Below are 72,089 nucleotides of genomic sequence, written 5' to 3'. Positions count from 1 at the left end.
TTCTTTTAGAATAGCACTGGCTCTAGGACTGGTTAGTCAGAGTCAGTTACCACCAATACCCATCTTAAAAAGTTGGGGTACAGGATGATTTTGCAGCAAGGCCTCTTTCTGCTCCTCTGTTTCCTTCTTTCTGCACAGCTTGCTTCTTCATGCAATTTTCTTCGTCTTTGTGGACTTCTGTTGCCTCTTTCTGCATTTCTTTTGCTTCTTTCTGTTCGTTTTTTCTTCTTTCTTCACATGATCTACCTCTGTAGGCATAATTAGAAACTAGCATTTAAAAAACCTTTGAAATTCACTGAAAAAACAATAGGTTTCAGGTAAGTTATAGTAAGAAATAAGCATTTAAAAAACCTTCGAAACTCACTGAAAAAACCATAGGTTTTAGGGAAAGTTATAGTTAGTTGGACTTTTCACTTGTACAAAACCATAGATTTTCCCCCGTTATAGTTAGTTCAGCTAACTATAACTCACGCCCCCGCAATGCACTGCTGATGACGTCATATATTATATCACTCATGACATGGTCAGTGACATCACTGATGACATCACTGATGACATCTCAAATGATAGTATATCTTTTTTTTAAAGATTTTGGCTGCCAGGTTTGTAAGAGTACAGTGTGGGGGAGTCATTTAATTAAAATGTATTTATTAAGTTTAATTCAATATTTTATTGAATAGCAATTATGTAATTTGAATAATTGTTTTTATTTTTTAATATACACAGATGCATGTATGTATGTTTGTATAAAAAATGATTTTTAAAAAATCAATTTACATAATTACTATTTAATAAATAATTATTAATTAGATAATAATACACTTCCCATCCTGTACCCCTACAACCCTAGCAGCCTGCACCTAAAACAGAACTACAACAATAACTATTCTATAACTTTCATATTTGAAACAAATTAAATAATTAATGAACAATTAATAATGAAGCGTGAATTATTACTTACTTAATTAACTTTCCACTTTAGACTCCTGCAAACCTAGCATCTCTCACATAAAATAAAATTAAAGAAAATGAGTATTCCATAATTTACATATTTAAATTTCAATTAAATAATGAATTTACAAATAATGATGAATAGTTAATTTTGTTGTACTTAATTACCTTCTCACTCTGTATCTCTACAAAGCTAGCATCCTATATCTAAAATATAAGCAAAATAAATCAGTATTCCACATTTTCCATAATTAAAAATCAATTCAAAAACTAGTTTACTGTTACTGATAAGTGGTTAATTGAATATTACTTAATTAACTTGCAACCCTATACCCCTACAACCTTAAGAGCCCGTAAGTAACATAGAACCAAAATAAATCAATATTGCAATATTTAAATGGTAGATAATAATCATATAATTAAGAAATATATTAAATAAGTATTCGTTAATTATTACCTAATTAACTTGCCACCCTATCCTACTACCAACTCAACAACCCACTAAGACGCTATAAATGCCTATAAAAAATTCTAAATCACTCAAAATTACAAGCTATATTTCAAAAACAATTAATAACATTTATATAAAGAATAGTAACACATACAATTATTATATAAACTAAAACGTATTAAAATTATCAAAACACAATACTGTTAACCACTCCATTGGTGAAAATTATATTCACAACATCAGTATTATTTACAACGATACTGCTTACCTCAAAAAATGATATTCGTGTAAACGAGATTTGTGCCTCATGATATTCGTGCGTCACAATATTTTGTTTCCAATATTTCTGTCTCCCTATATTGTTAAATCGATATTTTGTCCAAACATCTTCCAGACTGACTGCTCTTCTGTCCATACAAGCTTTCTTTTACCACAAAATATTTGTCCTATTTTCCCCATATGTGGGAAATGGTAAAACTAGCCAAGGTTTGTGATTTAGCCAGACGGTGCATGTGTTAAAAGCCAAAACATTGCCATTTGTTTTCAGAAAATGGGTAAAAAGTGCAGTACAACAAACTGTGCTTGGCTTTCTCTAAGTGGCGGTCAATATTTATTCTTTTTACGGGTTTTACCTCCTTGTTACTTTTGAATAAAACAGGTATCATACCTGTGGCTTAATAAAAAGTCACACATTTCTGAAAACTAAACAACATTATGCAAATAAATTCATCTTTGAAAGGTGATTATTGGTAACTATTTGCGTTGAGGGCCAATCTACATCTTTATCTACCATACTCACCTATTGTACAGATGTATATTGTCCGTAGTCTGTCCAAAAATCTGTGATAGCCAAAGCTAGCAATTGAGTAATGGCATGCAATGCATTTTTGTTGTGTATTGATCATGCATTCCTTGATAATGGAACTGGGTATGCGGGGTAAGAACAAATGCTATGCATTGTTGAAACATATACAGTAATCTGAGTTTAGTAGCAGAGATCATATGTATTATTCTGAATTTTGCTTTACCATTTGGAAGTGATTTTCTAAAATATTTTTGAGGCCAGTTGCTTAAAATAGGAAGCGGAAGACGTGGCAAAAATCAATTTATGATTGAAAAATGCCTACTGGCAAGTACTCCCATGCACAGGGTTTTCCCTTTTGAGAAATAGGCTGCTATAATGAAACAGGTGCACATTACAATACAATACCATACCTGACAACTGCCTTACAAAACTAAAATCTCAATATACATCCAATATCTGACACTTGACCCCGCCCCTACAATCCTCTCAACATGCCCCCACCCTGCCATTCAACTATTAACAACATTACAATGTATTGCAGTTAAAATATACACTTCTATTAAACCAACATCCTATGCCTGCCTTTCCAAAACTGCAAATATCCAAACTTCTACAACTGAACCTTAAACTACCTGCCTACCCTTTTCCTGCCCATGTTCCCAACTTTCAGTTTGAAGAAGGGGAAATGTAACCCCTCCTAGTGTGGTCTAATGCAGGTTAATCACAGTTTCTGTAAAAATAATGTACACGAGTGTGAGACAAAGACCTTGCATTGGAGTGACACTTTATTCACTGAGTCATTAACACAGCAAAATAAATATATTCATCTCTTCATTAGCTTAGAGAGAATATTAAGATCACAGTTCAATCAGTCAGAAAAAGCAACACAAAATACTTATCAATAAACGTGCAGGTACCAGGAAGGCAATCCTGAAATGAGAAAACTAACCATCCAAGAATTACAATTTTAAAAGTACATTAAAAGCCACGAATTGGGTGAGGATGAAAAACCTAGCATAAGAGAAGGGGCTAAGAAAATAGGAAAAATGTTCTCTAGATTGGGCTCTACCACCTAAGAGAAGACTTTCCAAGCCCAATGCAGATATACGGCCGGCCGAGAACCCACAGCGTGCTAGGCCCGTTCAATGCAGAATAGTTAACCCGCATTGACGTATGTATTTGAACCACACTGGCGTAGATGCTCTTGACTGCACGCCTACGGTGGAGTTGGTGGGTCAGTTGTTTGGGTGGGTGGTCAGCAATGCTTGACTGCAATTTATAAACAAATCATATTTTTATCATACATTTCTCAGAACGTGTACATGAAAGCTGAACTTAAAACAGGTGTTGTTGAGGCAAGGTGCTGTCTTTTGGTTACATTTGAGCAAGCTCGGGAAGTTTCATAATTTAAAATGAAGCAAACGATATTTGTGAAATGTCGAGAGTATACCAGCTGGCGAGGTGGGCGAGATAGGTTTTGCAACTGTGGAAAGTTTCTGCAGTCACCCGAGCTGCCTCGCAGTGTTGGGCACAAGAGAAATGGATGTTTAAGAATATTGGGCCCAGTAGAATTTATTATTGAGGAGGATACGAACTGAGGCACTGGCCTTGGGCCTATGTGGATGTGTCAAGGGAAGAGTGAGCCACTATGGCACTAGTGACTGTGTAAGATAAAAATGGTCAAGTTAGCACACTTCCAGGTTTTAATTGGTGGGGCCTATACAGGGGCCTTCATGCTGCATGGGTCGATATTTTTTTATTTATATGGTAAAACGTGATCCTCCATCATCATTTCCCTCCTCTTGTTCATTTTTTAACACACTCCTAACTGTATATATAGCTTGTTCTTCATCACGGCCTATGATCCAAACGGGGTGTCGTTAGCATAGAGGCACGTGTACTCCCTATTTATCTGGGCTCTTAGCTCAATGTATTCCCCAACCACCTTTTTAACCAGCGCGTCATAAGGAGCTCTGGTATAGTCTATCCCTGCTAAAGGTGTACCTGGAGGAAGTGGGGGAGCAGTATGTATTTTAGTAGTTGATGTCGGGAGGGGTCTGCTACAAACGTGGGCCAGTCGTTGTGAGCTCAACTATCTCTAACAGTGCTAATATACTCCTATTCCTTGGTCTACTGACCCTACATATGGACTTCCTGTAGATCCCTATCTTGGCATTGTTCAGTTCTATTACTTTAGTACTCATTCTTTTCACACAATGATATTTATCTGCGGGACACAACACAAAGAGCAACAGCAAAAAACATTTAGAATGGTAGACAGCCAGAAACATAACCAGTCAATGTTCAACCAATCAGCGGCTGTGTCTGTTTATAGCACCTCCACCAGCAATCCATTTCTTTTCTATCTTGTGCAAGTTGTTGATGGATTTGGTGATGGAGCCATTTCTTCCTTTTCCATCATTGGCCCATTTCTCCAGCATAAGTTCCTCATCCGAAGGCATACCCTACTTTTGATATTTGGAAGCCTGAGTGCTTTTGCCTTGATCTGGAACATCGCAATGTACTCAGCATACTGCCAATGTCGGTGGTGCAAGGTAACAGAGCCATAGATGGGCATGGATGCAGGAGATATTTGCTGCTGCTGGAACTATCATGGAGACTTTGTGCAATGTTCTAGTGAGCACAGGCTGCTCCTTCGTGAAGGCTGTTGGAGACAGAGACGTTCTCTGCAGGCTCAGAAAAAGTTCATTTGGCTGGAGGTGTCATATTTAATGTCCAAATTACAAATCGTGCTCTTTGCAATTTGTGTCCCGACTCACAGGTAACATGCCATAAATGTAATCCTAGAAAACAGAGAAGAGGTGTCTTTTAATTTGAGATCATTTTATAATTTTTGACATTTTCTCCCCACCCCAAGTAGACTACCTGTCTATCTCATCTTCATAATCCTAGTCTACCCCATGTTGCCCTAAGGACACTGCCAAATACCTCAAGTAACCTGGGGCACTCAATTTGCCATGGACGTAAATTTGTGCAAAGAACAATATAGCACATCTATTCTGGCATGGGCAATGCAGGGTGTGGAGCAAAGAGCAATGATAGTCTGACAGAGATCCTGTTATCATAAACTCATTGTTCCTGCAAAAAGCTACACTAAGGGCTATATCATTAACACTCATCTAAAATATCCTATTCTGGATTTGTCAATGATAACCTCATGCATCATTGGGGTGTGGTCCCTTACTTTTCTATTTACAAACACTTTAGAGAAGGTGGGCTCAATAATCTGACATTTGGTCATGTATTCTGTAGGGGAACAGGTGTAGGAGATATTCTACAGTGTGTGGTAGTACCTCCCTAAGTAAAATCAGTCTATCTGAACCTACTGCATTTGTAGTCTATGAGTTATATAACAGTACTCCTTAGTCTTCTGTCTACCTATTGTTGTCATCTGAATGTACCACATGTTGCTGTGAAGGGAATCATGACCATGCTTTCTAACTGGTTGGGCACTATTCACATTATTGCATTAATACATTATTACTTCCAACAGGGGAAGTGGATGAGGACACAGAGTGAGCATTAATATTTCTGGTGCTGATAGTACTTGCAGAGGATGTTGAACCTCTTTGCATTCTTACAAGGGCCATTTTCTCCATGTGCTAGCAGGTATATTGGAGGTGACTTGGGGTGCACAGTGCTATTGGCAACTTCAATAGTTTGAGCAATACAAGCCTTTCTATTAAAACAATGAGATATAACAGTGAACTAATTAAATCTTCCTAGTGCCACTCTGTCAAAACTGCAAAATATTATAATACAAATACAAATACATAACTTCGCCTAAGACACTTCTGTGCGGCGGGTGTTGCTGCTACGTCTGAATTCATAAACAACCAAGCTGTCACCACCTTCTTCCTCTTGGACAGTCAAATGGAAACAAGTTAGCCTTCTCTAGTTTGTTGTTCAGTGATGAGGGGGTGCAGGGTTGACCCTGAAGTCTGCTCTGTTAATCCTTTCCTCTTGGCAATGGGGACAGCTGTTTGTGAGTAGTCTATTAAAATTTCAAAAAGTTTTTGTGCCAAAAATCTGTGTTCCATTATTGATATGTTGAAGCTCAGTACGAACCCTTTTCCCTCCACCTGGAAACCTGAGTTTGAAAGAAACTTTGCAGTGTGTGTTAACTCATACAAATGCCTATATATTTAATTTTTATATATAATATAATATGAAGCACAGTTATTCAATGCACACTGTCCTCCTGTATTTCTATATACTCATATTTTCATTACTAAACCTCAATACATAAATGTGATATTACTATATATTATTGATTTTTTTAGTCCCTGGCGAATGCACTGCATTAGAATGCATTTTAGCACATTCCACCTTACAATCTAATTTGTTACAACAATATGAAAAACAAATGAAAAACATTTATACACATTATTTCTTTTAGATAGACATATAAAATAGTACTTCTCCTTGCGCCATTTAAGTGGGCAAAACCCTTCAAGAATCCAATATACCTAGTGCCATTTTACATATATATATATATATATATATATTCACTGAAAAAACCATAGGTTTCACACATGTTATAGTTAGGAATTAGCATTTAAAAAACCTTGCAAATTCACTTAAAAAACCATAGGTTTCACACATGTTATAGTTAGCTGGGCATTTCACTCGTGAAAAACCATTGAAATTTCCACGTTATAGTTAGTGCAGGCAACTATAACTCACGCGACCGCAATCCTCTGCTGATGACGTCCGATATTACATCACTGATGACAAATGTGTTTTTCTGAAAAAAAAATATTTGTAATATATGTATAGCTAAAAATTAATGGAAGAAGACATGGGTAAATAAGTGTCTAAATACAGTATTAGCATCAACAGAGGATTGCGGTCGCGTGAGTTATATTTGCCTGCACTAACTATAACGTGGAAATTTCAATGGTTTTTCACGAGTGAAATGCCCAGCTAACTATAACATGTGTGAAACCTATGATTTTTTAAGTGAATTTGCAAGGTTTTTTAAATGCTAATTCCTAACTATAACGTGTGTGAAACCTATGGTTTTTTCAGTGAATTTGTACGTTTTTTTAAATGCTAATTTATGTATTTATTTATTTATTTTTTTAAAGGTTTTTCACCGTGCGCGCGCGGTGCCCACGTCACGTAGTTCGCGGAATTTTTCCGTTTCTACCGCGCGCGTACGCTACGCGCACTCCGCGATTTTTCGTAAAAATATTAAAATAAATTTTTGCCCTTCGGGGTCCTTCTGGGACCCCCTGACCAAGGCTAGGGGGTCAGGAACGGTCCAGCCTGCCCCCTATTCACGTTATCCACCTTTGTTTTTCACCCCCTCAGACTGCGAGAGACAAAATGGCGGCCGACACTTCCTGGTTTCGACCGATTCGAATGTTTACAAAGATCTAACAACCAATCAGAATCGCGCTCGCGCACGGCAGCGTGCGCGTTCGGTAAGCTTACGGTACGCGCTCGGAGCGCGCCTATAGATATATATATTGATTTAAATGCTATTTTCTCAGGAAATACTTAACAGATTTACACCAGACCTGCAAAAGGCACATCCCTGACCTGAGGACTACCTCTCTGCCAAATTTCAAGTAATTCTGTTCAGCCGTTCGGGCTGCAGCTTGGACTAAAGGTCCTATGGAAAAATGCATGGGGAAAACGCGTTTAAGGACCCCCCCTTTTTCTCAGCCCCTGCTTGACGAATTCCCCCGAGACTTTCAGGGAAGGAGCGGAGCGCCCCACCTATTTTTAAAATTTCGCGAGGATTCGTCAATCGGCGCCAGAGTTATTCAAAATAGAATGTTGCGGATCTCCTATGGAAACACGGTCCTAACTATAACTATCTACTGGCGACCGCCAGTAGATAATATATATATATATATATATATATATATATATATATATATATATATATATATATATATATATATAGATATATCTACTTCTGAAGATGGTGGTGTTATATGTTAGGTGGCGGTCAGAACATTGGAATATTTATGACTCAAAACAGGGTGATCCATGGGCAATAAACTATTGCTGCTTTCTCTTATTTATTTATTTACTTCCCTCAATTGTGGCGCTTATTTTGCCTATTTTATTTTTAAGCAGCCCGTTCAGGCATTGCTGAAAGTTGGTGCTGCTTTAATATCTGATGGACATGCGTACACTTAGCCTACTTTATCTTAAACAGTATAGTTGTCACAAGGGATCGAAGCATGCATGTATATATATAAATACACGCATTCCCAGTCACTAAACTGCATAACGTGGAACCTAAACACTTAATTTAATCTCGGCTGCCCCCTTTACCGAATCGTGTGACCCTAAGCAATTTATTTCTCTTTACACAGCTCTCTGTGTTCCAACTGTATACATATATATTTTTACATAAACTCCCCCAATCTCCTGTTCGTTACCAACTGCAGGATGTCTCTTTCCTGCCTGGCACAATGCCCAGAATCTGTGGTCGGCCAGGAGTGCTACTTCTGAAGGCAGCCCAAGTCAAAATCTATTAACTCTTCAACATCACACAATATCCAGACACATGTGTTCTGTTTAATTGTACGTAAAATATAGCTTATCTTAAAATAATATGGTCTTTTTGCAAAGCACACGTTCTCTCAAGATGGTATTGTGGCGCTAAACAGCAAATCTTTATCTTAATGAAAGGCTGAGGAGACCAAAATTTGAACCTGGGACCATCAAGTCCAACTACAATAATATATTGGACCTATATTGATCCAAAACGAAAATGGGATGTAACTAGCATGCATTTCATTCCATCATTTTATCTCCCCTCTTCTCTTCCTGCTTTTGTTCACAAGAAATTGGAAGAGAATAGTCTTATCTTGCTAATTCCAATCTACTGTCTAATGTTCACCATCTGATCCGACCTGTACGTTGCTCTAAGGCCAGTGGCACTAACTAACTTGCACATGAGCCCCAATTTCAAAACCTTTTTTTGTAATACCAATCACCAACTGTGTGTGCTCTGTGGCTTGCATTCGGGCTATCGCTTGTGCCTGCCTTGGTTGCTGCTGAATTCGGACGCAGGTAGGAGTAAATTATTCTGTACTTAGTATCTTGGGGCTGCAGTATTTTGCGTAATCTTGCTATGTTAATCTAGCATCTAGCTGACCAGGTAGGCCCTTGCATTTTGTTTATTGAAGTATGGATGCCTAAAGATATTCATCAGGTCTATAATGAAAAATTATTTTATGAATTATAATTGGTCATCTAAATAAAGAGATATTCATAAGCATTTGACACTGAAAGTATTTCCTTTTATGCCAGGAAACTATATTACTTATATTGATGGCATTTTTAGTCTTCTAACATTGTGGGCCATAGAACATTATGGTGTAAAGATCTATTTCCTATAACGAAGGAGATATTTGTATGTTACCAGCAAGGCACTTTGCTCATATTTACAATCTATGTTCATTGTTCTATTGTTGTCAATAATCTAGATGTTGTGGGCATGTTGAATAGAATGAGGATCCAAAAATATCAAAGGGAATAGCTCCATTTTACCTGGTATTACATCTTATATTATTGGGCTCTGGGCGGTAAGGGATGGCAGTCTTGAGCTCAACCTATTATGTCATTTACCTTTGCGTGGCTGGCCTATCATTTGCTGCTAGGCCAAGTCTAGGGCGTAATAGCAACCAGAAAACGTAAAAAAGGTTGCTGTGTGATGTGGTCAATTAATGCCTGCGAAAACCCTCCTCTCCCTCTTCCTACAACTTGACCCAATACTTAAGTGAGGTGTGACGGTCAAGGAACTGAATGTACTTCATCCAGGGTGCAATAAGTTAAAACAGGAGAGCCTATTTAAATCCGTGCTCAAAAAGACGTAAGTAACAGTCTTGAAGGAAGCTACTTGGTAGCTAGACACAGTATACACTGGATGCACGGCGAACCAGTTGCGTGATCCTCCATCAAGTTCTAACCAAAAACTTCTGCTAACCCTGGCAAACTTTTAAAATTGTGCAAAGCACCTGTTCCAAGCAACAGTACAACTTCCCCTTGTACACCTGTCCCAATCAAAGTCAACAATAAAAAAAACCCAGTCTCCAAAAATGCCCCATCAAATCCAATTAAAATGTAGGGTGCGGAAGGAGGACAAGCATTTTTAAATGCTACTTAACGAAATGAAGAAACTGTTATGTTATGTTATGTTAGGTGCCATTTGTAAAGCGCACTAACGCCGAAGCTTCCTGGCGCTGCTAGACAGGGAAGGAGAAAACGGAATACAGAGCAACCTAACATAGGTGTGGGAAGAGATGGGTCTTTAAGAGTTTTCTGAATGAAAGAAGAGAGAGGGAAGATTTGATAGACAGAGGGAGGGAGTTCCAAAAAGTGGGGGCCAAATGAGAGAAGCGGCGACCACCAAATTTCTTGGTTTTGTTTTTAGGGATAATTAGTAAGTCATTGCGGGCAGAACGAAGATTGCGTGTAGGGCGGTAGGGTCGGATGAGAGAGTTGAGAAACCCTGGACTGGGGCAGTGAAGACATTTAAAGGTGAGACATGCCACCTTAAAGGCGACCCTTTGATTCATTGGGAGCCAATGGAGGCTGTGAAGCAGGGGTTTCGCGGATTGCCATCTAGGTAATCCGTGGATCAAGCGGGCTGCCTGATTTTGTACGACCTGAAGGCGGTTAAGCAGATAGAGTGGGAGACCGTGGTAAATAGAGTTGGAAAAATCAAGACGAGAGAGTACAAGTGAGGTGACAGATTGAGTGAGTGCCGCAGAGGGGAGAAGGTGACGGACTTTACGAATCCTCCGAAGTTGGAACATGCATGATGAAATTACCGCTCCAACTTGGGCTTTGAGGGAAAGTTCAACGTCGATAATTACACCCAGACTTTTTATTGTTTTAGCTGGGGTAGGAGGGGAACCAAGCTCCGGCGGCCAGAACTGAGGGCCCCAATGGGTGTGGCTTAGGCCGGGGAGAAGGAGCTCAGTTTTTCCTGGGTTCAATTTTAATTGATTCTGGTCCATCCAGAGTTGTATGTGGATCATTACTGCGTGGAACGTATTGATAGCTAGTGGGGAATTAAGTGAGAAAACGAGCTGCAAATCTTCAGCATAATTGAAGATTGTGATGTCCCATTTGAGGAGGGATTGAATCAGTGGCCGGAGATACAAATTAAATAGAAGCGGAGAGAGGGAGGAGCCCTGGGGGACTCCACAGGGCGTAGAAAATGTTTTGGCCGTATAAGGGCCCAGGCGAACTGCCTGTGTTCTTCCAGTAAGGAAGGATCTGACCCATTCGAGAGCAGGGCCTCGGATGCCAGCCTGCCCGACACGGTGGAGAAGGATGTTATGGTCCACCGTGTCGAACGCGGCGGACAGATCCAGAAGGACGAGGGCTTGGGGATTCCCGACGTCAGCGTTGCTCCTGAGAGTATCAAGAACTGCCAGAATGACCGCCTCGGTCGAGTGGGCAGGTCGGAAGCCCGCCTGGTTAGGCTCGAGGTACTGGGAAGATTCAACAAAGTTTGATAGGCAGCGGGTGACATGGGCCTCCAAGATTTTAGAGAAATAGGGAAGGAGGGAGATGGGACGATAGTTCGATGGCTCGGCACCCGGCTTCTTAAGAAGGGGCACTAAGATGGCCTCCTTAAAAGAGGTGGGGACACTGCCACTGGTGAGTGATCTATTGAGTAAGTGTAAGATGCTATCTGGCAGATTAAGGCAGATGCTACGCAGAACATAGGGAGGGCAGCAATCATTAGGGGAGCCCGATTTCACACGGGTGGCAAGTTCCGCTAAGGAAGTCGTGTCTAAGACAGGAAAGCAAGTGAAGGTCAAGGTGTTATTGAGGGAAGGGTCCAGAGGAGGAAGCTGGGCGGGGGGAGGGATAGATTTTTTAATTTTGATGACTTTTTCCAGAAAAAAAGGAGTTCAAAGTATCACAGGTGGCCTGAGTAGGGGTCTGAGCTGGAAGAGATCTTTCATCAGTGGTTAGCTCGTTTAGAACTCTGAACACTTCCTTGGATTTATTTGTAGCTGAAGCAATCCGATTGGAGAAGTGTTCCATTTTTGCTGACCTAATAGCAGATTTATAGTTATTACGTGTAGCCAGGTAGGCCTGTCTGGCTGAGTCAGAATAGTCGCGCCTCCAAGTGCGTTCTGACTGGCGAGTTTTTAATTTCAGAGTCTTAAGGTCGTCGGAGAACCACCTGTGAGAGTACCGATGCCTGGTACAAGGGAAAGTGACCAGGGGGGCGAACTGGTCGCTGGCGGACTCCAGCCAGGAACCTATTTCCTGTTCCAGATGATCGATGTCGCTGGAAGGGTGAGGATCGGGACAAGTTTCGATAAGGGCGGAAAGAAAGCCCTGGGCATCATAGGTGTTCCATTTTCGTGACTGTCCCCCGGCCATTAGGGGAGTGAAAGTCTGGCCGGTGACTGTGATGGTAGTATCCACCAAGTGGTGGTCAGACCAGGTACAGGGGAGAATAGCTGGTGAAGACAGGGCCAGATTACAGGACCAAATCTGGTCTAAAATATGGCCCTTGATATGGGTAGGATGAGAGACATGCTGAGTGAGGTTCAGGTTCGCAAGAGTCTCAAAGAGCTCAGTGGCGTGAGGGCCAGCATTGGGGTTGTTGAACCAATAATTTAGGTCACCGAAAATGGCGAAGTCAGAGTGCACGGTAGGAACATCAAGATAAGTTTATTGTACACCCGCCAGGGAGTCCATGTCAGCAGCCGGACGCTATAACTGACTCTCATCTCCCGGAGTCAAAGCATTTAGATGCTGACATGGTTAGAATTCTTTTAGTGGAACCATTAATATAAAGGGACAGGTTACAACACTACTCTCTGCTCCTAGCCAGGTCATCATACCCAAAATTGTGGCTGGGAGCCCAAAACAAGCTACACTTATAGCCCTTGAGCCACAATTGGTCTATGAATTCATAGCCCCATAAAATACAAAATAAAAGGTTCCCCGGCCTGCCCCGCCCCTCCCAATCTGCCCAGGGGGCAGACCTCCCTTCGGCCGGCTGCCCCCCAAACCCTTCTTGCCCCAGATAGGAAAGAGCAAACACTGAACCTATGTGAAGGCAGAAACAGGTGTGGGGGAAGGTAAATGATTTGAATCATGGGCCAAGAGGGAAGGCACCCAGAGAAACCTGCCAATCAGTTATTTTTGTAAAGTAGACACGTGGGAATCCACGTCGATATCATTTGAGTGGACCCAACTAAAATATCCTAACAAGAATCAAATTTATGGAGGAAAAACACCTTTTTCTTGAAGTAAAACTTTAGGATTCATTGTGAAAAGACATATCATTGAGCATTCCCACAATTTTCCTGAAATTGCAAGTTTGAATGTGTTCCTCAATCTGGACTGTCCACAACCTACCCTTTATAAAGATATTTCCTCTTGTGAGAAAGTATACCATGTAATTTGTACACATGAGTAAATTCAATTATGACTGTGAATATGTTTAGTACGTAACAAACATGTTTACACTCCTAAATTAAGGTATTTGTCCACCTACGTTTGACAAACATGTACTCGCAAGTTCCTGTAAATAAACCTCTTGAAATTAAAATAGATACCCATTGGCTTCATCACAAGAGCCTTCACTATTCAAAGGTGAAGGTTCTGTCCCATCCTTTCCTTTAGGACTAGCACTGACATATATTTGTGCGTGGTGCCCTAAATCGAACACCGAACATTAGCTTTCATTTCAAATAGCTTACGAAACATATGAGTTTCAATTCCAGACCAGTTTGTGAAGGTTTGTACGCCCCTCGGTACAGTGATATATATAAAGTACCAAACAAACATAATGATCCATTCATCCTTGATGACTTACTTTAAGAGAAAAAAATCTATTAAAATGTGTAAACAGTAAATTACATTTGGTGTAAAGAAGTCATACGATTTTGTGTGCCTGTGGTTTGTATCAAAGCTGTCACGCTTAAGTAGCTCTTGGTTTCAGGATGCATTGCATGCTGTATGTTTAACATTCATGTATTCTGCTGTATCACTGAGAAAATGTGAGAGAACTCAATTGAGTATAACATTGAGTGTAGCCAGGCATACCACACAAGACCGCAAACAGAAACAGATTTCATTCCAGTGGGACTGAGTATTTTCGTTGATTCCTTTCCATTAGTAGACATCAATAATATTTAATGTTTTCATTGTGAGTTAATTTTCCTATGTTCAATATTGATACTTTGTTTTGGTAGTGGAATACAGACTTTATAATATATCAAGCAAATCAGAGGAAAACTCCTATTTAATAATAATATATAACCAAGGTAAATCTTGTACTGTGTTCATAACTGTATTCCAAAACCTATCTATGAACGTACTTTAGGGCTGAGTAGCACAAAAAACATTGGCTCAAAATCTCATTAAATAAATAAGCAATACATTGTATGAAAAAAATATCTTCCAATTACAAGGAAATTACAAATCGCCAATAGGTTCTGTGAAATTTAAATTAGATGAAATACTGTATTCTACTAAAATGTCACCTAACTGTTGAACTGCAATTTGCTGTTTTAGATCTGACACAGTGACAAGTTTTGTCATTGAGCAAACAAAAATAAACAGAGGAGCTTTCGGTCTGTCTTCTTTTGCCCTTAGATTTGCAAACACTTTGGGCTCGATTACGATGCCAGTCAGAGAAGTGTCCGACCGGCATCATGTCATAAACGGGACTACCCGACAAGGAGATGGTAGTCCAGCTTCCCTAATTAGGATGCGACAACCTTGCCTTCACGGCAGTTTGAAAGTCCATATTTCCTATTGTAGCTTGTGTTGCAGGCTGCATCACAAGCCTCAAAAGGAAATATTGACTTTTTAAACATCTCTGCACCATGTGGCAGGCACCATACAGTACCTGTCACATGGTACAGGGATGTTTAAGGTGGGCACCACAGGTGCCCCCCATAATGGAGGGCCGGTGGAAAAGGGTCCCCCAAAGTCACTTTACACGTGCTTTTTCATGGCTGTCGGACTGCTATGAAAGGGCAGGCAGAAAATGAAATCGTAAATCCGACGGTGGAGCTGAGGCTGGTTCTGCTGCCATTTGGTGATTACTTTGCAGACTACTGCCCCAATGAGCTCCATGAACCCATTGGAAGGAGAGCGGAATTCTCCCATGGGTTTTCCTACGACTGCCAGTATGATAATATGCCAGTCAGAGGGAAAACACTAATGTTGGGCAGAAACCCTCCTACGAGCTGTCGGATGGCTTTCCGTCAGACATCATAATGAGGTCCTTTGTATCATGTTTGCATTACTTGTTTAAAACAGACCCGATGCAAAGTGTTCGGTTGATATGTACAATCCAACAGAAATCCGGATTTGAGTTAGGTTACATTTTACCAAGGAGGCATTCCATGGGTGGTGCATGGGTGTTCCCTTGCCTCCACCCATCGATTTTGATGCAAATCAGTATCTACAATGACATGTAGACTTGATTTTGTGCCAAATGAGTAGAAATATTTCTATTTCTCCTTATTATTTCCTCTTTTTCATGTCTGCTGCATTTTGCAACACATGTACAAAGATGAACTTGCCTTACAACATAGTTTTTGTGTATGAGAGGACATCTTCTTGCAAGGGTGTATGTGCTGGAGCATGGCAAATTAAAGTGGACAACACAGGGGGGTCCAGAACATCGCTGCCACATCTTTGTAGATTTGGTGCTGTTCTTCTCTCTCCTGGTCACGAAACGCAGTGTAGCAACTTTACATGCTGTGCTGCGTTGTGTGATATAATTTGTAAATCTGGGCCTGCAGCTTCTTAGATCAAATCTTACATAGCATCAGAGTCTGCTTACCTCTGAGACAAGACTTCTCCCCATTCACGCCACTAAGTTTGCAATGTAACCCCCTCACTGCCAGGGATTTGTTAGATATCTGCATTTAACGTGAAGGTTTTAAATTGGGTTTGGTTCCCCATAGGTCTTCTACACATCTCTCTTTCTCGAGGTCCACAACAAAATAACATGTCAATATGAATGTCTAATACCTGCTGTATATAGCGGTGTATTACTGGATTCCATGGATTAAAGCACAGTGTAAATGAAGTATTTAATAACTAGTAAAACATATTTTACATATAGAACTGCATTCCATGACATTTAAAGTCTCTCTGCATTGTAAATAACAAGTGTTCCGATGATTTTAAAGGCAATCATTGCTATTTTTAAGGACATAATTTTGCTTCTCAAAATTTTGCACACCCTCAATTTTGTTCGTATTCAATTGTTGTATAGATGCAGAGTTGGTGTTGTTTTCATTGCAAATGAAATGTGTGTTCTTGTGCATTCATCTTTCTCCCCTTTCAGCATCAACTTTGTGGTGGGGTTTCACTCACTAGGTGCACCTTTGTGATGTCTAAAACATATTGATCTTTAGCATTTTCTGACTTTTGGAATTATATGGGAGACTTGTCCCATGAATGATTTTCTAGTTAATGTTTACTACATTGTTTTTTCTGTGTGTGTGCTTTCACGGAGGACCGCCCTGTGATCCCTGTATTTTTATACCCTGCACCTTTCTTTTTTACTCTTCCCCCTGCATTTTGATCAAACCCATATCTTGCATTATGCAATGCTTACTTTATAAAAGGTTAACTGCCAGGACTCAAAGTTTTGCTCAGCGACCCGTGGCCAGACTTACAGAATGTGGTTGTGCCAAATAGCAAAGCTGCTTAGTCTCAGTTCCTCCCTGTGCCTTTATCTCACTTTTGCAGATTCTTTGCCCCCACTGCTTTCTCCCTTAGTCATTGTTTTTCTATCTTTAGCTTTGTCCTTCCTCCTCCATTTTGTGCTTTTTTCTCTCTCTGCTAAGATGAGGAAAAATAAGTGCTGGTCCCCAAAAAGGACTGCCATCTGGGGCCCACTGGCAACCGTAGGCTCAAATTATGCACTGGCCACCACACCCTTTGTTCTCAAATTTCATCTTGCTCTAGCGTCTGTATGCCTTTTGCTGGTCTTACTTCTCCCGAAAACGTAATATTCTCAGGTTTGTTTTTCAATGCCCACTCAAAGGCCACAATCCAGTTTTCCTACTCAATATGCGTTTTCTTTATTATATCCTTGCTATTAGCCCTCTATTTTCTATTTTACATTAGCGAGATGCTGGAGTCACATGAATATTGTCACCGTGCAGTGCAGATTCAGGTGGATCATGGATGATCAGTCAGAAGGGGGATTTCCAAAAATGTTTCATATCATTATGCATCTTGGCTAGGAACAAAGACGTGCCAAGTAATACAAACAATGACAAAAGCAATAGGTCTAGCTGTTTACCATTTAAAATGCTTAGTAACTAATAGTGTGTGTATTCTCATGGCCTTGTTTGGATACACAAGTAACTGAATCTCGGAATTATGTTAATTGTTGAAAGTGGGTGATTGTGAATGGATGAATGGGTAAGTGTGAAGGAGTGCACAGATGGATACATGGGTGGGTGCATGAGTGAATGACCAGCAGTAGCAGGAACAAAGAATAGCCTCCTACCTCTAACTTGAGTGTGGAGATCTATGCACTCACTGATCATCTTACCCTTTTAACCATCCATGGAAATGCTCATCCATTTATTCATTCCTCCACACATGTAATCTGTCCATACATTCACGCATCCACCCATTCAGCTAGACTGTGATACAATTTCATACTCACTGTCTCAACTATCCACCCAACCAGACACAAAATAATCATTTAAAGAAAGCAAACGTTTACTGTTTTTTTATTAAATCACACTTCATTATCCAAGTCATGGCTAGGGAATGGGACAGGTAACTTCTACACAGGTTGTGGTATCAAAAGCTCTGAAGATTATCCATACTATGATTCACAACACCTGCCCTTACACCGATTAGAACCTGGGCATATTATAAACACTTGTGGTTTACCTGGGACTTTTTTGGTAAAAATCTCAAAATTAAGCAGAAAAACGAATCAATGCATGCATTTAATGTAGAGGTAAAGAAAACATTATGACAGTCTGGCCTTTAAAGTGTCTTCTTTTTCATCTGTGCAATAAGGTCAGGTATAATTATTCAAAGTGTTTACGTACACAGTTTTTTTCAATGTTTGGTAAAACAGTGGCGGTGCAGTGTGTCAGAGTGAAAAAAAAACCTAGACGTGAGTAAACAGTGAATCTATATACAAGTGATAGTTTCCAGAAGTGTTTCTATTCCCTTAAGAGGGCAGATTATCTCTGTCAAATAGGTTTATGTACAGAAGTATCAACGTGTTTCAAACACTTTTGGAATATAGAGTTCTCACCAGGGCATGTAGATAAAGGGACATCTGGTTGATTAATGCGGAAGTAGATAGGAGATCAGTTTAACACAGGTAAGTATTATTTCATACTATAACTTTAGGTGCCACCCTACCTCTGAGAATGCTGTGGGTGCTTCCTTCCAATACACCTCTGTTCACTAGAACTTTGTACCAGCCTGAGAGGAAAAGGGCTTAACAACAAGTGAAATCTTAAAATACAGTGTGATCATTAGAACCACAAAATAAAAGTCTAAGGGTCTGATTACGAGTAGGCGGTGTGGGAGCTTCTCACCACGCCAGCCTGCCGTTCCCACACTGTTTTTCTCCTGGTCTAGTGGGTGGTGCTTTGGTGGTCTCACAGTGGTGATATGTGAGATTTAACATAACATCGCCATGTCTGCCATGCAGGAACAGAGGTGCATACAGAAGGGAGGGTACAACATGTGCCCACCTCTATGCACCCCCATGCACAGGGACAACAACGGTCCTGGTAGGGCCCCGTTTTTTTCCTGACTGGCACACTTTTCATGGCAACCTCACAGCCAGGAAAAATGTGTAGGTCTGGAAACTCAGAATATGCTTGGCGGTGCCTCAGCAGCACCATCAGCATATTGCTGTCCCAGACTGCTGCGCCACAACCAAGGGATTGTGGATCCCTGGCAGTAACAGCGGTCCCATGGTGGCCTGACCGCCCAACTCTTGATAGGATGGTGGGACTGCTGGTGTGGCAGTGCCCGCACAGACAAATGGTTTCGATCCTTCTCCCCATACATAAAAAAGATTTGCAACATCTACTAAACCCTACATTAAACTAAGGATAGGGGAAAGCCTATTAAATCAAGGAAGCAAGAAATGTGTCAGCATCAGAACCACTGTAGAAGTTTTATAGGTAAGGAGTCATGTATAGCATAAAGCCACATAACCACAGATGACAGGAGAGGTCTGCACCTCTCCAAGTCTAAAGGGCATCTAATCAAACCCTAGATGGGTTCACTAATTAAAATGGACAAAGAGCATTCAAGAAATATGACCTCATATGCATTATAGTACTTTTCCAGGCTCCAGGAAAAAACTTGGATCCTTGAATGCTACTCCCATATTACAGTCTCCGATTCCAAGGCATCCTTGGATTCCTGTCTTGGTCTGATAGTACCAATTGGTAACTCTCCTTGGTTCTTCCTTAAAATCATTTGACCTTGCCAGTTCTTCCTCACCTCACTATCTCTGAAATACAATGTGCTTTTCACTAAATAATGAATGCCTTTGGTCTGCACCTGCAGAGGAGAAAAACATGCAGAAAAACAACTTTAACATTAGTATTAAATGTCTTGACTGTAAGCTTAAGGCCAAAAATCATGCTAACTTAACAGTTTTCTTTAAATGCATATTAATTCTACAACCTGCATATAATCCAATTAATGATACTGTACTCTCATAAGTGGCACAATAAACCAGTGCATGTATTATTAACCAAATATGACAACTGGTCACAATTTATAAAGAAAGCATTGAACACGTATATGATTCATTCTCACTAATCTCTGGCAAATGCACTGCAGTAAATGCATTTTTGCACACCACCTTACAATCGAACCCTATAGAAGAATAATATCAGCAATCCAGATGTCTCTGAAAAAGGAAAAACGTTAAAAAGCACACACGTATATACCCAAAATCACACCATAAATTCACCTTTTATACCTTTTGTGAACCAAATCTCATTGGTATTATTGCATCACATCAGTACATAAGGTTAAATGTAAATATATATATTGTGACTAAACCTAAATGGATGGAGCCAAAATGATGCTACTCCACCACTTACAGATACATATCGGCTCTAAATCTCCTATCTACTGCCCTACTAATCATCAGTACTGGAAATGGTCCAGGGCATGTACCCCTGAAACTGAAAGGAGGGGTAAGAATCCAGGAATTTTCTACCCCTGATACATCAATGCTTCTCTTCATCCCCTGTTCCATTTCTTCTTAGCCTCTCAGACTCCGGTGTGCGTCGGACCCCAAGGCTCTAGTGCTTCATTGCCCATTAGGCTCCATTGCATGGTCGTCCGGTCCCAATGCAGCTAATCTCTGCCCAAAGCAATTCTGCCATTCTAATTTTACCTAAATGTGGCCAATTATCTAAATATGTAAATCCTCACTTAACTGCAACATTAAAACACATCAAATAAAAAAATAAACAATGGAATCAACCATAAAACACAATATTGAATAATATTGAAAAGAAACAGAAATCCAGTTATCGTAGGTTTCTATGAAAGTTAAGGTTCTCAAATTTCGTGTAATGTCAGCTACGTCAGGTGGTCGTGCATTTGTTTTTATTTTGCAGCTACTATAGGTTACACCGAGCAGCCAGCACTGTTTTCATTTCATCTTATAAACAAAAGCTTCATTTTCAGCTTGTCGGTTTTAAAATGATGAGACCAATACTTGTTCACTATCCCTACATAGAGAAGCAAGGTTCAAATCTAATCTGTGTTTCAGAACATAAATCATCCTAAATTGATTTATCTCTTGCAAAATATATTTCCACTGAGTTTTTGCAGTCAAAACCAGAAGCAGACAATGCTAACTGCAGCTCCACTTGTCTGTGGATGATAAGCTGTGAAGAATTTTCTTTAACAATGACGTGAAAGTATTTCTCACCAAGAGGGAAACTGCTCAAAGGCTGACAAAGAGGAAATCTGGGCCCAAAAGCAGTATGTAACTTTGTGATACATTTCAATCTCCAATATATGGCTTCTTTTTTATATTTTCCCATTAGTTGATTAATGTCTGACATACCTCACCCACCTAATCTGTATTGTCCAAAAAGAATGGCCCATTCTTCTTGCCCAATATCTGCACCTGCAGGCAATAATACAGAAGGGAATACAATGCAGAATGTCGTACTGCTGGAGCAAATAAAAAGGTACAAGTCCAAAGGTGCCATTCAGTCTTCTACCCCTTAGTGAGGTAATGAGTACAGCTTCCATGTGGCTTTCATTTCGGAGGGCAGTATGGCAGCAGCGTGAGCGGCTGGAACAGTCGTCCCTTACCTCCCCCGATGCTGGAAGTTCCTGTTGGGTGTGTATCGCAAGTCAACTAGATTTTTTGGGGAGTGGTGGTCCTCAGCTTTTTGGACTCCCCAATGCTGTCTCTCCGATTGCATTTTTGTTTTGAGACTTGAGAGTCTGTGAGTGGAGAGCGCACTGGAGGAAGCTAGACAGAGGCTGCCCGCTCAGTTCGATCACTCGGTGTGCGTGCAGCGCGCATTGCGATCAGCGCACTACAGCCAACAGGCAAAGGCGGAGCATCTCCTTGGACTCTACATGCCAATTATTGTGCATGGCACCCAAGACAGGGCAGGCGTCAAATCCCAGGTTAGAGAATCAGCCTCCAATGTCAAAGCTGCAGACAGACGAAGTGAGTCTATTAAGAAGCCACTGGACGGGAATGGTGCCCAAGTATGGTGAAACTAGACACCAGGTAGTCCCAAAACATTGCAACAGCAGTTTGAGTAAAAAAACAAAAAAACAGCAACAACCACCTTGGCTGAGCCCAAACCTACCATGGGAGGAGGTGTGGTGCCGCGGCCAGGGCGACTGACGCTGGAATCTGGGGCGCACAGGGATGCCTATGGGTAGCTGTTCGCGCTTGACAAATACTGTATTTTATTTACATCTTACCATGTAAGAAACCTCCCCTGAAAGTACTTTGTGACAGTGTCTCATAGGAGCACAAGATTCAATTGGCGATGAAACCCAGAATCTATTCCAGTTTGGGCAGCTCGAGACTCTGGACTGGTGAGCTGAAGACAGTCTAATCAATGCTGAGAGAACTGTGAGTACAGAGATTAAGTGTAAAATGGTTGAGGAATGCATGGGTGAAGGGGCCAGTGTTGGGTGAGAAATTTAAGTAAGGTCCATCTGGGGGAGTCAGACTCAACTGTTCACAATCTAAGGCCTCTAAGGGTGATATTGGATTGAGGTCAGCAGATCTCAACTCAAGTAATTACCCCGGGGTTCCATCTGATACTGACGTGGGGGTATTTTTTTCTCTCTCTGACCATTCTGACAGAAAAGAAGAGACCTGGAGACACTTGGTGACTGTTCTGGAAGAAGGGATTCTCAAGAATCACACAGGAGTATACTTAGCATCAAAAGCGCACCACCAGATAAAGGCGTTCAACAGGGAGATCTGCTGATGGTAAGAAAAGGACGACCTCGGAGCTTCAGCGGGACAATATAGATACTCCAGGTCTATGTGGAAGCAATCCCCCCGGGAAGGGTTCAGGGGATCAGGACACCCAGATGCTCCCACATTGGATATAATTTATCAAAGAATTATGAAAGCACTGGGAGGAGACATACCTGGAGAGTAGGAAAACCCAGTCAGCGAATAGGAAGATACAGGAAAGTATAAGAAAGGTTGCAAAGGCCTGCTTGGAATTTACGGAGCGGATGGCGGAAATGGAAACAAGGAAAATGACCCTTGAGGATGAAGCAGTAAGAAGATGATGAACTCCCTGAAAGGCCAGATGACAGACACCCAGTGGAAGTTGATAGACCTAGAGAATCGGCTGAAAAGGAACAATCTGAGAGTATCGACTCTACCTGTAGGAGCTGAGGGGGAATCCACAAAAGTTTATTATTGAGCTGTTTAAAGGAGCTTTCCTGGAATTTCCTAGCCCACAGATTCCCCTTTAAGCAACAACCTTGGCACGCAAAACAAGGGAGTAAACCAAGGCCCAGATTGGTGTTTTTCTGGAACTTCCTTCTCCTTTAAGTGATAGGTGAAGCTGCATGTCCGGATCAGAAATGTACATTTAATAACCACTCTTTTTTTGTAAGGCCTGACTACTGTCACACCATGGTGGAGTGTAGATGGTAGTTGATACAGATGATCCAACTCTTTCAGAATAAAGGAGGCCAGGCCTCCTTATTGAGTCCAGCTGAACTGAAGGTTTTAATGTAGGACAGAATCTACTATTTCACGTCAAAGGTAAAGGCTAAAGAACTTCTTGAGACCCTTAAATGAATGAGGGGAGATGAAGAGCAAGCGCCATAAAACGTTGGAATTAAAAATGCAAATAGGGGGTCCATGGTCTTCCTCACTGTACCATCTATAAACCTTGTTAGATATGTATGTCGGTTTGGAATTCTGGTGTCTACTTTTTCTCTCTAGGCTTGGTAGGATTGGCATGGCTTATTTATTGGCTAGGTGTCGGACGGGGTGGAGGGGACAGTGCCACTCATCAGCTATGGTCCAGGTTGGTCCGTTTGCCATTTTTGGGTGGTGTGGGTAGAATGGGGAGAGGAAGGAGGGTGCTTGAAAAGGTTGGGTTGAGAGTGGAAATGAAACCATTATTTGAGAGTCCAGCAAGCAGAAATGTGTATTGTTTAATGTTGTATTAAGATTTTTTTTAAGGGGGCACTCAGGTGGAGTGTGACAGAATTATATCAAATAATGAAATGGCAGATGCGGAAGAAGGAGTCCCAGAGGAGAATGCAGGAAGATTTAGAGCTGCATATTCTCTCAGGCATGGTTATTTTGTGGAGGAACTTAGAAACACAACATGAGGCTTGATACAATTTTCATAGCCACACTCAATATATATGGGTTGAATGATAGAGCCAAGAGGCATCGTATGGCATCAGTACAGAGGTTGTGGAAGTTTGATAGTATTTTTCTACAGGAGACCCACATCCCTGATGTAAGAGAAACATATTTTTGGATCTTGGATTGGATCTTTTAGGGTGTACCCAACAAGGGTTTACGTCTAGGGGGGTGGCTACAATGGGAGACATTCTAGTTGTACTGTACTTCGGAAACTATCAGATAAAATGTGTAGGTGTGTCATTGTAGATTTTAAGATTGGGGGAGGGTGGTTTACGCTGTGCTCAATTTATGAAGCTAATACAACTGAGACTGACACCCTGGATTTTTTTAATGTGCAGCTTTCAAAATGGCCGATTGCATTGATAAACTTCAATATACACTTAGAGGTGGATTAGACTCCCCCCAGGGGTATACAGGAAGGAGGTCAGTGCTATTCAAAGGTACTTACACGGTTGGTTGAAACTCATGGGTTTGACAATATATGGGGCAAATATATGGCCCTCAAAACAGGATATACTTTCTTCTCACACCCGCATAATAAATTAGTCAGACTGGATTCTTTTTTTATATCCAAGGTACTGAGCAACCAAACCACAATCAAGAGACATCCTAGGGTACTCTCTGATCACAACCCCCTGATGCGAATAGTCTTGATGAAGGAGGTGCGTAAGTCACAAGCTAAATGGTCCTTTCATAGGAAACTTTTATGCAGTGAGGAATATCTAGAACATACGCGACACTGGACAACTCAATTTTTGGAGATCAATAGGGGTTCAACTAAAGAAACAGTGGTTTGGGATACATTAAAAGTAGGCATTTGGGGGAAGCGTATAATTATACATTATACCAGGATAGGAGGAAGTGTAAAGAGATCCAAGACTCCCCTCAAAGATCTTTCTTTCTTTGAAGAGCGTCAGACGCGTGAAATATCCCAGAATATTAGCAACCCCAAAACCCAGCACAAAATTGTAGCTGTCAGAGCTACGATAATGCAGTTTTTTAGCCAGGAAATTGCTGCTAAATTCCATGCATGAAAAATGGAGTGCTATGAATATGGGGAAAATGTGGGTCGCCTTTTAGTATTCCAAACTAGGCAAAGGGAGGTGACCACAGGGATTGAGGTAATCGAGGACAAGGAAGGTTTAAAACATGCAATACCTTCTGAAATTGTGAAAGTCGTTAAAAACTTCAATGATAAATTATATACAAAAGATAGGCAGTCTATGGTCGGGAATCATGATGAGCTATTATGTTCAATTGATAGGGTCAGGCTTGGCTAGGAAGATCAGTTTTATCTTGAGCAACCAATTTCGGCAGTTGAAGTGGCCGTAGCAATAGTATCATTAGCCATCGGAAAAGCTTCGGGCCATATAATATCCCCTTGGAGCTATATAAGACATTGCTAAAAGAACTTATTAAGGATATGTTGGTGGTGTTTCAAAAAGCACAGCTAGGAAACCCACCAGCTTTATAGTGTAAAAGCATCCAGTTCTGTTTAAACAAAAAAATAAGCCCCCTTCAAACCCACGATCCTACAGGCCAATAACATTATTTTTTTGCGATCCTAAGCTGCATTCTAAACTCCTGGCAAATCCATTTAGGTAACATAATTACGAAATTAGTATCCTCAGACAGCATGGGTTTATACCGTATTAGAAAGGTTATTATCACCGAAACCACCCGGGGGAAAATGGGCCTGATTTTATTAGAAAAGTCATTCAATAGGGTGTCCTGGCCTTTTTCATGGGCAGTGCTAGAAAAATATGGTTGTGGCCAGGATATATTAGAGCTTTCAAATCATTGTATTGTGGATCATGGGGTTAGAATTCAAAGACATTTTCATTTCCAGGGGTACAAGGCAGGGTGCCCATGCTCACCATTACTTTTTGCGTTGTATATCAACCCCCTGATTGTAAAACTGAAATGCAACTGCCAGTACAACCAGGTGGTAGTAGGACAAGCAATGTATAAAGTATTAGCATGCGTGGAAGATATAGCAATAGTTACAACAAACCCACAGCAAGCTTTGAGTGAGATTGAGGGAACAGCACGGATATTCCGGCTCTCCTCGGGGTACAAGTTAAATCAAGGGAAAACACAAGTAATTTGCACTAGCGACATTGGACAGTTCTACCCCCGGGTAGTGAGTGAGGCAACTTATCTGGGGATACGTTTCTCTTCAGCTGTGGAAGATAAAGTAGAATTAAACTTGAACCCCCTGTTACAATTATTAGAACAAGATCTTAGAAGATTGAATCATCTCTTTTTGTCACTTGTGGGAAGGGGGAATGTGATAAAAATGAAGATTCTTCTTCAACTATTATATTTATTCAGAGCTATGCCGTTAGAAATGTATTGTAGATGGTTAATGAAAATAGAAAGCTTGTGCTATGGGTTCCATTGGGGGTTCGAAAAAACAAGAAGAGCTTCTAAATTCATGACACTGCCCAAGAATCAGGGGGGTTTAGGAATACCAAATATAACCATGTATTACTGGGCATGTATGTTACAAAATATAGAAATTTTGTTTACGTGGAATACACACATGCTTAGTTTAGCAGAATCCTCTTCAATTTATGAACTTATAATGGGGGAGGGAGCCAAAGGTTTTTTTACAAAAAATCTGGAGTCTAGCTATTACAAAAACAAAATGTAAGGTCCTGATGGGGGCATTTAGAGTATGGCAACAATTTAAAAAGAAAATAAATTTACCTAAATATAGTTACTACATGCCATTATGGGGAACACCCAGATTACCGCTAATGTTTCATGAACTGATAGTAAGGAATTGGTCACACAAAGGAAATCTATGGCTGGGAGATCGCTTATTTGGAGAAAATAAAAGCTGTTGGGATCTTTGGGAGAAATATGGGATTACCTCTCAACAATTCTTTAAATATATTCAGATTCTGCATTTTTTTAATAGGCTGGAGAAGACCTCTGGGCCAATGGTTTAGATACCTATTCTTGAGGTAATTGGCAAAGGAGCTAACATTGGTGTTATTTATGACTTACTGATTCAAAACGAAATGATTTAGAATTTTCGAATGTTAAATGGGAAGGTAGGCTGGGGACAGAGGGCACAATATTGCAATATTCCTTAGACATTGGTGACAAAGTACAGTTCTGACAGCTGGTCTAAAGAGTCAACATTTTAAAACTTTGATTCGTAATTTACACCAGAACAATTTTCAAATGGGGCAGGAGAGATGAAAATCGCTGTCCTCGTTGTTGGGACTCAGGGCTGAAATTGTTGACATGTTTTTTCTCTGTCCAAAATTAAGACCTCTTTTTTATGACATGGGTACATTTTTAGACCACATTATTGGAGTCTCAATAATAATCAACTGTACACTGTTGGTATTAGGAGTAGCAGAGTGGGAAATGAGCCAGTGAAAAAAGGGGGCTATATTTTATTTTTCGCTATGGCAGTGGCTCTCATGTGTATTGCTACATGATGGCTCAACACAGAACCCCCCACCTTTCATGAATGGAGATCTAGATTTCTGGCTATTTATACCTTGGAAACCTTTTGAACAGCCATGTCGTCAGGTTTCAAAGTTCCTTGAACATCTGCCATGGGAAATCTGTCTCAGGCTCTAAGAGTCTATAAGGTTATCAATGTCACAGACTGGTATTTGCAATTCTTCCGTGGCAGGACAGATGTCTAGTGTCTTACTTGTACTTGTCATTGAACTTTGACTTGGATTGATATAAACCTCTTTGATTGGAACATCAGAATTATCCTTGCTGTGACCGTCATTTTCCAACAACATGACACTTAATACATTACTAATAAACAGTTCTTGAAGCTATCTGTTAGACTGCATGTCTTGATGGAATGTAGACCTTTCAGACTCAAAATACTAGAGGTCATAAATGGTCACATTACTTTCTTGGTCACAAAGATTTATAGACATAACTGGAGTTCTCAATGGACTGACTATGGACTTACACTCTGGCTCAAGAGTGATTTAAAAGACGCTTATAGTGCTAGGATTAGCGAGAGGCAAAGGAACATAAAATATGAAATTGGACAGGGTGGTTTCTCCAGCCTTGGATAGTGTAGGCAAATCCTTGTGCTCACATGCTGAACTGTCCAAAAAGCTTACCCTGTTTTTATCAGAGTGAGAGGCTGACACAAGAGCTAGATGCACCCATGTCAACATGAAAAGCAGAGATAGGCTCAGAAATGGGCTTACACACTCATTTCATGTATATCTGCTTCTGAGATTACATCTGGGACAGTGGAAAAATCTGTTAGGCTGTGATCTTTTTGTTCATGAGTATTCGTGGTGCTGGTAGAGGATTCCATCCCAATATCTGCATAGCATGAGAATGGCTCAATGAAAGCCCTCTTAACCTCCTGAATAGGAAAGGAAGAGTATTTCAATCGAATCTTGAGCTGTTTGAAATTCATCCTCAAGCTCTACTCTCTGTTTTAAAGATTCATTCTTCCGCTGAAGATTCAGGTAGAGTTTTAACATCATTGAAGTTCAGAGACAGAATGTCTAGTTCAATTAAATAGGACTCAGTCTTGGAGGACACATTTCCTTTTGCAACATTTCGATAATACATACAGACACAGTGATCACATAAGTCCATTATTTCTCTCTTTAGCACATGCAGTTCTTCTTGAACAGGTTTCAATTCACTGACTTTTTCTCAGAATACAATTGACTTTATAAAGACAGGATTAACTTTGGTATGTATGTCAAACATGGCTGAATGAGTCTTCGGTGGCACTGAAATGTTATCTTTATATTTAGTATGGTTTGGCGAGAAATCACAGAAGGTTAATGGTCATGTGTGTCAACTATTGGCTGGGTCTGTCGGGAAATCTTGTGTATCCATTTAAGTATTTATTAAAATAAGAGAACAGGGAAGTGAGACGAAGTGGGGGTTATGGTTGTTCCAGGTCTCCCAAGTGAGTAGCATCTATCCCCAATCTTTTGTAATTTTTGTACAGAAATAAAGGTTTTTGAACAGCTAAGCATAACCACAAGTGCCAGTGAATGAATGAATGAATATTTATTAACTGTCCGATTAATTGCAATCATTACAGTAAAAAAAGAAAAAGTTGTTTAAAAATGATTTCCCCCTACTCCTGCCCTCCCCTTCAATGTTTTTGTCCTTATGATCAGCCTTGGACCCTTAACTAGCTTATACAAATTCTCATAATTGCTTATAATTGCCAAATAAATATTGAGGCTTAAAAGTCAGATATAGTGAGTTCAACTTTGGATAAAAAGGATGGTCCCCCTTAGACCTGGCGGGGACCCACCCCACAGCCTCCAACATGTTGTAAAATGTGGCATTCTAATAAAAAGGAGTGGTCATTAGCCTGTCGCAGGAGTGGCATCACTTGTAATGCCTCGTTTATAGCAATTCTGAATGAGTGTGTAAATTTCCCCAGTCTAGCTATGTTTCTTGTAATTTATTTGGTGAAGTACAGTACAAAAAGCCTCCCTACAGGTCCTAACCCCCTTTGCGATGAGTATCGTGTGAAGAAGACGCTGATGCTCCTTATTCAATTTGGGGCAACAGCACAGGAAGTGTAGCCAGGATTATTTGAAGAAGGAACATAGCCTACAGTTGCATGCCCAAGCTGGGTTAGAATCTGTGATGTGAAGCATGATAAGTCTCATGTAGAGTATCTTCCTCTGGACATGTATTGTCAATGCCTCGTATAAATAAGGTCGAGCCTTTCCTGGAATGTATGTTTTGTCAATGGTTCTGTGATCGAGCTAGGGCAGAGGGTTTCAATATCTTGTGCTCACCGCTTTCTTCCGGGTGACTAGAGGGATATCAGATAGTTGTAACTTGCTGAGTCTATCCTCAGGACAGTTATAGCCTGGCCAAGGCTCACACGCCAGGAGGAGCCTGCCTCATCGAAAATGGACCTCAGTTGGTGTCTAAGTGAGTCTGCTGGTGCCCTCAAGGTCCTGAGGTATAGCTTTATTAAATCCCCTGGCATGTCAAAGCTGGCCTCCCAAGGCCGAGCTCCAGTTTCAGCCTTGGTTTCCTAGCTGACCACGGAAAGAGCAAAATGGATTTATATGCCTTGACCTGGATTGTCTCTAAAAACCTGTCCAGTACTCCTGGAAAAGCCAGATGACCATAACAGATGACAGGTATAAATTTTGCTTTGAAGACGCTCAGTATTGGCTTAGCTGATGCTCTGACGGATGATAGCTCAGTTGTTTTAATAAGTGGATGACTTTGTTGGCGTTAGTATTAAGATGTTTTTGGTGGATGCTTGTGTTGACCTTTTCTGAGAACTAGACCACAAGATAGTTGTAGGCTGTTACATACCAATTTTGCAGTTTTCCCAGCTGGCAGTGGGCTTGCCTTTTGTGTTGATATTTCCCAAACATAACAACCTTCGTCTTCCCCTGATTAACCAGTAGATGGTTGCCCTGGTTGAACTGATACAACGCATACAAGGCTCTCTGAAGGACCACTCTGGAATGGTCCATTATTACTGTATCGTCTGCAAATTGAAGTACCAGAGGTCTTGATCCTGCCCAGCCTTGGAGATTCTAGGCTGGCGACTTACAGGGCGGCACCCAGGTCTGCGGTGTAAAGATTAAACAGGAGGGGGACCAGTACGCAGCCCATTGTTTCTTGCATTTTGGAGGTGACTGTGTTGGGACTTGTTTTGACCCGAACCCAAGTGTCTTCATATAATGATGTTATTGCTTTTAATAATTTGGGTGGGAACCCCCAGGTGGGTAGGTTCCAACATAGCCTTCTGCAGTCCACCTTGTCAAAAGCGATGCTGTAGTGAATGAAACAGCAGAACAATGGGAGTCTCTTCTTCTTGACTGACTGTGTTGATAAGTGAGCTAACGCTATGATGTTATCCATAGTTGAGGAGTGTAACCTGAAGCCTGATTGGAAAAAAGGAATGATGCCTTTTTCTTGTGCTCATGACTCTAGATCGAACATAGGCCTTTGCTTCTTGGTGAAGAAGGGTGACAAGCCTGTAGTTTGGTGGCTTTAAGCAGTAGCCTTTCTTGAAGATAGGAAAAAATATGGAACCTCTCCAGAAGTCTGGCGTCCTTGGTGTTAAAAAAGTATTGTTGAAAATCCAGTTTAAGCTACTACTTGAATTGATGGGGTTATGCCTTGCTGCTCAATTTTCACTGTACTCTCCACGTCAGAAGGTTCTGCCAATGGTTACAATGATGCTGCCTTCTTAAAACCCCCGCTGCCATTCAATACTGCTAATAAGTTGAATTGACTCCGTAGAACTGTGATGTAAGCATTGAAGTGTAGTGAAGTGAATGCAGGTTTAGAATGTTGGGTTTGTGTTTGGGGTTGTGGAGAGGTGTGGCTCACTGGTTAGAGGTGGCAGACCCTTAAGCAGAGAATCGGCCAGGGGTCAGGGTTCAATTCCCGACGCGGCAGGGTCGTGGACCAGGGTCAAAACAGACTCGATAATTCTCGCCTCAGTACCTACTCTAACCAGGAACACATTCGGCAACTCTGGGCATTAAGCTTGCCTCATCTCTACAACGGCTCCCCACAGATGCCGGGGATGCCTGGTTTCACCTTTGAGATACCCAGAAAGGGACCATCTCACAGGGATAGCCAGGACGGGTTCCCCAGCGGTCTATAGCGCCGGGACACTTCCGAGTAGCTGTGCGCTGAATAAAATAACACATAAGAATAAAGACATGTTATACTAAGCTCCATGTATGACATAGTCATTGGCGAGTACCCAGGCTGGAGTGAATGTTATAACTGGCGACGAGATAGGGGATAAATAACCCGAAGATTAACAGTGCTCTCCCAGAGAATTTGCAGTGGTCCAGCAAATTGCTCGTATGTGCCACGTGTGCCTCTGTCGAAGAGAGGAATCGACGTTTGGCATATGTGGAGTCAAAGCGCAGTCCCAGTTCTGTGTAAAGTATTTGAAGATAATGAAAGCTTCACTGCAAGGTCTACACATTGTTGGCTGAGAACCTGTGGGGAAGGGCGCCATTGAGGTACTGTGCTACTATGCAAATCAAAGCCATACAATCATACAGAGTGATAACACTCAGTGGCGTAGGATGGGTTGGTGCGGTGGGTGCGGGCCTCCCCGGGAGTCATCCCTGAAGGGGATGACAAAACGGCAAAAATGTGTGTTTTAAACACATATTTTTGCCATTTTGTCAAGTCGAGGGTGTCAAGAAAATGTTCGCACCGGGAACCACCTGACCTTGCTACGCCACTGATCACACTGAGAACAGGAGCGCTGCGAGGCAGAGATCAACCAGGTGTCAGACAGCACAAAGAGACTCTTAACGGCAAAGTGATACAAGAAACGTCATATGCTTACAAGTACTGAGTAAAGAGAGTCATCATGCCACAGCGCTGGAGGGAGTGACTCCAGAGAAAGCACTCAAGGTTGTGCTTGCAGAGCCATCCAAAATCGAAAGCGGTACCCCCTCAAAGCTGCTGAGTGCAGCTCAGAACAACTCCAAAGGTTTCCGAAGTGCAGAAAGCCAAGAGCGGTGATCCGAATAGTGACAGTTTGCTTCTCCCATGGAGACCAAGAAAGGGGTCAGGTTTCCTGTCAGCATCAAAGATAATCCAGAGGCAAGGACCTAAGAAGGCCTGAGAGATGGTTTACATAAACAAGATCACCAAGCAGCACCAGAGAGAACTGTACTCTCTACGTCAGTAGGTTCCACCAATGGTTACAATGCTGCTGCCTTCTTGAAACCACCACTGCCATTCAATACTGCTAATAAGGTGAATATTGGTGACAGATGGACTGCTTAGATAGTGATATTTGATGATTTCATTGATGTGATCGAAAAAGCCAATAACAAAAAAATGTTCAAGTATGTTAAGAATCTTGCTGGTGAAGGTTTGAAGAAGTCATTAAGAAAATGCATCGAGCTGACAAAATTACATACAGTCAAAGCAAAGCAGCCTTGAATCTCAAATTCAATCCAGTACCAAATGTAGACTATGAAAGATACATCTTCAATCAAGTACAAGAGAAAGCTGCTGAGATCACCAACAAATTTGTGGAAAGACTGGATACCTTCATCAAACAATCTATGTTCAAATAATTTAATGATGAGCAAGCTATACACCTCAGAGTGATTGATGGACGCTTGTCAGATTCATTCAGATGACGAATGCGGAGAGAAACTCTTAGTCTGGAATGAGTTCTTATGGCTGCCAGAGCTGAAGAGCGAAGAGCGTGCTGCTCAGCCAGACACGGACATGGAGGCCAGAGGTGTCCAGAGTGAGTCAGTCATGAATGTGAGAAATAGCGTATGCAGTTCCTAATCAGGCAAAACGGAGCAAGGTGAGAAGAGAAGAAAAGGTTGTCCCTTAGGAAAAGAGGGAAAGGGGGATCCCTCCTTTCGGAATTAGGGCCCTCACACACCCAGCCAGCTGGGTGTCATGTTTCATCATAGGGCCTGCTCCTCGTCGGGTTGGCCCTGCAACAACTGGCGGGCACCCTATGAGGGGCTCTTTAGCAGAAATCTTTTATTCCTTGCCATATGGTGCCGTGGGAGTAAGGGACCAAAAAGTAAAGATGTGTAAACGTGGAGGTCAGTAGACCATGCAAGGATAAAACAGGAAGTGGAAGTCCAAACAAAACAATTGTAATGAATCTGGCTTCCAACCTGGTTAAAAATATATTGAGTGGCGCCTTCCTGATATAATTTGTCAGGATATTGCGCTCAACTTCATGTGGCCAACATGTTTCTTGCCTATGTGTCAGAATGATCTGACGGCAATTCTTCAGAACCAAGAAAGGATTGTCTGTCTACACTATTAGTGGTGTTCTGGTTTACTGACTGTGATATACCACACAGTGAACCTAAAGATGTGGTACCTGTAAATGCGATGGCCAACCCCAAATCTATTGGTGACTGGCACCATCAACACCCAGCAGGTCAAGACACCTGGATTTTCCAGTGTCATAGTATGAGCCGCAAGGTTGGCAGACGACCTACCCACATGCTGCAGGGGCCATGAGAAATAAGCCACAGCACAAGCCCATGGGACACTGAGTGAATTCTACTCAGAAAAAGAAATTGTGCTTCAGATGTGAATTTTTGTTTCCACGCGAAGGTAACTGTCTTGCCATTAGACAGATCTGCAAAGGCTGTGGATAGGAGGAACATTTTGTGACAGTGTGTAAGGCAAAGGAAAAAAGTGCGTCATTGTGTGAAAACAAAGTGGCCATCCTAAACATTCCAGAAGCAATGTTTGCCGTACGCACATAAGGCCAAGCCACTGTATCAGCTGAAGCAAATCAACACCAAACGAAGTCAATCGACATCAAAATCTTCTTCAAACAGTTTTTCCATATCAATATCAATTGAAAATGAAGAAGATAGTTGCGTTATATTGATGTTTACCTCAGTGAAGCATGCACATGTTGGACTGGCTGCCTGTAAGGAACAAACCCTGGTCCAAGAGAAATCAACACAACAAAACACCAAAGTCATTCAAACATTGTACGAAGATCACACTAAAAGTCAATGGTTGTTCAATACCTTTCATTGTCAATAGTGGTATGTCAATATATATGATGCCTGAGGAGAAAAATAATGAACTGTCTCCATTGCCTCAGCTTATTCCATTGAAAACTAAAGATTATAAGTGGACTGCATCAACATCACTAAAAAGTCAAGGTTCATTTGTTGCAACGAAGAAGCATAAGAAAACAAAAGTACATGCTCCCATTCTAGTTCTTCAAGGTACAGCGTCAGGTGCCTGGTTACTCATGTTCAGCACCGCTGCTGATATGGGACTGATCCCATGAACTATAACATGATTGCTCATCACAAAAATAGTAAGTCAATTCTCATTTTTGTTTCATGGGTTGGGAAAACTCAAAACTCAAGACTATGAAAATCCAATTTCTCATTAATGAGGACATCCGTCCTATTGCTCAGAGACACCGAATTCTAGGCCTGGGCCAAAATTCTGTTCCGTTTGCGGAAATTGCGATAATTTGGCATTTTCGCATTCCGCAGAAAGCGCGAAAATGTCAACATTTCCGCATTCCGCTTAGCGATAATTTGTTTCTTGCTCGCGCTGTAAAATAATACATTCTCGCGTGTGCACGATCGCCTTATCTGAATCCCCGCGTTCGCCGACAAGTTTTCCCGATCCGGTCGCGTTCTCCACGAGATGTTGGATCGTTGGTAGCCATTTGCGCTGTCTCGCGACAGTTCGCGCCTGCAGTTACGTCATGCGTTGCGCGATCACGTCTTTCTTCTCACGATCATGCACCGTGAGACGAGTGAAAACAAGATGGCTGCGCCCGCGAGCAACCGCATGGGTAAGTTGGCGAACCGCGACCACGCAGAAAATACCACGAATGGGCAGGAAAAAAACTTCCGCATCTTCGCGATATTTCTGCATGTTTGCGGAGACATTTAACATTTTCACGATAACTTGCGAAAGTGAATTTCGCAAATTCCGCCCACCCCTACCGAATTCTGTTGAAAAAGATCTTGAATCTTTACTCAAACACAATATCATTGAGCATTCCACTTGTCCAAATCCATGGGTTCCTCCCATAGTGGTAGTACTGAAAAAGGAGAGTGGAAGAGTTGTATGCATCTGCGTGGATATCCATCAAGTGAACAAGATAAATGAAAGAGAAAAACATTCATATCGACACATTAACGATATGATAACACAATTGAATGGTGTGAAAGTATTCTCTCACCTGGATCTGAATAAAGGATATCATCAGTTGTAACTGGAGGAGAATTACAGGTACATTACAACATGTTCTAGACGTATTGGACTGTTCCTTTACAAGAGACTAAAGGCCACATGCATCAAGGATAAATCCTGTCGCAAAAAGGCAGAATCACAGAATCAGCCCCTTTGCGACCGGTATTATTGCATTTGGAATGCATCATCCCAAATGGAAAAATCCCAATTCAAGTTATCAAGAAATTTGCAATTACTTAAATAGCGATTGCATTTAAGGGATCACAAATTGCAATTCCTTAAATGCAATGCATTAACCAGTAACATTTTGCAATTTCGCAAATAGGAATCACAAATTACCGTCAATCACAAGTTGATTGTAATTTGCGATTTCTTTGAAAAATACACAACGGTGAATTTTTCAAAGTCCCATATTACATACACACATGCCTTTGGGGCATGTGTGTGCGAAACATGTGGATACATGTGGATAAATTGACATTTCAGGGGCGCAACAGGGTATCATTTTGGCACCTTTGAACCCTTGAAATTGCACGCGCAAATTGCGAGTACCCAATTGCGATTTCAATTTCCCTCTAGGCCCATAGGAATGAAAGGGAAGCAATTCCCTAATTGCAACTCGCAATTAGCGAGTTGCAATTAAGGAAGGTGTAGGAATCGCAATTAAAGAATCGCTATTGACTATTTTGATCCATGTGCACTGAGGTTTTGGTGTGTCACTAGCTGCAACATATCATACAGCCTGTCAAGAATGCTTTCAATTATAGTGATTTTATTTTTGTTTTTGGAGCTACACAGAAGGATCATAACAAAGCTCTCACGAGAGTGTGTCATTTGCTTGCTGATGCCAACTTAACTTTGAATTCAGAGAAATGTGAGTTCCATAAGACAAAGTTACAATTCTTTGGCCATATCTTTTCTGATGGGGGCATGACACCTGATCCACCTGATCCAGCTATAGCACAAATGCTGTCAACTGACAGACCCTCACAAGACGTGTCCATGTTATGATCATTCCTTGGCATGGCCAGCTATTGCTCTAGATATCTATGAGGATTTGCCACTGTCAGTGTGCCATTAAGTGACTTTTTATTTTTTCATTTTATGGAGTTCTTTTAGTAATAATTGGGCACACATATCCAGATTCGTAACATTATTATGTTTTTCCATTACCATCTTAGTGGCCTATCACATGGTCAAATTGTACATATTGTAAAGATGGGCCCCAGAATTCTCTAGGACGCGAGGCTGTTGGTAGTTCTTCTGCATGAGTTGCTAACTGTTCTTTGTTATATGTCATATCGGTTAGCCACTGTTTGACATTGGGTGCACTCTTACTTCCCCACTTCATAGCCACGCGTCGCTTGTCTAGTAGTAAGGCTATGGCTAGCAGCTTGCGAATAGGTGGTGATTTTAGTTTATTGGTATAGACATGCTTGTGGGTTGTTTACAATGGGCCTAGTGAGGATATCTGTTAAGGTGTGTGTCACTGCCACCTAATATTTCTGCACTAGTGGGCATGCCCAGCCCACATGTAAAAAGTATGCCTGTGGTGCGTTACAGAGTACGCATTTATCCTCTGTTCACAGCTCCTATTTGTGGAGTTGTGCTGGAGTGTAATATGTTTGGTGTGAGAATTTAAAATGGATAATTCGTAAGTTACAATTTGGTGTGAGCATCTATGTCAATGCACAGCATTGTCCCCAGTCTTCCATGGTCAGAGGTTCCTCCAGTATATTATTCCATTTCTCTAGGGCATGTTCAGTTTGTCTATGTTGCTCCTTCTGAGCTATGTTATACAGTTTGGTTACTAGGCGCTGGCATATGGGTGCTATAAATAACACCAGTAGTGCATTGTGGACAGGAGCTTCTTGGGGAAATGTAGACTATATGTCTATTGTGCGCAAACTGAGATATGCAAATAGCATTGGTGGCGCATTAGTGTTTTCTGGTATCACCACTGATGAGGCTTTAAATTTACCGTTGTTGAACATATCTCCCATTGTATGCAGGCCCATCTCATGTAGTAGTTTCTGCATTTTCTTCTCTTGCGTCACCGTGATACTGGAGTTGTGCATTAGTGGGATGGCAGGAGCATACACTGGTAATTTGTTTGCCCTAATCGCTAAAGTGTGCCATGCCGCTACAGTGCTATACACAGGATCTATCATTGCTCTGGAGGCACCCCGTCGTATTTGTGTTATGCAAGCTACTAGGGGAATTGGGTAGACAATGTCCGTTTCTACTGCTTTGTGTGGTATGGTATTATCTGGTTGCATCAGAAGTGCGCGTGCTGTGCTTGCGCACAGAGGTAATAAAGATATAGAACTGGGGCTCCGAAGCCACCCTTAGTGGAAGGGCGTGTGAGTTCTTTTCAGCCTACTCTGGGCTGTTGGCCTGCCCATGTCAAAATGTTTAGGCATGATCGCAGTCTTTTAAAAAACTGCTGTGTAAAAGCAATTGGGATGTTTACAAAGAGATATAAAAATCTCGGCAACACTATCATTTTTTGGACCGCTATTCTGTCTGCTAGTGATAGTGGCAAGCAAACCCATCTGGCCACCTAACTCTCTAGCTTAATAATCACTTTTCCATAGTTCTCAAGGACCACCTGATCTGGGTTACGGTGCACCCAGATGCCTAAATACTTAACCGGGTACATTAGTCACTGAAGGGGAAAGTTCAGCGGGATATGCTGTGTGCAAGGAGTCAGTGGGATTATCGTGGATTTAGACAAATTAATGCTCAAACCGGAGTAACTTTCAAATCTTACATATTCTGGAATTAGGGGGCTATCTTCTGGGTGATGAGTATACAGAACCATGTCATCTGCGTATAGTGAAATACTAACTGGTCATGAACAAAATTGCAGTACTGTGTGTGCATATTTCTGACAGATTTTACAGGCCAGCAGTTCAAGCGCTAAAGTGAATAACAATGGTGACAATGGGCACCTTTGTCTAGTTCCTCTGTAAACTTGTAGATCGATGGCTGTATTGCCATTGATGCAGAGCCTAGTACATGGCTCTGTATATAGCAGTTCGATCCAATGAAGGAATGCTTATGGGAGGCCCATTCTCCGTAGGACAGTGAACCACTCAACAGAGTCAAAAGACTTGGCCGCGTCTAAAAGCGCAGCAGCAGCTGGTATCTCTGGGTCTCATTAATGGAAAAGTGCGAATATAGTATGTAAGTTGTGTGTTGTTGATTGCGTGGGGATAAATCCCAATTGATCTGGCAATATTAGGTTCAGCATCAATGGTTGTATTCTGAGAGCTATTATCTTGGACAATATTTTGGTGTCTGTATTTATGAGTGACAAAGATCTGTATAATTCACAGTAATCTGGGTTTTTATCTGGCTTAAGTATTGTTATCAGGAGGTAGTAAGATAGTAAGTTGGTGAATTCTTTATAGAATTCACTCGTGAGGCCATCTGTTCCTGGGGCCTTGATGTTTGGTAATGTTCTTATCACCTCTTTGATTTGATTTGATTTCGTCCTCTTTTATGGGCTTCGTAAAGTATTCTCTGTGGGCATCTGAGAGCCAAGCTAAAACAATGTCGTCCAAGTATGTGCTGATCGACTCTGCTGAGGTGGTCAGCGGTATGGAGTAAAGACATGTGTAGTATTCTGCAAGTTTCTCTGTTATGGATGGTGTGTCTAAGTGTATCTTACCCTGCCCATCTTTGATCTGCACTATTTGTGCAGAAGAACGAGAAGGTTGTATTTTGGCTGATAGGGAGCCACCAGGTTGGCCCCCTTCTCCATAGATTCTGGCAGTGTGCCTGCGTGAAAGGTATTTTAGCTCACTATCTGCATACTCCTGGCAGTCCGATAGTTTGCCTCTAATATCAGCAAGTGTTTTGTTTGTCATTGTTTGGGCATATTCTGTCTCTAGTAGTTGGATTTCATTCTCTATCTTACGCAATTGTTGGTGTGTGTCCCGCAATATCCCAGCATGTTTGCCAATGCAGTGCTCTCAGATCGTTGCCTTAAATGCCTCAGAGAGTATTTGGGCACCATCTAATGACCCGGTGTTATGGTCAAAGTAGTCCACTATAGCGTGTCATAAGTCAGCTTTTGTAGACTTGATCCGTCAGAGAAGAAACTGGGAAGCACCATGTAAATTGACGGGTGGTGTGCTTGGGGAGTGACAGCACTAAGCGGACTGATCAGATAGTGTCTTAGGCATATGTTTTATAGTGTCTACCCATGTACTGACCCTCTTAGTTGCGATCCAGTAGTCTATTCTTGACCTGGAGCTATGAGCAGTAGAGGAGCATGTTCCTTCTAGTCTTTTTGGGTTTCTCAGTCTCCATAGGTCTACCATTCCTCTCTCTTCCATACCATCTCTAAGTGGTTTAGTCACTTGTTTTCCATAATAATCATTCCCTGTCGATCTATTTAGGGTCGGGTCTAAGCATGTATTAAAGTCTCCACCCCACAGTATATCTGTTGGTACCTGCTCATGTAATTTGGTCCATATTTGCGCAAAAAAGCCTGGATCATCTGTGTTTGGCCCGTATACATTTACTAATGTTAGTATCGTCCTTACAAAGTTTACTTGGGCTATCACATAATGGCCTTGAGTATCTGTAATTGTGTGCAACAATGTAAATGGTGTGCCCCGCTTTACCAATATCAATACTCCCCTGGCGTACGTAGAATATGAGAATGCTATACGAGTTGATGCCCAGCGGACCCCACCCTCATCTCAGTGTCGGCAGTGAGGTTTGTTTCCTGGATACAGCCAACTTTGATCCCATGGCGCTCGAGATACGCCAGTATTTGTCTGGTTTTGAGTGAATTATTTAAACCTTTGATGTTCCATGTGAGGAGTGTAAGTGACCTAGTTGTCGTGTTATCTAAGAGTTCTTCTTAGGGCCTGTGCTGCTCTTTGACATGTGTCTACCGGTGTTTTAGCCGTCGTGCATCGCATATGTGTGCCTTTAACCAACAATAAAATCTTGCTTCCTGGACCACCCCCCACCCACTCCAGCACCCCAATTGTGCCGGAAACAGTCCTAATTTGTAACCTCAGAACCCTGCCCCCCAATTCCCCATTTATACTGGTGTGGTACACACATGAGGGTGGCAGTGGCCAGCCGTAAACCCCACGAGTGGAATCTGCGGGGTGGCTGCTCTTTATTTTTATCATAATACATCAGTGGATCCTTGCTTAATATTCAGACACATCTAATTCACTTGTAGGGTTCTGAATCTCTACAGCTCTACATCTAATAATCTCCGTAAAATACGCATCACAAACATAGCATGCCTATATACTGGCTGTAGTAACCTTTCGTAGGTAAAGTTCTGTAACCCAATTATCTTATGTATCCTTAGGCCAATACATCCAGGGGAAGCCTCTAGGGATGTTATTCATTATCATTGAGTCCAGAAATCTGTCCCGGGTCACCTGTGTCTCCCCTGGGAGATCGTTGTCGAGCAGACACTTTTTCTCTCTGTTGAAGATGTATAGATTTGGGCCCCCAGTGGAGGAGGTGGCACCAGCGACCTATGCGCTCTTTCTACTATAGATATCTGAGAAGGATTCTCTCCCCAGCAGGTCTGTAAGGAGTTTTTCTACAAATTTTTCCATGTTTCCCGAGTTAGTTGACTCCGCGACTCCCATAATTCTAAGGTTTTTTCGCAGGGATCGCGCTTCCAGGTCTTCTGCTTTAGCCTGAAGGAGGGAGAGAATTTTTTCCATCTTGTGATGGCGTTCCTCTGCTGTGTGCTGAGTATCTTCTCCTTCTGATACTCTGTGTTCTACTGTATTTAGTCTCTCTGAATGCTTATCCAGTCATTCAGATATCCGATCAACTCGGTATGTAAGAGCCTTCCAGTTTGCCATCAATGGCATCAAGGGTGGTTTGCATCAGCGTGAGGATTTGGCGCAGGCCCCCCTCGCCTCCGCCTCCTGCAGCCCGGGTGTGCCTGTGATTTCCTGATCTTCGCAATCCCGATGACTTGCACTGATCAAATTATAATTTGGATTGTAGCTTATCTGTTTTCCCCATGGCTGATTAACAGTCGGCGAGGAGCAGCCTCAGCAGCAACTGACAGCGTCACGCAATCTACCTGGACCAGCACAGCAGAGGTGCACTATTATTGCCACTGCGTAGTTTGGATGTATTTACTGCATGCAGTGTCCCATTCGGCACTCGCTATTGGTGATATCTGGGGTGCGCAGTTTTATAATTGGGGAAGTGGAGTGTTATTGTTCCCAATTATTTTTCCACTCTGTTTTGTTGGGGCATGTTTTGCCTTTCCACCAACGCCTAAATTGTTGCCTTTCAGATTTCCAGCAGTCTCGTCATGTATGCTGGCTAAGCATTATATCTGGTCTGTGTGGTGCAGTCTTAGCAAGAGGCCTTCGCGGGCCTGCCCTGCGCCAGCTCACCTCTCCAGTTCTGACTCCCTCAGGTCCCCAGCCATGCCGCACCAGCACCAGTACGTTCTCCAGCTTCAGGCTAGGTTGGGCCTCAGCAACCATGGGGCCCTCACACCGACCATTCCGATGTTGGTGCTGCGGCCTACCTGATCGGTTGACTCCCTCCTCTCCAAAGCAATATATGCCGCCACATGATATTACCGGCGGAAACCCCCACTCTTCCTCATTCGTTCTCACCTGGATTCTTGTGGGGGATGCTGGAACCTCACCTCCAGCCTCGTGGAGGTCAGCCGGGGCCCACAGGATATCCTTCCCCAGGAGCCTCTGCCACTCCGGCTCCTAGTCAGGCAGGGTCAGGCAGCAGCGCTGTGGCCACAGCTCCTCACGCACCCCAGCACCAGCCTGCAGTCTCAGGTAATTTCTCTTCAATCCGGGGTCTCTGTTTCTGCCTACGACAGCCGCTCTCGGGTACTCAGCATGTCTTTGCTTCTCCGGGCGGTTTCTTTTAATTCTTTAATTCAGTTTGTGGATCGCAATCTCTGTGCAGCACTGCACAGCTGCCATCTTGTCCGCTACCATTTCACGCCTCTGTCCAATCCTGCATCTTCTGCTGATAATTTCACAGTCTTCAGCGGGTTTACAACCCTTCAGCGCGTCTCAAGGCTCAGGAGGGCGACAGGCCCCCGGTAGGTCAATTATTTTTTGTATTCGGACGCAGGATTCTGAAGGATTATTGTGGAGGCCGAAGGAGTGCTCTCAGTGAGCAGCCATCTTCGGGCTTGGCAAGATCCGCCCCGCCATTAAGAGACTTGACAAAAATAATGTTTATTTTCTTTGGTAACATGAATGAATGCAAAGCTTTCACAAAATCAAACAAGCAACTGGGAACGCTACTGAAATGGCATATTTTGATCCAAAGCTTCATACTGAGGTTGTTGTTGACTCTAGCCCTGTCAGGTTGGGCGCCAACATTGACAGCACAGCTGACACCCGAATGCTCAAAGACGCATGATCATCAAGCATTGTTGACTTTATTTCAAAATCCAAAAGAAAAAATGCAGCGCACATTAAACATTCGGGTCTGAGATTGCAAAAGTTCAACTACACCATTGTGCATCGTCCAGGAAAAGATCAGAATCCTGCTGACTACTTCTCATGATTGCATCTACAATATCCTGGCAGCCCAACTAGGATGGCTGAAGCTTACATAAATTTCACAGTAAAATCAAGCACCCCAGCTGCCATGTCGCTGGAGCAAATTGTGACCGATATTGATAGTGACAAGATAGTGACATGCTGAAACTGAAAGACACATTAGTCTTGGTAACAACCTACTCAAGCTCTCACAAGTGACAGTAAATATCAAACGTTTAAGAATGTCAAAGATGAACTGTTGGTTACTCAGGAAGGTGTTCTCCGGAGAGGTTTGAGACTTGGCATTATGGAGAGCTTGTGACAACAGATAATTGAAGTGGCTCATGAATGACATCGTGGAATTGTCACCCCCAAATGAGCTCTCCAAGACCAAATGCAGTTTCCACATCTCGATGAGAGGGTTGAAAGACAATTAAAGCCCTGACATCTATGCAACACCTCTTAAACATGTCAGAGTTGCCAATGCATGCATGGGAAAGAGTTGCAGTGGTCCTCTTGACTACAGACATCACCTGATGGTGATTGCTGATGGATATTCCCATTTTCACTTGATTGAAGAAATCTCCTCTATCACTCAAGAAAGTGTCATTGAGAGATTAGACAGCATCCTTGCGACCTGGGGTGTTCCTGTGGTCATAAAGTCTGTCAATGGCCCACCTTTAAACAGTCAAGAATTCAGAGACTTTCTCAATCATCTTACAGTGAAGCATCAGAAGAGCACCCCTCTTCAGCCACAGGCCAAAGGCCTTGTTGAACGTTTCATGAGTACTCCAAAGGAAGCAATCCAGTGTGCTGTACTAGAAAAGCTTGACCTCAAAGCAATTTAAATTCCACTCATCAAGCTTACCGTTCTACCCCTCTCTAGGACACAGGTGAAACCCCTACAACCTTGATGTTCAGGAGAGTCCTGATGACCAAGTTACCTCAATGGCCCAACAGAAGAGCCAATACCAAAGAAGAAACACACATGAAAGACTTGGATCATAAAAGGAAAATGAAAGCCTATGCGGACAAGCGTAGACATGCAAAAGATGTCACATTTACTAGAGGAGACTGAGTGCTTGTTCAGGAGCATATAAAACAAAGGTCTTCTGCTACTTTGGATGCTGAACAATTTCATGTTGTGACCAGAAAAGGACACACGGTGACTGCCCAATGTCCAGGGAAGTCCATTACCTGACTCCTCACATTTCCAACATGTGGCTCACTGTTCGTCAGGCACTGATGTTATTGCAGGGACTGGGTCTGAAAGGACAAGTGAAGATCCTTTGACAGCTGCTATTTCTCCATCACAAATGCCAGTAATGGACATTTCTACTGCCTGTCCCCACCTTCTGAAGACCTGGTCAGGACGTTTGATCCAAGTACCATGAAGGCTCATTGGAGAACTCTAATTGAATATATTTGTAAACATGTTTTACTTTTTTAGTCAACAGAGGGGGTAATATTGTGTATTGTGAGTTTGTAATCACAGAACCTTTGGGCTCCAAACAATTGTGACGTAAGCATTAGAGCGTAGTGAAGTGAATGCAGATTTAGAATGTTGAGTTCACGGTTACACGCTAAAGAACAGAGACGTGTTATACTAAGCTCCTTGTGTTGCGTAGTCATTGGTGAGTACCCGGGGAAGACGCTGCAACTTACTGTTCACAAACATCTCAGAACGCACACAAAATATACACAGAGAGACCCAATCTGCTGCAGGCCTCTCAGACTAAATTAAATCAGGAAGCCAGTATGCATTTCACCTGGGTGTAGATAATGCACCTCAAAAACTATGAAATGCAGGCACCAACCAGGTCCTGTGTAGAGGAAACCAAGAGGGTTACCTAGAACTTTTTTTGTTTACTTTAAGCTATGTTGATCTTGTTTTTTTTTTTATACAGAGAAGCTGTAGCCTTGTGGATCCACATGGGAGCAGCCTGTGAATCGGTGTGAGGAGCACCCCCTTTTCATCATCTGCAAATGTTTGAGGATGGCAAACATAAGAGAAGAAGCTATCTGCTTGAGAGTGGTATGCTTGATAATTTCAATTTGCACTCTGGCTGGCCCAGGAGATCTGCAGTCCCTAACAAGCTGTGCATGGAAATCCCTAATGGCTGCAAAGAGTGCATTATGAGGCAGGAGCTCTCTGGGCCACAGACATCCTCAGGTGCAATTATCCCACTCCCTGCTCCTCCTGTTGACAGAAGATCAGAGCAGAGCAGCAGCTGCCAGCGCAGCTTGTGGAGGGTAGGGGCACCACATAATGAATAGGATTGCTTTGGAGCAGTGGTGTTCCCCCCCCAAGAACCTACCTAAAGTGTACTCTAAATATCCTGATGGCACCTTAAGTCTCCCAGGAAAAATAATATTCTTGGGACATATTTTATTGGTTTTTAAGCACTTTTACAGCTGGGACTTTAAGCCCAATGGCTTTTAGCCGCATGGACCTTTATTAATAATTTCTTTGACTGATTTGAAGATAGTCTAATTGTACACGAAAGACTCATACACTGCATAGTATTAAACATAGAAATCTGTATTGACAAGTATCTTGTTGACAGTGCCTTACTGCACCGATTGTTAAACATGACTTTAAGATGACATCATCATGCAAGGTGTTCAATACTGATTGCATCATGTGTTGGGGGTATATGTTGGTTTCATTGAGGTGATGTCACTCTAACAAAGCTAGTAAGCCTGATATTTGCTAAATGCTTCTCCATTGTTGTGTTAGGCATTTAGGGAGATAATGTGTTTTTCAGGACTAGGGCTTGTTGGTGTGCATACACTTAGGGATGCCACCAGTGCAGGCCACTCAGGGTGCATTTAGGGGGTTAACCTGACCTGTGAGAACATTCTTTATTGTTTGCCCCTGTTGGCTGTATAGCCGTTCACAGGCCATATGCCTTTCCATCTGCCATCTTTGTATGCATTTGAAAATGTGTGTGTACAAAGTAGTGTGAGTAATTAATTACTTTTTCTTTTTGTTAGAAAAAGCACTGTTGAGGCAGCAATTTATTATGTGTAGTTTGGTGAGTTGCTGAGTCTCTAACGCACACCACCTACCTAACGTTGCCCTTGGTCTGTGCTGCTTCACTCCTATCAGATTGAAATGCTAATAAGGGGTATTTGGTTCACAGTTAGGACTTTGCTATTGCAGGGACTACAGGACTGCAGTTGTAATAGACCCCAGTTATTACAATTAGAGCGCAATATCCTCTGAAGAGCTACAAACCTCACTCTTGGAATTCTGACGGTATACAGTTTTAACTATGGAAAACATCATGATTTCAGAAGTTAAATGAGAAACTCTCAGTCATTGAAATTACACCATTTGAGTGAGACCAACCACCTGGAGGTATGGTGAGTGTCAAATTAGGGTTCCAATATTATTTCCTCAGCATCATTCAACAAAGTAATGAGGAGATGTTTTAAATTGTGTTTTTAACATATCACATTGAAGTTATATTTACTCCTTGTTAGGTTGTATAACTAACATCTAAGTAATAATTTTACTACCCACCTTCATCACTGGTGCTCCCAGCCTCATGATATATATATGTCCCAATTTGCTAAGGGAAACTAAGTGTAAATAGGCTAAAAAGTATGAACTTTCATGCAGGTGCGTTATTCCATGTCTATACCTAAACCCTGATATCAAGTTTAAACACATCTATGAAAGGGTTATTGGTCACCCATTTACATTGACCAACCCCGCCTTCCCACCTTTAAAGGTAATGCACATTATTCATAATCTTTTACTCCTTCTATATACCCACTTCTGTCATTGTATGTGGGATAAGCATACAAGAAGAACAAGAATCAGTGATATTATTGTTTTACCTACTAGCACTTTTCAAAGATTTTACATTTGGTCAGAGATTGTTTTATCAGAGCTCCTCTTCCTCATAAAAACATTGGTGATGACAGCTTCAACAACAGACATCATTACCCTCATCTCCACAGGATAATAGCCCATCAGGCAAGACCACCAAAACAGGCTGAGAAGAGGAATCACCATCATCTACAAAGACATCTTCATCTACACTGCCTCAGCTGAAGCTGGAACATACTACATGTAACATCTCAACATTAGTTTACAAATCACAGCAAATTTCACCCTGGGCCCCTGATGACCCAAACCAACTACACAAGCAAATCACAGACTTTAACACCACCCTAGTCCTCGACTCCTGCATAGTTATCCTCCAAGGAGACCTCAATTCCCATCTTGAACACTGAACCGATCCATCTTTCAGCTGCCGTTCGTGACAACCTCTGAATCCTGTGACTAATCCAACAGATCACATAGCTCACCCATGGTGCTGGACACATCCTAAATCCTGTCTTCACGTATTTCAACAACATCACAATCAAAGCACCAAGGGACAGATTTACAAGCTCCTTGTGCCACTTTTGTGTCACTTTTCCCTTGTTAAAAATGATGCAAAAGTGGCGCAAGGGCCTTGTAAATAAGACCCATCACGTGGACAGACTATGCCGTAATCAGTTTCACAATCAACATCAATCATCTCTGGAGGACCTCCACAGTGGGTCCAGCAAGCTGGCACTGGAACAACCTAACAAAGGTGGATTGGATGATCGCCCTCCATGAGAACAAATAAGAACCCACGGGCCTCCTAACACGTGACATCAACAACCTCAACAAATGGATCACCAACTGTGCTGACTCTCTGGCTCCATGAAATGAAGCAACACAGCAATAACTAGAACACAAATCAGCTGTATACGGAAGACCTTAGAATCATCAAGCGGCAATGCAAACAACTGAAACGGAAAAATGGGAAGAGGAAAAAGATACTTTCACAGGCACCAAGAGACTGTACCACCTGATAATCCAAGAAACCAAGATGAAGCCCCTATTCAAATGCATTAATGCCAGCTCCAACAGCAGAAAAGGAATCTTCACACTCGTCAAAGTGTTCACCACACCCAGAGCTGCCATAGGCAATATCAACCCATCACAAGATTTGTATAAGAAGCTCTCAAACTTCTTTTGCAGCAAGGTAGCAACCATATACAGCAAATTCACCCAACAACATGCCCCTCTGACTCTCTCCAGAAGTCTCCCAGTGATGACTAAAGACAACACCATCACCAGATAGGACATCATTAGCACAGAGGAAACTAAAACAATCATGAGGACCATTCACTCCAGAGACCCTGTGGACCCGTGCCCCACCATGCCTTTGACAGCAGAGCAATCCCTATCAGTGAGGCCCTCACCCCCACTCTCAACACCTCCATCAAATCAGCCACCTTCCTGAAACCATGGAAAAACACTGTCATCAATGCCCTCCTAAAGAAACCCTTTGCCAACTCACCCAAACTCACTAATTATCGACCAATATCCTGCCTTTTCTACCCAGCAAAATACTTGGAAAACTCTACCATTGAGCACCTCTCCAACTACCTCACCAATCACCAGCTTCTTGATGCCACAAAGTCAGTATTTATGCACAACTAGAGCATCAATGAATGAAATCCAGATGATTTACGACAGGGGGAATCTGCAGACCTCATCCTTCTAGAACTATTGCCAGCCTTCAACACTGTGTCCCATCCAGTCCTGATCCTATGATGCCAAAAGCAGGTATCCAGGGACATATATTTGAATGGACCTGCTCCTTCCTCACTGGAAGAACCTAAACTATCAATAACCCCCCACTCCTCTGAAGCACAAGATCTTATTTGCAGAGTCCCTTAGGGATCCTCAGTCAGCCCAAGGTTCTTCAACATCTCCATGACCCCATTGGCCAGCATAATACAAGCTTATAGCATAAATATCCTCACTTATGCCAATGGCATGCAACTGATACTGTCCTTTTCTGACAAAACATTCAACACGAGGCACAAGTTCACCATATGCATGACAGAAGGGGCCATCTGTAGGAAATTCAATTGCCTAAAACTAAACTCGCACAAGACGGAAGTGGTGGTTTTCAGGAAAAATGCCTTGCTGTGGCAGCCAGACTAGTCCTCAACCTCCCAAGCTGAGCCCACATCACACCACACCTCAAGGAACTCCACTGGCACACAATGTACAATGCACATGCTTTAAACTCCTCACACACACCTACAGAGCACCCCTTAACGCATGCCCTGTTTACCTAAACAGCTGCATTCACTCTGCCAATCCCTCCCTAGCACACACCCCACACTTACACAAAAGAAGTGAAGTATGCTACACTTTCTCCTTCCTGACCCCTAAAGCCTGGAACAACCTCCCATAACCCATCAGAGCCTCTTCCTCTCCTCTTGACTTTCACAAGAAGCTGAAGGCCTGCCTTTTCATTTAAGCCCTCCAAGGCTGACCTCTCACACCTGCAACCAAGTGCCTGGATACCCTTACTGGTGATCAACATCCCTAACATAACATAACAAAACTTAACAGGTTTCTATAGCCTTTTGTACTGGATCTTATGGAAGCAATGTTCTTTTTTTGTCTCTCACATCCCCACCAATGTCCACTTACACTAGATGTGGGGACCAGTTAGGAAACCACCTTATAACTTCTAGTGCCAAGGAGGTTAACAGGCTGTAATGGAACTCTACAAAATAAGTAACTTGTTGTAGAATACTAAATATAAATGTAATTGTAAATTGTAAAATGTTACCTTAGCAATATCTCTGTATAACCTAATCTCTATATTTCAATAGGGAGTTAGGAAGTTAATAGTTAGCTATAGATGAGCTAAAGCCTTAAAAAAACCAGGAAGCAAATAGCAGTACATACATGGGGGATCACCCAACTACTCTTATCACTACAATCACTGAAAATCAAATGAACCATATAGTGATAAGGTAAAAAGAAGACCAACCGGAGGAACTTTCACTTCTAAACCCCATGTCAAGCGTCAATAATCAACCCTTTATAATGATTAAGTAAGAACAAGAACTCTGTTGGGTAAAGAAGAAATATCCGATTGGAAATACTTTTCAAGTTGCTTCTCAAAAATTACACTATGTAAATTAGGAGACAGGTTATAAGAATCTGATGAACTCACTTGGATTCTTGGTCTCAAGAAACTTTAACAACATCAAATACCTGCAAGTAATCTATTGAGATAGGGTAGTTTGGCGATGAATGCAAGCTCCTAAAGAAGCAACTATAATCTCTAGTCCACAGAGTGGAGGACATCAGAAAAGTAACAAGTGGCTATACAAAAGAAAAAAAAGAAAAAGGTGTCAAAGAATAATTGACTTGTCCTGGAAAAACCACTTTGGAAAAGGACCTTCAAAACCTCTGAAGGAAAGTTGAAGAGGCTTATGCGCCCAGACAAATGTCTTCAGATGAAACATCTCAGTAGGTATCTGGGTAAAACATTTCACTAAAGTCTTCGGTTTAACACATGTTGCAGACAGCCCTCAACTGAGTTATGGCCACATTGAAAATCTCATCACATGATCTCAGTTCATAAGACAAAAGAAATATCCTTGAAATTATCTTCAATTAAGAAAACTTTAAGATTGCTCTAAAGGACCTAGGTAAGGGAAAAGCACCCAGCCTAATAGAGGTCCTCTTTCATGCCAAAACAATGTCATTGTGCCCTTATGCAATAAGTATTTAAAAAGATCCCAAATCTTACAGACCTAGCAGTTTGATCGACATTGATTGTAAACTCCGCCCAAAGATTGCCCTTGTGGTGTTAGGAGGCTACAGTGTTGATAAAAGATATACCAGTAAATCTCTTCTCTAAAAAGAACAATTAGAGAACACTGAGGAGTGTATTTTCTTCCTATTAAGTGACATCTCTGAGAAGGTAACAACATGAATAGGATGATATTTGGTAGCTGAGATATCAGAGCTAGGATAAAGCAGCTTCTTCACTTTTAAGATAAATCTGTGTTCAGTTTTAAACAACATAAAAGCAAATGGAGAACAGACGATCCCCATAACTACAATTTAGATTAAGAACTGACTCTGAAGGAACTATGACAAACTATTTTTTATTTAATTTTCACCCACTAAACTGGCTATGAATGTGATCTCACTTAATTGACTTTAATTCACATGTCAGCCAATGTTATTTGTTCCTAGCATGAAGGGCACATTACTATGCCAAAGCACCCTTTAAATCAATTCAAAATCCAAGTATACTTTGATGGAAAAACTGGTAATTTTGTAAAACTAAACACAAGTGAACAGAAATATGTTAAAAACTCAAGGCACAAACACATCTTCCTATATTTAAAATACTGACCTCACAGTTGTTCATTATACAGTCTTTTTGAAGATAAGCATGGTATCTAGTTGACTTCTGTAAAACTTGTACACAACGTTCACGAAAATATAAACATGCAATTTTGCTTTTGAGAAACCATCCAATTTGTTCATGCAGCTTTCAGAAACACATGCAACCTCAATGTTAAGTGTGTTGGTGATTATAACTAAGGCTTAAGTGTTCAAATAAATATGAGAGAAATCCTTCAATGTTCATTTTCAACAACACCTTCAAGATACTTCCTTGGAATTCAAAATGTCCATATAGCAATAGTTTAGGTAGTAATATGACTTGACAATTGAAATCTGATATCCATGTAACGAAGTCCTAGTTGCAGCACTCAGGTAACACAGTTGTCTAATAAATGACACCATAAACACATGGACATTAAACCTGAACATTCAGTATTCAGTAGGGCTGCCATCTCTCTACACTGCCTGTGGCTTGCTTTAAATCCAAGTCATCTATCAGTGCACTGCTGTGTGGGCCATCCTCCATATGCACAGCCCTAATACAGTTACTGCCAGAGCTCTATGATGACCGCCAGCCTTTCCTTCACTGAAAGGCACTCACCGCAAGCAGCTTTACGTATGGCTTTCACACCAAGTGGTAAACCATACCCCCAGCTCTGCTTCCTGACTAATATAAATGCAAAATGTCACCTATTGAATGTAAGGCATTCATTCCCTGAACCTTGGTGCAGCAGTGACTCAATGACTATTTGAACTTTTCTCTTCAATGAATATCAACTTGTATGTCTCCATATAAATCAATAAATCAGTCGATTTCCATGGAGCGACTAATCATCCTGAAGGGTATCCAGGAGCTTTCGGGCCCGGGGGGGGGGGGGGGGAAGGGGTGGTGATGGTGGGGGCTTGATCAAACAGCCAGGTCTTGAGTTTTCTTCTGAATTTCTCTAGAGAGGTGGAGCTCTGTAGCTGCAGGGGGCGGTCATTCCATGTATTTGCCATGCGATGGGAGAAGGCGCATCCTCAATTTCTGCTTCCATGGATGCAGGGGTTGTGGGAGAGTGAAAGGAATGCAGAGAGTAGATGTCTGGAAGGTTGATGTAAGCTCAGGTGGTCATTGATGTAGGCGGGTCCCTGGTTGTATAGTGCCTTGTATGTGTAGATCATCAGCTTGAATTGGCATCTCTTCTGTATGGGGAGCCAGTGGAGTTTTCTGAGGTGAGGGGTGATGTGAGTTCATCAAGACAGGATGAGGATAAGTCTGGCCACAGCATTCTGCATGGTCTTGAGTCTCTGTAGGAGGTGTTATGTGTTGATCTCTGCATAGATTGTCCACTCACAGTTAAACATTGTGGGAAAGTCACTGACAGAACAAAGATAGAAGAAAAAGTAGAGGTTTGGTGTTTGGGCAAACAAACCCAACCACTTATAGACATATATTAGATAACAAATGTATTATTATTATTTAGTCTATGGTCCTAGAAAAGTCAGAGTTACAAATCTTACTAAAAGAGTTTTGAGCTACCTTTAAAGTAAAAATAAAACTATCACTCTATGCCCAGATTTGGGATTAACAAATGCAACCAATAAGATGAGTTCCATGCTGATTTATGTTCCTAATCCATTTCCTTCTTTGATTTAGAAATTAACATCTAGTTTAACATTTGGAATTAATTGGTGACATTTCTGAATTTTCCTTTTATGATAATATGTTTAGCTGTTTTTCATTGTCTATTGCTTGATGAAAGTGTGCTTTTCTGATTACAGAATACACATTTTGAATAGTGAATAAGCGCTTTACACACTTGTACTAAGACCGACTCAATTCATATAGCCATGGTGAGTGAATTGGGCATTGCCATGCTACCATTCGCAAATTTAGTTGAATGGAAAATCATCCTGCTGGGGCCGTAGCCCAAACAACATGCAGAAAATAGCATAATCTTTACCCACTTTTAGCAGAGTAAGAGAAGTGTAATATTCAGATATTAACTTACAAAGAGCTTAACCCATCCAATTTTACACAGGGTCATTTGAAATGTACATTTCATTTTCATTTTACACAAATGCAAAGGGATTAATTTTTTCTAACTAAATCCTTTCAATATAAATTTTCTGTTATTTTTTGGTGGGAGTTCCAATATGCTAAACATAATTTTTTCATTCTGGTATGCATAGCATGACTTGGCCATATACCCTGGCCACCCAATATCCCGCCCTCAACTATCTTTGTGTCCAATAAGTGCTGCACATGGTCTTTGACTGTGTGCAGTGTAGATTGACAGGGTCTTGTGAGTGGTTGTGGACTGTGTCCAACCATTGGTGCATCCAAACTCAGGACCTGCAGGCCATGCCGTTTGGCCACCTCCCCTGTACACTTTACAGACTCACATTTAGTTATTTGCTTGTTTTACTTTTTGTTTTAACTTGTGAGGTATGGTTCACAGATTTTCAATGGTGGTGTCCAAAATGTAAGTAATTTTCTTTCATACAATTGAGCAAAATATTGGGAAAATTACAATACATTTTCTGTGATTACAAGAAATGCAAATTTGTCATTCAGCAGTATATTTTAGCACAAAAAGCTAAAAGTGAATGACAGTAACTCACATTCTGCTTGTTCACACACTTCCTATAATAAGGGGAAGGGGTCCTCTGGGGACCGCTTCCCATTTCCAACTGCCTTACCATCTACTTGAACTAGGTGGTAACTGCAATTGTTTTTGCGACCGCAAATGCGGTCGCAAAACAAATGTACATACCAGTGAGACTTGCTATTAAGAAGGGATGTCCTTGGCACGCCTCTTCCCAAGAGACTTGCCAACCCTATTTTGCGAGTCAGTAATAGGTTACCGACTCGCAAAATAGGGTTTGTACATACCACAAACCTTATTAGCACTAGAAAAGGGTTGATTTCCCGCTTGTGACTCCTAAAAAGAGGTGTACATCTGACCCTTAATGCCTGGTTTGTTTGACAGCTTTTGATATTTTTGTGGAAAACTCTGACAAGGCTCCTTAGGGGCAGGGCCAACTCCTCCTCATATATGGATTCTCGTAGTGTTGAATGTAAAAAATATTTTAGTTTTGTTATATAAATGCATGTCTTGTTCCTCACTCTGTCAGTTTCAAACATATTTTTTAGTTGTGCCTGGTTGAAAATGATCATCTCTTAGTGTGATTTACCCCCAGATGTTTGCACTATCTCTTTTTGATGGCAGTAGAATTGTACCTCTGTTAACCAGTAGTGAAGTGCTTGAGTTCCTTTCAAAATCATGAAATTGGTATGCTCCTAATTGGCATATTTAACTTATATATATTTCCAAAGTATGGTACAAAATGTACCCAGGGCCAGTAAGTTAAATATCGCTAGTTTACTACAGCACCCATTGTGCCAGCCACTACAGTGACACTATAAATTTGGCTTAAGGGCCACCATTATAGAATCAGTAAAGCAGCCTTTAAACTGAAATTCAATTTGCAAAATTAAACCCATTGACAGGTCTAAACCTTCCATTTAAATATCAATAAGTCACTCCTACCCAGGCCCTACAGCCCATACTATAGGGTCCATGGTATTTAAAGCATGATGTGTAGGAATTTAATTAAACTTTGTTGGAAAGGGCCCTTTCTGCAGGGTCACCCCCAAACCTTTTGCCTTCCTCCTGCCCTTATTGCGGAACATTTGCTTATCTACAATTGGCATATTTAATTTACTTATAGGTCCCTAGTAAAGTGCACTACATGTGCCCAGAGACTATTAATTAAATGCTACTAGTGGTCCTGCAGCACAGATTGAGCTACTCACTTCAGTATCCTTTTAAACATGTCTCAGGCCTGCCATGGAAGAGTCTCTGTGTGTAGATTTAAACTGCTATTTCGACTTGGTGAGTTAACCCTCTTGCCAGGTCTAAACCTTCCTTTTTAATACATATAAATCACCCCTTAGGGTACGCCCTGGATAGTTCCAAGGGCAGGGTGCTGTTTATTTAAAAAGTTGGACTTTTAAGCTCTGCATACCCAAGTAGTGAAAAACTCTTGAATTCGATGTTCACTACTGCAAGGCCTATCCCTCCTACAGGTTAACATTATTATATTTTATAAGTGTAATTTCCTAATGGAAATCGATGGATATTTTGAGTTTGGTGACTCTGGACTCACAATTCATAGTCAATTTATAGGAAAGTCAGATTTTACGTTGTAAGTCTGAAAATGCCACTTTTAGAAAGTTATTAACACATTGCAATATCAGGTGTTTTTGAAATTTAAATACATCTTTACTTATGCATGAGGAACATATTACTCAATAAACATGTCTCAAATTACTTTAGTAGTATTTGAAGAAACATTTCAAACTTTAACAATTGGTGGGATGAAAGAAAAGAGAATCCACATAAAATGTAATGGATATACAGTGAATAATTAGTGAAAAAAACATATGCAAAGTGTTTTCAAAGGTACTAAAACAAACAATATTTAGACTCAAAATAAACACATAAACTTGCTAAAATACAGTCTTCACCATTCCTAAACTTGTGAAACCAGAGCAAAGTATTCACAGGGAACACTCTTGGTGCTAGGACATTAAGAGGGTCCAGATGTATCTAATATGGGCTTGCAAAAAGTTGCTTTTGAAAAAATGAACTTTCAAACATCCATATTGGTACTCGTTGAGCTGGGATTCCCCCATTGGTCCTGGTCTACTTGTTTTGAACCCAAGATGTCTATTGTGGGTTCTCTTCAGGACAAAGGTTTGGTGAGTTCTGCAATGGTGAAGGGACAGACTTTTATAAACTAAATGGCCAGCAATCTCCAGTTTCTTTAGCCTAACAAAATTATCATAAGTTTACCTTGAAGGCATGAAAAATGACAAGGACTCGGAATGAGGTCAATCTTAACTGTAGTTCATTAAAATAATGATCATTCGAATGCCGCGGGTTTCAATTGTTGGTACTGTAAGGGTATGCATGGATCCACATGAATACAACATAATATACTTGAATGGGCTGCTTATACATAACTTATGGAAATGAATGTACCTTGGGTTGTCGAGGATTGCACTCTTACACCAAATGAAGAGGACAAAGTAAACTTTTAAGGATTTTTCGTGATTTTCTGAAAAGAAGAAACGGAGTAAACTTTGATAAATTAGATATTTTTTGAGTGCATTGATAGTGAAACACAATGTTTGTGATGGTTCACAATACTTTAATTTCGAATTTACCTGTATATTTCTGTGATTTTTGAGTTTGACAGTAGATTCAGGCGCCCAGTCTGATACTTTTCTGAAAGTAACAGAACAGACCTATTTTATTTGTTGCTTTTCCAAGCGAGCTTTAGGAATGAATGAAACTATTTGCAAAAATACTTCCATCCGGGGATGGCTGTTTAGCCATACTATAGATGTTGGAGGCACCTTGTTGCAGCAACTTTTGCGTAACAGTTTTACACGATCTCACATGCCGCCTTTGGCATGTATATGAGCAATTTGTTCTAAACGTTATATTGTTTCAAGAACGTGCACAAGCTGGACCCAATTTTGTTGATTTCTAATCAAGGCGCATTAAAACATAACATTATGCTCAAGCTGCTACAACTCCAGTCCTGCCGGCGCATTCTGTTAGGTGCTAATCGGCGAGATGCTTGACTATTTGAAACAAGGTGCACCAAACGTATTTTTACTTACTTGGAGCATGTTTGCACTCGCTCTGCAACACGTCGTCCTCCTACTGAAACGTGTAATGGTGTTCTGTTCCTCTAATCTTTTTTTGAACTAAGAGGCGTTTCACTCAGGGGCGGACCTGCCCAGGTATTCTGGGTAATGTAGTGTATTGAGACTGGAAAACTGTATTCATGGTTCTTTTCACCTGGCAGAACCTCAAGGTATTTGTTTACATTGTCAGGCATTACATTTTCAAACCTTTAATAACCACAAAGTGTATTTCGTAGTGTATAAAAACTGTATACACTAACAAGACCCGACATGGACCACAAACTGGAAAGCAGACTAGCTTTCAGATGATAAAGAAATCTCCTTTAATGATTTTCACAGGCACAGAAGACTGAGTTTAAATTGAAAGTCAAAGCTGAACTTAACTACAATCTGTACCTCTCAAAATCGCGTTAAATTTCATGATCAGATACGCTTCTTTGTGCGTCAGCTTGTTGTCAATATCTCCACCTCGAGGATCTGCTTGGATAACATTTAGCACTGTCCGGTGGAAATATTTTTCTGTGTGACCCATTTGCTTGAAATGATTAACCATTGGTGCTGTTAGAGTGTTTGTTTTCATGCGTGATTTATGCTGGATGATTCATTGTCTCACTTCTTGGTTTGCCTTACCAATGTAGATCTTTTGACGTGGGCAAACTATAGCATAGACCACATTTTTGGTTTTGCAGTTTGAAACTTCTTCTTGAGTCCAGGAAATCTTTCCATCAGAAAAGGTGCATCCTTTTAGCATCTGATTACAGACACTGCATGTTCCGCATTTGTGGTGGCCTTGCATTGGCTTCATATTTCACACTGAAAGCAAATCACTGCGCTTTTGTGACTTGGTCAGCTTGCACAAACGATTTGGAATCCAACACTTGCACATTTCCTCATTGCTTACAGGGGCAAATCAAAGCTGCATTCATAGTTCTTTATCAAGTGCCAATAGTTGCGTATGATTTTCTTAAACTGTGTTGTATGGGACAAAACATTGATACACATAGTAGTTTCTTACTGGATTCCTTTTGTTTTTGACAAGCAGAGTCTCACGAAAAGAGAACCAGGCTCTTTTCATTGAGTTCTTTAAAGGTTTGTTGTTTAAGTTTTTGTTGCAACAGTTCTGCTGTCAGGAAATAATCCTCTTTTCTCGTACAATTCCTGCGTATGTGATGAAATTGCTCATACGGCAAATTGTCACATACATTTCTCAGGTGGAAACTCTTGCAATGCAGGGATTAGTTGTCGCTGTGGTACTGCACAAACGCAAGTCCTATCCCACCGCTGCCACCGCTGCCACCAATGTTTGAAATGGGATTTCTGGTTGGCTAGGACAAGCACCTAAGCCAGGCAGAAACCACCACTCTACTCAGGGAAAGGGAGTTACAGGCTGAAGATAACCCTGCTCACCCCCTTGGAAGCTTAGTTGTCAGCGGTGAGGATAGGACTTGCATTTGCGCAGTACCACAGCGACAACTCATTGCACTACAAACTCTGCATTTAGAGGATCACATGTTTGGGGATTATTTTTCCTGAGTTTTATTTTTCTCCTGAGAAGTGTAATTTTAGAATTGTGTACTCTTGCTTCAGATCTTACACCTAGGAGTCTTGCATTGTACCTGTGTGGGTTTAAATACCTGCCCAAAATGGAATCTGCCTTTAATATACATGATCTGTTGACATACAGTATGTTGGAGCTAAGAGGGCTCTGTGAGGAGAGAGGCTTAGCAGTGAGTGGGGAAGACACTCGGCTATTCCTTAGGGAAGCCCTGATACAGTGGCAACAGGATACATGGAGACGTGAGGACTCTGAGTGGGAGAGGGCCCAAGCCGCACACGATAGGGCAGGGACGCCAGTAGACAGTGAGGACCCCATGGATAGGGAATCCCTTGCTGGGTCCAATGCCGGAGGCAGTGCCCCATCCCTTAACCTGTTCCCAGAGGAGTGGGTAGATAGGAGGGAAGAAAGGGAGCATCAGCTGGCTTTGGACACGCTCCAGTCGGAGTATGTCACGGAGATAGCGCGGCTGGGATTGGAGGAGAAAAAGGCCTTGTGGGCCCAGGAGTTGAGATTCAAGGAGTTGCACTTGAGGACAAAAAGCTAGAGATTGAAAGGGTCTTAGTGCAGGAGAGGATGGCAGAGGCACAGAGGGCCTTCACCAGAGAGAAACTAGCTCTGGAGAGTAGGTTATACCCTGAGTGCAGTTTTAGTTTTCTGGATTCACCAGTGAGGTTGGGGTCCAGTGGTGGCAGCAATATGGAGTCCAGTGCAGGAAGTCCCACTCCCAGATACCAGGGCATGGTACCTAGTTTCCAGGAAGAGGGTGTCACATCCAACGGGTATAGGTTGAGGTTCAGGGGCAGTAGGAAACTGTCTCACCAGTCTTAGGGGGAGTTTGTGGATGAATGTTGTGATGCACTGGAAAGTTGGGTGATGAGTAGCACAGCAAATGATTTTGAAGGGCTGTTCAATCTGGGTGTCAGAGAGCATATGTTCAGTAATTGTTTTCTGGAGTTATGCCAACTCCTATTGGAGTATGGGTTCTCTGATCCCAGTGAGCTTGCACGGCAGGCAGACCTCTGGCTGTGTGACGGAGGATCTGAAGAGGCATTGGGGAGTGATTCCAAAAGAAGTGGCTCAGGTATCTTCGGGTCCTGTGTGGTGGAAGAGGTTCAGAGTAGCCAAGCTAGGTCCCGGTGTAGTGGGAGGGGTGTAGGGGCTACCGTCCTATCTCAGTGGAGAAGGAGTAAGTGTGGGACTGTGTGTCCCAAGGTGCCCGAAACTCAGTCTCAGGGCCTGGAGGGTTCCCTAAAGGAACACCAGGTTGGGGGTCTAGGCTGTACTAGTAGGCCATTTGAGGGGGATCTCCTAGTGCCAGGAGAACCTGGAGCACCTGTAAACGGAGCTCCAGTAGTTCTGGTGTCTGGCTCCAGTTGGGAGGGTGCAGAAGTCCAGATTGAGGGGTGAGAGGGGGATGTGACCCCAGTGGGAGAACCAGTGGGTCAGGGACCAGCCAGAATGGCTAAGTCTCCTAGGAGTGACCATGGTGACACCACTGCTGTCCTGGGGGATCTTTGCGCCAGGCAGACTGTCACACGACACATGAGTCATGTGTTACCCTCGGTGGGATACTGTGCGACTCTCCAGAAGTCCTGGTGTGCCAGGCATATGTTCAACAGCAGGGTTTAGTTCCTGAGTTGGGAGGCCAGGTTCAGGTTCTGCCTGACCTGGAGGGAAGGACATCTGTAATAAGTGTTCCGACCGGGGGTATACTGTGTGAGTCCCCAGAAGTCCTGGTGTGCCCGGTAAGTGCTCAGCCGTGGGGTTCAGCCCCAAGGTTGGGAGGCCAGGTTCAGGATCTGCCTGACCTAAAGGGAAGGACATCTGTAATCGGTGTCCTGACCTAGGGGATACTGTGTGAGTCCCCACAATTCCTGGTGTGCTAGGCAAGCGTTCAACCGCAGGGTTTAGTCCCTGTAACCATTGTCCTGACCGGTTTGGCTTCTAGGGGTACCGCTCCAGTTGGGAGGGTGCAGCACTCTGGAAGGAGGTGCAGAGGGAGGGAGTCCTCGCCTCTGACTTCGGTGCAACCTGAGGGTTTAGACCCCAGGTTAGGAGACCAGTTGCTAGAGAGAGGTCCTGAACTGGTGGGAGAGGGGTGTTCTGAGGGTGCCTCTCTAAGAAGCAGATCCCTAGAAGCAGAGGTAAGGGGAGGAGAGCCTCACCCATGACTTCTGGTCAACCTGAGAGTGTGGACCCTAGGTTGGAGGATCAGTGGCAGTTTAAAACTGAACTGATGAGAGGAAGAGTGGAGCATTGCTACTATGTGCCAGGGGTTACTGTCTCCCACTCTGTGAGATGGCAAGGACCAGATACATCTGGATGGCCTAAGGCCTGGTCCTGGCCGTGGACAGCTAGGGAGTACCAGTGGGGTAGCTTAGTTTCTCCTGGGTCTTTGTCAGAGGGAACAACATGGGTTCAGAATGGCGTAGAACTGGAGGGTGCCCCTGCAGTTGCGGGACCGCGTCCGTGTTCTATCGCCCAAGGCAGGGAAGCCCATCAAGGTGGTGATTGGTCTACCCTATGTTTTGGCTGGAAGGGGGTTGTGTTGGACTTGACCCTTTTTGCAGGGTCATCCCTAAACTTTTTTTCTCCTAGCCTTTTTTCTGACAGGGTGTTTGTGGTTTTAGGACTCTGGGCACTTTAGCACTGCTGTCCAGTGTAAAGTGCGTGTGCACTCTGTGTTTAACATGGTAAGATTGGTCTACACCATTTTGGTATATTTGATTTACCTGTCAGTCCCTTGTAAAGTGGTATCTCAGATACCCAGGGCTGGTAAATTAAAAGCTACTGGTGGGCTTGCAGCGCTGATTGTGCCACCCACCAAAGTAACCTTTCAAACCTATCTCAGGCCTCTGCCATTGCAGTGCCTGTGCACGCAATGTTACTGCCACTTTGACGTGGCACCTAAAGTGTGTGCCATGTCTGTGACCCCCCTTTTACTGCATGTCAGTCACCCCTAAGGTAGGCTATAGCTAGCCCTACAGGCAGGGTGCATTGTAGGTAAAAGATAGGGCATGTACCTTAAGTGTGTGACATGTCCTGGTACTGACAAACAACAATTTTGATTTCTCACGACTGTGGGGCTGCCCTCCCATAGGAATGCATTGGGGATTCCCTGATAAGTGTTTCAGTGGTAATTCCTGATATGAGAGGCACAGCATGGTCAAATATGGTATGTTTGGAATAGTGATAATAAATGCTGTGCACAGATTTATCATAACTATTTTAGAAATGCCACTTTTAGAAGTTGGTATTTCTGTGTGCTATGTGTCTGCCTGCCTGATGTGAATTGCATCTCTGGCTTTTGAGTGACAGGGGCTGGTGATGCGTGTGTGGCTCCAGGAGGGGCAGGGTGAGTCAGCACTAGGCTGAATAGGGCATCTGTATTTGGAGTAGTGGGAGGGCTTGTCCCCTGACCCTGAATAGGATTGTGTCTGCCCTAGTGAATGCTGGCTCTGCCTCCTGTGGTGTGTTTGATCACCGAGCCCCCACCTGACAAAGGGGAGGAGGAGCCTGGTAAACAAAGTGCTTCAATTCCCCCCTGAACACATTTAGGCTGATTCCCCAAAGCCCTGTGCCAGGGCAGACAAAGGAATGTGTGATATAAATATAGGGGCTGTGACCCCATGAGAGGTTGATATTCCCGTGCTTGGGAGGCTTGCTGCTGCTGGGCCTCAGACAGAACTGCCACAAGGGGCTGCCTCCCTGCTGGAGGACCCTGTGTGCTGGCCTGCCTACCCCCTTAATCCCTAAGGACTTTCGGCTTCTAGCGCCTCATGAGCGCTATCCTGTCATCACCAGGAAGAAGAGGAAGAGTGGAGCGTGTGTCCTAGTAGCATGGGGCAGTGAGGGGCCCGAGGGAATCCTGGTGTGTGGGATTCCCCCTGCGCTGTTTATAGAGCAGAAGCCCACCCTGTGTGTTGCCGAGAGGAGCGGGGCCCACCCCGCATGAATGCTGCTTTGAGCAGGATCCCACTACCACGTGTTGCCGAAAGGAGCGGGTGCCCACCCCGCATGAAGGCTGCTTTGAGCGGGTGCCCTCCTGCATCAGTGTACCACTAGAGAGGCAGCCCACCCCACACTTAAAAATTGCCGGAGGAAAAGAGGCTGCCGCATTCACCGCCGTGACCCGGAAGCCAGCAGGGTCAGCCTGACTGTGGGCAGGGCGCAAAGAGGAAGCTGTGGCAGGTGGACGAGCGACGCTCCCATGTATTGGAGAGAGCCCCGTGTGTAGTGGAAGTGTGGCGGCTGCGGCGGGGAGAGCTCGAGACACGCTGTCGGTGCCTGCCCCCGGCCATGTTGTGAGAAACCAGAGGAGGCCAAGCGCAGTGAGGGAGACCCCCGGTGAGTGGGGCTCCCATTGGACGCGTCTGTGTCTGTCCCATGCGTTGGAGCAACCAGAAGAGGTCCTGGTGTAGCGGGACTGACGGGGCAAATTGTCGGTGCCCGGAAGCCAGCGGAGACCCGAGAAAGCCCCGGTGAGTGGGGCTTCATGGGGGCGCAGTGTGGGTGCCAAACGAGGGCACAGAGAGAATCCCGGTGAGCAGGACTCCAGAGGCACTGCAAGTGCTAGCGTATCGCCACAGCTGCCCTACCTGACAGTGGGCAGCTGCAAAATTGGGGCCATTTATTTTGCAGAGTCCAAGAGTGGGGCTACCATTTGTGCTCCGTGTTGACAGTGGTCATTTCTTCTCAGCTGCACCAACAGTTAGCGGGCAGCTGCAGCGTTTGGGGCAATTGGGATGATTGGAGCCCCAGAGCGGGGCTCACAAGGCACAGCGGTGCCAGTGCTTGTTTCTTCAGCTGCACCGCGAGAGCACTGGCAGCTGCAACGAAGGGGCCATTTCTCTTAGTTAAGAAGGGGGTGAGGTACACACTAAGGCCCAAGAGCATTTGCGCACCCAGTACTTTGGAGCACATTGCTTTTCGCTGCATTCGCAGCCAGTGGACCAGTAGATGGTCCTGAAGGAGCCCTGACATTTCTGGATAGAGGGCATTTGAACCCCAGTGAAAGGCCAGTTGGCCTGGGTTCAGGTTTGGTACGTGTGTGTACCAGGAGGGCGCAAGGCCCTCAATGGAGGTGATGTATGCACCTGGGGAGTGTTACTACGGTGCACCCCTAAAATGTGATTTATGCATAATGTGATGCCTAATGCAAATGTCATGCTATGATGTTAAGGCCTAATGCAGTTGCATAATGTGTTTATGCTAGTGATAATGCTGAGCTCATTATTTTTACCAGTAGTTACTGGTTGTGTTGTATATTTACTGCCTGCATTTTGATGGTTCTGACTGTGGCCCCATTGGCCTGGTCCTGTATATAATCCCCTGTGAATATTGCCTAGTGCCAGTTGGCACAGTGTAAATGTGTGATTATGTTTCTAATGTGTTTGCGATAATACAAAGGCTATTTTTATGTAACCTTGTGTGGAATTTCTTGATTTGTGTGCCTAGGGTGTTGCTGCTGTGTGTGTGCTGTGCAAACGCTTTACACATTGCCTCTGGGATAAGCCTGAATGCTCGTGCCAGGCTACCAAGGGGGGAGCAGGGGTTATCTTCAGCGTGTAACTCCCTTGCCCTGACTAGAGTAGTGGTTTCTGCCTGGCTTTGGCGCTTGCCCTAGTCAACCAGAAATCCCATTTCTAACAGACTCTGTCATTGCTTGCCCGCACTTGTACATCCAGAAAAGGCAGCGTTAACTTATTTTTTGACATGCTGAATTGAATGTCAAGGCATCTGTTGTTTGGTCAATTGTGAAAATATCAAGTTGTTCTTCGGTATCCTTCCACAGGCACCACACATTGTTGATGTAACTGAGCTATTTAATTATATGGTTTGAATAAGGATTGTTGTCAGTGATGTATATTTCTTCCAATTGTGCCACATAGAGTACAGCCATTTCTTGAGCAAAGGCTGTCACTTTGATTTGAATATAGAATTTGTTTTCAAACATAATAAAGTTCCTTTTTAGTGCCAATTCTGCCAGTTTAAGTATGAGTGAAGTAGGAGCTCGGTGTGGTCTTGGGCGAGCCTTGAGGTAAATCTCCATTGCTTCTAGACCATCATTTTGGAAGATTTGGGTATAGAGTGAGACAACATCAAATGACACAAGCCAGTGGTCTTCCATCACACATTGATGGCCTTCAATTTTGTTAATAAAATCCATAGTATCTCTCAGGTATGATGTTACTTCCTGGAGGAATGGTTTAAGAAAGATGTCTATGTATTGTGCAATCGGCTCAGGGGCCGAATCACATCCAGACAGAATCAGCAGCCAGGAGGATTTTGGGGATCTTTGTGAAGTTTCGGCAGGAAATGTATAACAGGGATCCTAGGGTTTGTTTTAACCAAAGAGGTGAATTCCTTCGGGCCTAAGATATCATTGTCAAAGCCTTCCTGCAACACCTGGTGAATCCCCTCCTTAATTTCTTTTGTAGGATCATATGATATACGTCGATACCAGTTCCTGTTGTCCATATTTATCCATCTTCAACCTGCCTTATCATCGCTTTCTCCTAACCCGTTTTCGGTTGAACCTGATCCATTTAACTTTGGGTCATTTTCCGACTTGGTGTTCTCCCGAAAACGCCCTGCCATGTAATTGTGACAATTTCTCGACCCAGAACACTTTGCACTTTTTGATGTTCTGTGACCATTTCACGGCGTTAAGAAGGAAATACTTGCTCCCGATCCTCAAAGAGGCTGGGTTTATACAGGTCAAGCCCGCTCTTTTATTTTTACAGTTATTACAGACCCCGAGGATAACCTTTCACGTTGCTAATTTTTTGGTGGGGGCGATTAGAGCTAAGAAAATGTTGTTGATTGATATCACCTCGAACTTGGGTCCTTAAAAAAGTTGAACTGTATTTTGCTCATGGTTAGTGGTCATTCGATGGAAGATTCTTATATTGATCCTATGTAAATGTTTTGTATAGCTCTTTTTATCTTAACTGACCTCTTTTTAACGTATATTTAGTATTGCATTTTATAGCATGTATCTATTTTAGCATTATTTATGTGTATATAATGATTGATTGCATATGAGATATGCTTTTATCCTGTATTAGTTGTATTTTTTGTCTGAGTGTATTTTTAGTCCCCTTGTCTTTTCATGATATTGATTTATCGAAATAAAGTACTATGACTGACTGACTGTTGTCCAAGTGTTTTTTTCGCCTCTGTGATGTAACTGTCTTTAGACCAAACAACAACTGCACCTCCCTTGTCTGCTTGCTTAATGACTACAGATTGGTCATTTCTCAATTTCTTTATTGCTATTTATTGATCTCGGGTGATGTTGCTTCTGTAATATTGATTTTTGTTTTCCAATTGCATGATGGGCGACATCAGTACTTGCTCAAATGTTACAAATTCTTTAGGAATTGAATGAGGAGGGGAACAGAATGAAGATTTAAGCTTAAGGCCAGATGGTTCAGCCTGGACATTATCATCTCTATTGTGAAAGAAAGCATTGAGTCTCAATTTCCTAAAGAATTCAAGAGCCTCTGTTTTGCAGTCTGTAGGCTTCTTAGGTACAAAAGACAGGCCTAGTTCTAGGACCCTTTCTTCATCCCAAGTTAAAGTTTTTGTTGATAAATTTAAAACTACTGGATTAGTTAGTTCTTGTAATATTGTCGCCTCGTCAACAATTCTCATGGTTGGGTTTTGAACTGTACTCGAATTTGTTGTTGGCCTTTCTCTAAAAAAGGATTTTGTCTGTTGAGTTACGAGTTATTGGAACTGCTACTTTGGTCGGAATCTCCTGCAGATTCTGATGAAGTTGTATCTGAGATTGTCAAAAATCGATTTTTGGATCTTCCTTGGTAGTTTACGAATGCCCGCCGAGATTCTGTTCTTGTATAATAGTCTTCTTTTAAATATGGGTAAACATTTTCGATATTAAAACTTTTTTTATCTTTCTCAAACGTATTGATTTCCTTGTCTATTTTTTCAAGCAGTATCTTTGCCTCTGCGACTGATTGTCCTTGATTTTTTGTTCTAACGCTGCAAACTCATCAAGTTTTTTTTTGTAAATTCTTTGGGCAGTTTTGATAGTATGGACCATCAGGTCTCTGCTGCACTTTGTCATGATGAAACTGAATCCTTTTTTGTATTACGGATCATCCGTGATGATTTCTGGAACAGTTATTACTTGGAGGCCCCATGGGATTGTGCCCGCTTTCAGATGTTCAGGAAGTATGTGCCCGTGTAGTTCAGTTCGAATTTGTTTCTTTTTCAGCTGTGTGAAATTTTCCGCATCATTTTGTTGTTTTGCTGTCGTGTTCAATGTTATTGAAGAACAATGGAGGGTGCTGAAATTACATTTTGGATATGATCCTCCATGAATGAAAGGTTGTCTCTTTTTAACATCTTATTTTGATGTCCAAACGGAAGCAATGGACCGTGAGCAGTAATGTGAAAAGAATTTCTCTGCCACTTGCTTAACTTGTGGCTTACAACCCTCGTGAGTATGTAACTCACTCTGGATTCTTTCCAAATTGGGGGGGTTTGGCCCTTACATAAAACCACTGTGGGCCTCAGACAACTGTCAACACAATACAACGTCAGGTGGTTTTGAATTTCAAATACCTCTTTACTTATGCCTGAGGAACATTTACTCAATAAACATGGCCTCAAATTACTTTAGTAGTATTTGAAAAAAACATTTCAAACTTTAACAATTGGTGCAATAAAAGAAGAGAGAATCCCAATTAATTTAATGGATTTACAGTGAATAATTTGTGAAAAAACTATGTGCAAAGTGTTATCAAAGGTACTAAAATAACAGCCAGGGCACGAATGGCAGCAACCGTGTACACTTCAGGCCTCCCTTCAAGTTTCCCCCACTTTAAAGACACAAATGGGCATAAGTACTGGGCCCCTGACACCACCAACTCAGGGCACTTCTGGACCTGAGGACACTTTGCCAAGTAGAAGGACTGCTATGCTGCTGAAAGGACTGACATTCTGCTGGACTCTGCTTGAATCCTGCTTTTCTGTGCATGCACTGCTGCCCTCTTCACCTGGTAGTAAGACGGACTGGACCTACATCTCTACTTCCCTAGAACCATGTTGATCCAAGCACTTGCTAGCTTGCTTCCTGTTTTGAAGTACCAGGGACATCAAAGATTTCCCTCAACCCTGCTACAGCCTCTGGACTCTGCCAACCGTGAGTCCTGCCCAGCCAAGTGGTGCCGATCCAGTCCTGGGCTCTTGGTAGTGGCTTTTCAGGCTGTTTTTCTACAGAACTCATGCATCATCGACTTTGCGCCAGTCAGAACCAACATATTCCCTTTAACGCCGACACATTGCTGCTTTGAGAACCTCTCAGCACCACTCCCACAGTTCGATGATGACGCACAACCTGAAATACAAGTGGTTAGTTGAAGATGCATCTTTGAACTGCGTGACTCAGAATTAACGCATTGCCCACAGGCCTAAGGATCGACGCATCGCCTACCTCAGTTCCTCATGGCTGCTCCTCGTGTTGGCGCTTCCTCCGTGAATGTACTGTTTGCAGCGGGCCGTACATTGCACATGGATCTGACCCTTGCTCCATTACGGTCACCCTAACTTTTCATATTTGATCCGGTCCAGCGTGACCAGATTGCCCCAGTTGTGGCTTTATGTTTCTTAACACAATATAGCAAGATATTCTTTAAAAGTTCATAACTCTTGTTCTACTTATTGGAGTTTTGTTGTTTTGGTCTTGATTTATTCATTAAATTAAGCTCTGTTTGTCTAACTTGTTGAGAATTATTTTGGTGCAGTGTTTTCACAGTTTTACTGTATTAAGTGTTGTGCAAATACTTTAACGTTGACTCTTAAGTTGAGCCTGACTGCTCTGTGCCAAAGCTACCAGAGTGTGAGCACAGGTTAATATAGGGTGTGTATCAGAGTAGCTCTGACTAGGATTGTGGTCCCTACTTAACAAAGGTACATACTTCTGCCTACTAGAGACCCATTTTTATCAAACATGTTCTTACAATGAATAGGTGCTGAAAGCTATTTTCACTGTAGCAAGGCTTGCTGTGATTTGAGAAAGAAAAATATCTTCTTTGCTTACTAGAATTCATCAAACCATTTCTGTTGATCAACAGTATCTGTAGTGGATGTGGCGGGGCACTTGGAGTGGACATCCATGTTAGGGAATGTGTGGCAGTAGGAGTCAGAACGAGTGACTAGCTAGTTGGTGACTCAGGAGAGGCTGGTCTCTGAGATCACCAATGGAAAGGGCGGAGCGGGGTGGAAGGAAGAAAGAAAAGGAAAAGAATAGATTCAGTCAGAGGAAGAAGGCGCGGTCCCTGCTGTTTACAAAAGCAAACAACAATACAACTGTACCCCGTCCAACACAGTGAGGGGTACTAGCCTATTTATCTAACTGTAGCATTGGGTTGTGGGTCTATCTGACTACTGTGGGCTGTGAACTGTAATCTGGTTTATCAATATAGCCCCCAATAAAGTGGCCATGGCTTGTCAACGTCTCTGCACACCCACTTGGACTTCAGCAGGAATTAGACACCAGTTCACAAAACAAACATCAGTCCACACAGGTGGGGAGACGCAAGGAGTATTACAAGAACCCTGCAACCTTAACAACTATCAGAACAAGGCCAGTTGCAAATGTACGACCCATTCATCAATCCAGTTCACCCTCTGAGGGGCAGGTCTCAGTGTGATGGCCATTCCCAGGTGGTCAATAACACAGTAACGTGATCATAAGGAAGGAGGTCAGGTCCAATGAAGATTCGCTTTTCCCATTCAGGCTTCAGAGGTGATCGAGATTTGTCTCTCCTAGGCCCTTCCCTTTAGAGGACTGAGGCCATCTGGCTGTCGCCCATTTTTGGGTGATCTTGTCCAGTCTGTGTCGATCGGCTGCATTGTTGGTGAGTGACCAGTTCCCAACAGTTCTCCAGTCTGTGGCAACTTTGCAGAGGGAGTGGTTGGTCCATAAGTGTCCATGTCTGAGGCATCTAGGAAATGTTCCAGATCGTATGGTTGGGTATTTTTCTTCTCAACCTGCTGTTGACAGTAGGCGAGATCGAGCACTAGAAACTGATTGTGCTGGCGGATATTATCCTGGGAAAAGTCTGCTGATACAAAGATTTGGTGATTCTCCCATTGATAAGGACCATGTTCCCTGGCCCCCATGATAATATGACCCTCTTGTTGATACCGAAGTACGCAGGCCAGAATAGGGTGAGATGCTTGAGAGGTAGAGGAAGTGCGAGACCTGACCCAATGGGATCTCTGTAGTTTCAACTGCGGGATAAATTGTAACTCCTGCAATCTGACAGGAAGGAACTGATAAAACCTAACATGCTGACCCCTTCTAGTCTTTCTAGCATCCCTGTAATGCGTACCTTATTTCACATGCTCCTGTCCTCTTAGGTCGTTACCTTGAATTTCACGTCCCAGATCTCGGAAGACCAGTCTTGAAAGTTCTTGAGCGAGGTTTTTACTTCTTGCAATCTGTGTTCAGTGCCATCCAGCTTGTGATGCAAGTAGGCGATATCGGTTGGTAGAGATTTCACCTTCAGTGCTGGTTTAGACTCTGTTTCAGAACCCACTGAAGTTTTAATGTCAGACAGTTCTCACAGCAGTGTGTCCATAACAGAGGAGGTTACTGGTGAGTCAGCCTGGTTCATGGTCGACACAGCCTGAGGCTTAGAATTAGAGACAGCCTCCAAGAAAAGTACTTGGCGTGTGGGCTTCAGTTTAGACATGTGCGATGGGAATCTACGACCGTAGCCAATCTCAGCCATGCAGGGCATGTAGTTAGAGCCAGAACCAAAGACTGTCACAGCAGCAAGGCAGGAAGACATGGCAGCCAGGTGGCTTTGGGGTGGTTGAAGTAGAAAGGCACCAGAGTACCCTGTGGGCTAGTCAGTGAATAGCTCCTTATGCAGGGGAGGTGTCACAGAAGATGGCAGCTTCCGAGGCTTGGCTAAGTTAGAGTTAAAGGGTGTGGAGGGGGGTGGCCAGTGCTCAATTTAGTCTGCCTTTCATGGGTCTCCACCCATCCGAAGACAGCGGGCCTCACCAGTCCACCACGCACATCTCTAATGCTCCACCTACCTCTGGTCAGGCTGGTTCTCTCTCTCTGCAGTGGCGGAGGCATCCAGGGCCATGTCAGCTGGACCAGAGGTGATGCCTAGATCCCCACCAATGTCAGAGCGGTGTCCCTGTAAGGCAGTAGCGGCCCGTGGTGGGAGTGCTGCTGGGCGCTGAAGTGGGGCGGGGGAGGGGCAGGGTGCGGGGTAGTAAACTACGGATTATGGCTGATTAGAGGTAAGTAAACATATAAATAAATAAAACAAAGTTCGTTGTGTGCGCGGCATCGCATTTGGCGATGCAGCGCGCGCAACGAAATTCGTTTTATTTATTAATATGCTTACTTACCTCTAATCAGCCATAATCTGTAGTTTACTACCCCCCACCATGCCCCTCCCCCGCCCCACGTCAGCGCCCAGCAGCACTCCCACCATGGGCCGCTACTGTTGTAAGGTCATAAGAGTTGATGGGGCATCAATGAAGGTGCCAGGGCTGAACGTGCCGGTGAGCTTCATTAGGAAGAGGACATGCTCCTGGGCACTCATCTCCACCCCAGTAACATCCATTTTGCAAAATGTGAACATCCAGTGCTCACTGGGTTTGAATAGCCAAGCATGTCCCATGTTCAGCTGGATACATGTGCTCCATGTTGTTGATTTCCTTGTCAGAACAATAGAAAGATGATGACACCACTGCCAATTAGCAGTATGAGGACTGTGAATCCTCCAAAAAGGCAGAAGAACTAAGAATTACTTTACATCTAATCACCATACCAGAGCCAATGTTATTAAAAAGATGCACACAGTTGTCACAGACTAATTAAATGTTGTTTGTACAATATCTGCAAAATGCTTTGGTTATTGTATTTGTAACAGCCTCTGAATTTCTGAAGAAGTTCTGGCTGTGTGCAGATTATAAACTTCAACACTTGAAGTAAAAGGGACTTCTTTTTGTAACTGAACAGACAATGGTTTGCTTAAATTACCAAAACACAAAGATTTCATGCTTAAACTAGGACAAGGAATGTTCCTAAAGATATTTCTAGGCGGAGCATTCAAGGTGCATCAACAACACAGTATTGCTTCTGAAACTGTTATCAGGTGCGGATGGCTTGTTTCAACCCATAACAAATAGCATGATAGCTGTAATTCAGGAGTCCATAATGTGTGGGAATGAAGGTAACAGGAA

At 42.6% G+C, this 72,089-nt stretch overlaps 1 long non-coding RNA gene across 2 annotated transcripts; it reads right to left on the bottom strand.

The window, feature by feature from the left end:
* Positions 1-17,933: 17,933 nt before the first annotated feature.
* Positions 17,934-57,312, bottom strand: LOC146833931 (uncharacterized). 2 transcript variants are annotated; one of them, XR_014960290.1, is made up of 4 exons: positions 57,260-57,309; positions 56,798-56,858; positions 56,613-56,688; positions 17,934-19,763 (listed from the first exon to the last, which is right to left on the bottom strand). It is a non-coding gene; the product is annotated as an uncharacterized LOC146833931 (long non-coding RNA). The 2 variants fall into 2 exon arrangements; XR_014960291.1 differs by lacking the exon at positions 56,798-56,858 and having other exon boundaries at positions 57,260-57,312.
* Between the last annotated feature and the right edge of the window lie 14,777 nt (positions 57,313-72,089).

Source organism: Triturus cristatus, chromosome 4_2 (genome assembly GCF_964204655.1).
Source record: "Triturus cristatus chromosome 4_2, aTriCri1.1, whole genome shotgun sequence".
NCBI classification, from domain to species: Eukaryota; Metazoa; Chordata; class Amphibia; order Caudata; family Salamandridae; genus Triturus; species Triturus cristatus.
Note: the sequence above shows the minus strand (reverse complement) of the source record. Positions and strands in the feature narration are given on the sequence as shown.